Source organism: Gnatocerus cornutus, unplaced genomic scaffold (genome assembly GCF_029298725.1).
Source record: "Gnatocerus cornutus isolate USDA-ARS CGAHR unplaced genomic scaffold, icGnaCorn1.1 ctg00000021.1, whole genome shotgun sequence".
Classification (NCBI taxonomy): Eukaryota; Metazoa; Arthropoda; class Insecta; order Coleoptera; family Tenebrionidae; genus Gnatocerus; species Gnatocerus cornutus.
Window position 1 is genome coordinate 1,485,978 of NW_028275373.1, and position 72,089 is coordinate 1,558,066.

Consider the following 72,089-nt stretch of genomic DNA (forward strand, 5'->3'; position numbering starts at 1 on the left):
CCGCATATTTCGATGCAAAACGACGATTTCTCGCCGATTTTCGTTGTTTTCTGGCTTGAATTCGCAAAGAAGAGCACGAAATCTACAAAATCATCACTTTTTACCAAGATTCAACGGCTGAATTGCAAGAAAACAGCAGAATTCTGCACGAAATCATCAAAATTCTTAGAGAAAACCGCATATTTTGATGCAAAGCGACGATTTCTCGCCGATTTTCGTTGTTTTCTGGCTTGAATTCGCAAAGAAGAGCACGAAATCTACAAAATCATCACTTTTTACCAAGATTCAACGGCTGAATTGCAAGAAAACAGCAGAATTCTGCACGAAATCATCAAAATTCTTAGAGAAAACCGCATATTTCGATGCAAAACGACGATTTCTCGCTGATTTTCGTTGTTTTCTATCTTGAATTCGCAAAGAAGAGCACGGAATCTACAAAATCATGACTTTTTACCAAGATTCAACGGCTGAATTGCAAGAAAACAGCAGAATTCTGCACGAAATCATCAAAATTCTTACAGAAAACCGCATATTTCGATGCAAAACGACGATTTCTCGCCGATTTTCGTTGTTTTCTGGCTTGAATTCGCAAAGAAGAGCACGAAATCTACAAAATCATGCCTTTTTACTAAGATTCAACGGCTGAATTGCAAGAAAACAGCAGAACTCTGCACGAAATCATCAAAATTCTTAGAGAAAACTGCATATTTCGATGCAAAACAACGATTTCTCGCCGATTTTCGTTGTTTTCTATCTTGAATTCGCCAAGAAGAGCACGAAATCTACAAAATCATGACTTTTTACCTAGATTCAACAGCTGAATTGCAAGAAAACAGCAGAATTCTGCACGAAATCGTCAAAATTCTTAGAGAAAACCGCATATTTCGATGCAAAACGACGATTTCTCGCCGATTTTCGTTGTTTTCTGGCTTGAATTCGCAAAGAAGAGCACGAAATCTACAAAATTATCACTTTTTACCAAGATTCAACGGCTGAATTGCAAGAAAACAGCAGAATTCTGCACGAAATCATCAAAATTCTTAGAGAAAACCGCATATTTCGATGCAAAACGACGATTTCTCGCCGATTTTCGTGGATTTATGGTTTGAATTCGCAAAGAGGAGCACAAAATCTACAAAATCATGACTTTTTACCAAGATTCAACGGCTGAATTGCAAGAAAACAGCAGAATTCTGCACGAAATCATCAAAATTCTTACAGAAAACCGCATAATTCGATGCAAAACGATTATTTCTCGCCGATTTTCGTTGTTTTCTGGCTTGAATTCGCAAAGAAGAGCACGAAATCTACAAAATCATGACTTTTTACCAAGATTCAACGGCTGAATTGCAAGAAAACAGCAGAATTCTGCACGAAATCATCAAAATTCTTACAGAAAACCGCATATTTCGATGCAAAACGACGATTTCTCGCCGATTTTCGTTGTTTTCTGGCTTGAATTCGCAAAGAAGAGCACGGAATCTACAAAATCATGACTTTTTACCAAGATTCAACGGCTGAATTGCAAGAAAACAGCAGAATTCTGCACGAAATCATCAAAATTCTTACAGAAAACCGCATATTTCGATGCAAAACGACGATTTCTCGCTGAATTTCGTTGTTTTCTATCTTGAATTCGCAAAGGAGAGCACGAAAACTACAAAATCATGACTTTTTACCAAGATTCGACGGCTGAATTGCAAGAAAACAGCAGAATTCTGCACGAAATCGTCAAAATTTTTAGAGAAAACCGCATATTTCGATGCAAAACGACGATTTCTCGCCGATTTTCGTTGTTTTCTGGCTTGAATTCGCAAAGAAGAGCACGAAATCTACAAAATCATCACTTTATACCAAGATTCAACGGCTGAATTGCAAGAAAACAGCAGAATTCTGCACGAAATCATCAAAATTCTTAGAGAAAACCGCATATTTCGATGCAAAACGACGATTTCTCGCCGATTTTCGTTGTTTTCTGGCTTGAATTCGCAAAGAAGAGCACGAAATCTACAAAATCATGACTTTTTACCTAGATTCAACGGCTGAATTGCAAGAAAACAGCAGAATTCTGCACGAAATCATCAAAATTCTTACAGAAAACCGCATATTTCGATGCAAAACGACGATTTCTCGCCGATTTTCGTTGTTTTCTAGCTTGAATTCGCAAAGAAGAGCACGAAATCTACAAAATCATGACTTTTTACCAAGATTCAACGGCTGAATTGCAAGAAAACAGCAGAACTCTGCACGAAATCATCAAAATTCTTACAGAAAACCGCATATTTCGATGCAAAACGATTATTTCTCGCCGATTTTCGTTGTTTTCTGGCTTGAATTCGCAAAGAAGAGCACGAAATCTACAAAATCATGACTTTTTACCAAGATTCAACGGCTGAATTGCAAGAAAACAGCAGAATTCTGCACGAAATCATCAAAATTCTTACAGAAAACCGCATATTTCGATGCAAAACGATTATTTCTCGCCGATTTTCGTTGTTTTCTGGCTTGAATTCGCAAAGAAGAGCACGAAATCTACAAAATCATGACTTTTTACCAAGATTCAACGGCTGAATTGCAAGAAAACAGCAGAATTCTGCACGAAATCATCAAAATTCTTAGAGAAAACCGCATATTTCGATGCAAAACGACGATTTCTCGCCGATTTTCGTTGTTTTCTGGCTTGAATTCGCAAAGAAGAGCACGAAATCTACAAAATCATCACTTTTTACCAAGATTCAACGGCTGAATTGCAAGAAAACAGCAGAATTCTGCACGAAATCATCAAAATTCTTAAAGAAAACCGCATATTTCGATGCAAAACGACGATTTCTCGCTGATTTTCGTTGTTTTCTATCTTGAATTCGCAAAGAAGAGCACGGAGTCTACAAAATCATGACTTTTTACCAAGATTCAACGGCTGAATTGCAAGAAAACAGCAGAATTCTGCACGAAATCATCAAAATTCTTACAGAAAACCGCATATTTCGATGCAAAACGACGATTTCTCGCCGATTTTCGTTGTTTTCTAGCTTGAATTCGCAAAGAAGAGCACGAAATCTACAAAATCATGACTTTTTACCAAGATTCAAAGGCTGAATTGCAAGAAAACAGCAGAACTCTGCACGAAATCATCAAAATTCTTAGAGAAAACTGCATATTTCGATGCAAAACAACGATTTCTCGCCGATTTTCGTTGTTTTCTATCTTGAATTCGCCAAGAAGAGCACGAAATCTACAAAATCATGACTTTTTACCTAGATTCAACGGCTGAATTGCAAGAAGAGCACGAAATCTACAAAATCATGACTTTTTACCAAGATTCAACGGCTGAATTGCAAGAAAACAGCATAATTCTGCACGAAATTATCAAAATTCTTACAGAAAACCGCATATTTCGATGCAAAACGATTATTTCTCCCCGATTTTCGTTGTTTTCTGGCTTGAATTCGCAAAGAACAGCACGAAATCTACAAAATCATGACTTTTTACCAAGATTCAACGGCTGAATTGCAAGAAAACAGCAGAATTCTGCACGAAATCATCAAAATTCTTACAGAAAACCGCATATTTCGATGCAAAACGACGATTTCTCGCCGATTTTCGTTGTTTTCTGGCTTGAATTCGCAAAGAAGAGCACGAAATCTACAAAATCATGACTTTTTACCAAGATTCAACGGCTGAATTGCAAGAAAACCGAAGAATTCTGCACGAAATCATCAAAATTCTTACAGAAAACCGCATATTTCGATGCAAAACGACGATTTCTCGCTGATTTTCGTTGTTTTCTATCTTGAATTCGCAAAGGAGAGCACGAAATCTACAAAATCATAACTTTTTACCAAAATTCAACGGCTGAATTGCATGAAAACAGCAGAATTCTGCACGAAATCGTCAAAATTCTTAGAGAAAACCGCATATTTCGATGCAAAACGACGATTTCTCGCCGATTTTCGTTGTTTTCTGGCTTGAATTCGCAAAGAAGAGCACGAAATCTACAAAATCATCACTTTATACCAAGATTCAACGGCTGAATTGCAAGAAAACAGCAGAATTCTGCACGAAATCATCAAAATTCTTACAGAAAACCGCATATTTCGATGCAAAACGACGATTTCTCGCTGATTTTCGTTGTTTTCTATCTTGAATTCGCAAAGGAGAGCACGAAATCTACAAAATCATAACTTTTTACCAAAATTCAACGGCTGAATTGCAAGAAAACAGCAGAATTCTGCACGAAATCGTCAAAATTCTTAGAGAAAACCGCATATTTCGATGCAAAACGACGATTTCTCGCCGATTTTCGTTGTTTTCTGGCTTGAATTCGCAAAGAAGAGCACGAAATCTACAAAATCATCACTTTATACCAAGATTCAACGGCTGAATTGCAAGAAAACAGCAGAATTCTGCACGAAATCATCAAAATTCTTACAGAAAACTGCATATTTCGATGCAAAACGATTATTTCTCGCCGATTTTCGTTGTTTTCTGGCTTGAATTCGCAAAGAAGAGCACGAAATCTACAAAATCATGACTTTTTACCAAGATTCAAGGGCTGAATTGCAAGAAAACAGCAGAATTCTGCACGAAATCATCAAAATTCTTAGAGAAAACCGCATATTTCGATGCAAAACGACGATTTCTCGCTGATTTTCGTTGTTTTCTATCTTGAATTCGCAAAGAAGAGCACGGAATCTACAAAATCATGACTTTTTACCAAGATTCAACGGCTGAATTGCAAGAAAACAGCAGAATTCTGCACGAAATCATCAAAATTCTTACAGAAAACCGCATATTTCGATGCAAAACGACGATTTCTCGCCGATTTTCGTTGTTTTCTGGCTTGAATTCGCAAAGAAGAGCACGAAATCTACAAAATCATGACTTTTTACCAAGATTCAACGGCTGAATTGCAAGAAAACAGCGAAATTTTGCACGAAATCATCAAAATTCTTAGAGAAAACTGCATATTTCGATGCAAAACAACGATTTCTCGCCGATTTTCGTTGTTTTCTATCTTGAATTCGCAAAGAGGAGCACGGAATCTACAAAATCATGACTTTTTACCAAGATTCAACGGCTGAATTGCAAGAAAACAGCAGAATTCTGCACGAAATCATCAAAATTCTTACAGAAAACCGCATATTTCGATGCAAAACGACGATTTCTCGCCGATTTTCGTTGTTTTGTGGCTTGAATTCACAAAGAAGAGCACGAAATCTACAAAATCATGACTTTTTACCAAGATTCAACGGCTGAATTGCAAGAAAACAGCAGAATTCTGCACGAAATCATCAAAATTCTTACAGAAAACCGCATATTTCGATGCAAAACGACGATTTCTCGCCGATTTTCGTTGTTTTCTGGCTTGAATTCGCAAAGAAGAGCACGAAATCTACAAAATCATGACTTTTTACCAAGATTCAACGGCTGAATTGCAAGAAAACAGTAGAACTCTGCACGAAATCATCAAAATTCTTAGAGAAAACTGCATATTTCGATGCAAAACAACGATTTCTCGCCGATTTTCGTTGTTTTCTATCTTGAATTCGCCAAGAAGAGCACGAAATCTACAAAATCATGACTTTTTGCCTAGATTCAACAGCTGAATTGCAAGAAAACAGCAGAATTCTACACGAAATCGTCAAAATTCTTAGAGAAAACCGCATATTTCGATGCAAAACGACGATTTCTCGCCGATTTTCGTTGTTTTTTGGCTTGAATTCGCAAAGAAAAGCACGAAATCTACAAAATTATCACTTTTTACCAAGATTCAACGGCTGAATTGCAAGAAAACAGCAGAATTCTGCACGAAATCATCAAAATTCTTAGAGAAAACCGCATCTTTCGATGCAAAACGACGATTTCTCGCTGATTTTCGTTGTTTTCTATCTTGAATTCGCAAAGAAGAGCACGGAATCTACAAAATCATGAGTTTTTACCAAGATTCAACGGCTGAATTGCAAGAAAACAGCAGAATTCTGCACGAAATCATCAAAATTCTTACAGAAAACCGCATATTTCGATGCAAAACGACGATTTCTCGCCGATTTTCGTTGTTTTCTGGCTTGAATTCGCAAAAAAGAGCACGAAATCTACAAAATCATGACTTTCTACCAAGATTCAACGGCTGAATTGCAAGAAAACAGCAGAATTCTGCACGAAACCATCAAAATTCTTACAGGAAACCGCATATTTCGATGCAAAACGACGATTTCTCGCCGATTTTCGTTGTTTTCTGGCTTGAATTCGCAAAGAAGAGCACGAAATCTACAAAATCATGACTTTTTAAGAAGATTCAACGGCTGAATTGCAAGAAAACAGCAGAACTCTGCACGAAATCATCAAAATTCTTAGAGAAAACTGCATATTTCGATGCAAAACAACGATTTCTCGCCGATTTTCGTTGTTTTCTATCTTGAATTCGCCAAGAAGAGCACGAAATCTACAAAATCATGACTTTTTGCCTAGATTCAACAGCTGAATTGCAAGAAAACAGCAGAATTCTACACGAAATCGTCAAAATTCTTAGAGAAAACCGCATATTTCGATGCAAAACGACGATTTTTCGCCGATTTTCGTTGTTTTCTGGCTTGAATTCGCAAAGAAAAGCACGAAATCTACAAAATTATCACTTTTTACCAAGATTCAACGGCTGAATTGCAAGAAAACAGCAGAATTCTGCACGAAATCATCAAAATTCTTAGAGAAAACCGCATATTTCGATGCAAAACGACGATTTCTCGCTGATTTTCGTTGTTTTCTATCTTGAATTCGCAAAGAAGAGCACGGAATCTACAAAATCATGAGTTTTTACCAAGATTCAACGGCTGAATTGCAAGAAAACAGCAGAATTCTGCACGAAATCATCAAAATTCTTACAGAAAACCGCATATTTCGATGCAAAACGACGATTTCTCGCCGATTTTCGTTGTTATCTGGCTTGAATTCGCAAAGAAGAGCACGAAATCTACAAAATCATGACTTTTTACCAAGATTCAACGGCTGAATTGCAAGAAAACAGCAGAATTCTGCACGAAATTATCAAAATTCTTACAGAAAACCGCATATTTCGATGCAAAACGACGATTTCTCGCCGATTTTCGTTGTTTTCTGGCTTGAATTCGCAAAAAAGAGCACGAAATCTACAAAATCATGACTTTCTACCAAGATTCAACGGCTGAATTGCAAGAAAACAGCAGAACTCTGCACGAAATCATCAAAATTCTTACAGAAAACCGCATATTTCGATGCAAAACGACGATTTCTCGCCGATTTTCGTTGTTTTCTGGCTTGAATTCGCAAAGAAGAGCACGAAATCTACAAAATCATGACTTTTTACCAAGATTCAACGGCTGAATTGCAAGAAAACAGCAGAATTCTGCACGAAATCATCAAAATTCTTACAGAAAACTGCATTTTTCGATGCAAAACGACGATTTCTCGCCGATTTTCGTTGTTTTCTGGCTTGAATTCGCAAAGAAGAGCACGAAATCTACAAAATCATGACTTTTTACCAGGATTCAACGGCTGAATTGCAAGAAAACAGCAGAATTCTGCAGGAAATCATCAAAATTCTTACAGAAAACCGCATATTTCGATGCAAAACGATGATTTCTCGCCGATTTTCGTTGTTTTCTGGCTTGAATTTGCAAAGAAGAGCACGAAATCTACAAAATCATCACTTTTTACCAAGATTCTACGGCTGAATTGCAAGAAAACACCAGAATTCTGCACGAAATCATCAAAATTCTTACAGAAAACCGCATATTTAGATGCAAAACGACGATTTCTCGCCGATTTTCGTTGTTTTCTGGCTTGAATTCGCAAAAAAGAGCACGAAATCTACAAAATCATGACTTTTTACCAATATTCAACGGCTGAATTGCAAGAAAACAGCAGAATTCTGCACGAAATCATCAAAATTCTTACAGAAAACTGCATTTTTCGATGCAAAACGACGATTTCTCGCCGATTTTCGTTGTTTTCTATCTTGAATTCGCCAAGAAGAGCACGAAATCTACAAAATCATGATTTTTTACCTAGATTCAACAGCTGAATTGCAAGAAAACAGCAGAATTCTGCACGAAATCATCAAAATTTTTACAGAAAATCGCATATTTCGATGCAAAACGATGATTTCTCGCCGATTTTCGTTGTTTTCTGGCATGAATTCGCAAAGAAGAGCACGAAATCTACAAAATCATGACTTTTTACCAAGATTCAACGGCTGAATTGCAAGAAAACAGCAGAATTCTGCACGAAATCGTCAAAATTCTAAGAGAAAACCGCATATTTCGATGCAAAACGACGATTTCTCGCCGATTTTCGTTGTTTTCTGGCTTGAATTCGCAAAGAAGAGCACGAAATCTACAAAATCATCACTTTTTACCAAGATTCAACGGCTGAATTGCAAGAAAACAGCAGAATTCTGCACGAAATCATCAAAATTCTTAGAGAAAACCGCATATTTCGATGCAAAACGATTATTTCTCGCCGATTTTCGTTGTTTTCTGGCTTGAATTCGCAAAGAAGAGCACGAAATCTACAAAATCATGACTTTTTACCAAGGTTCAACGGCTGAATTGCAAGAAAACAGCAGAATTCTGCACGAAATCATCAAAATTCTTACAGAAAACCGCATATTTCGATGCAAAACGACGATTTCTCGCTGATTTTCGTTGTTTTCTATCTTGAATTCGCAAAGAAGAGCACGAAATCTACAAAATCATGACTTTTTACCAAGATTCAACAGCTGAATTGCAAGAAAACAGCAGAATTCTGCACGAAATCATCAAAATTCTTAGAGAAAACCGCATATTTCGATGCAAAACGACGATTTCTCGCTGATTTTCGTTGTTTTCTATCTTGAATTCGCAAAGAAGAGCACGAAATCTACAAAATCATGACTTTTTACCAAGATTCAACGGCTGAATTGCAAGAAAACAGCAGAATTCTGCACGAAATCGTCAAAATTCTAAGAGAAAACCGCATATTTCGATGCAAAACGACGATTTCTCGCCGATTTTCGTTGTTTTCTGGCTTGAATTCGCAAAGAAGAGCACGAAATCTACAAAATCATCACTTTTTACCAAGATTCAACGGCTGAATTGCAAGAAAACAGCAGAATTCTGCACGAAATCATCAAAATTCTTACAGAAAATCGCGTATTTCGATGCAAAACGATGATTTCTCGCCGATTTTCGTTGTTTTCTGGCATGAATTCGCAAAGAAGAGCACGAAATCTACAAAATCATGACTTTTTACCAAGATTCAACGGCTGAATTGCAAGAAAACAGCAGAATTCTGCACGAAATCGTCAAAATTCTTACAGAAAACCGCATATTTCGATGCAAAACGACGATTTCTCGCTGATTTTCGTTGTTTTCTATCTTGAATTCGCAAAGAAGAGCACGAAATCTACAAAATCATGACTTTTTACCAAGATTCAACGGCTGAATTGCAAGAAAACAGCAGAATTCTGCACGAAATCATCAAAATTCTTAGAGAAAACCGCATATTTCGATGCAAAACGATTATTTCTCGCCGATTTTCGTTGTTTTCTGGCTTGAATTCGCAAAGAAGAGCACGAAATCTACAAAATCATGACTTTTTACCAAGGTTCAACGGCTGAATTGCAAGAAAACAGCAGAATTCTGCACGAAATCATCAAAATTCTTACAGAAAACCGCATATTTCGATGCAAAACGACGATTTCTCGCTGATTTTCGTTGTTTTCTATCTTGAATTCGCAAAGAAGAGCACGAAATCTACAAAAGCATGACTTTTTACCAAGATTCAACGGCTGAATTGCAAGAAAACAGCAGAATTCTGCACGAAATCGTCAAAATTCTAAGAGAAAACCGCATATTTCGATGCAAAACGACGATTTCTCGCCGATTTTCGTTGTTTTCTGGCTTGAATTCGCAAAGAAGAGCACGAAATCTACAAAATCATGACTTTTTACCAAGGTTCAACGGCTGAATTGCAAGAAAACAGCAGAATTCTGCACGAAATCATCAAAATTCTTACAGAAAACCGCATATTTCGATGCAAAACGACGATTTCTCGCTGATTTTCGTTGTTTTCTATCTTGAATTCGCAAAGAAGAGCACGAAATCTACAAAATCATCACTTTTTACCAAGATTCAACGGCTGAATTGCAAGAAAACAGCAGAATTCTGCACGAAATCATCAAAATTCTTACAGAAAATCGCGTATTTCGATGCAAAACGATGATTTCTCGCCGATTTTCGTTGTTTTCTGGCATGAATTCGCAAAGAAGAGCACGAAATCTACAAAATCATGACTTTTTACCAAGATTCAACGGCTGAATTGCAAGAAAACAGCAGAATTCTGCACGAAATCGTCAAAATTCTTACAGAAAACCGCATATTTCGATGCAAAACGACGATTTCTCGCTGATTTTCGTTGTTTTCTATCTTGAATTCGCAAAGAAGAGCACGAAATCTACAAAATCATGACTTTTTACCAAGATTCAACGGCTGAATTGCAAGAAAACAGCAGAATTCTGCACGAAATCATCAAAATTCTTAGAGAAAACCGCATATTTCGATGCAAAACGATTATTTCTCGCCGATTTTCGTTGTTTTCTGGCTTGAATTCGCAAAGAAGAGCACGAAATCTACAAAATCATGACTTTTTACCAAGGTTCAACGGCTGAATTGCAAGAAAACAGCAGAATTCTGCACGAAATCATCAAAATTCTTACAGAAAACCGCATATTTCGATGCAAAACGACGATTTCTCGCTGATTTTCGTTGTTTTCTATCTTGAATTCGCAAAGAAGAGCACGAAATCTACAAAATCATGACTTTTTACCAAGATTCAACGGCTGAATTGCAAGAAAACAGCAGAATTCTGCACGAAATTATCAAAATTCTTACAGAAAACCGCATATTTCGATGCAAAACGACGATTTCTCGCCGATTTTCGTTGTTTTCTGGCTTGAATTCGCAAAAAAGAGCACGAAATCTACAAAATCATGACTTTCTACCAAGATTCAACGGCTGAATTGCAAGAAAACAGCAGAACTCTGCACGAAATCATCAAAATTCTTACAGAAAACCGCATATTTCGATGCAAAACGACGATTTCTCGCCGATTTTCGTTGTTTTCTGGCTTGAATTCGCAAAGAAGAGCACGAAATCTACAAAATCATGACTTTTTACCAAGATTCAACGGCTGAATTGCAAGAAAACAGCAGAATTCTGCACGAAATCATCAAAATTCTTACAGAAAACTGCATTTTTCGATGCAAAACGACGATTTCTCGCCGATTTTCGTTGTTTTCTGGCTTGAATTCGCAAAGAAGAGCACGAAATCTACAAAATCATGACTTTTTACCAGGATTCAACGGCTGAATTGCAAGAAAACAGCAGAATTCTGCAGGAAATCATCAAAATTCTTACAGAAAACCGCATATTTCGATGCAAAACGATGATTTCTCGCCGATTTTCGTTGTTTTCTGGCTTGAATTTGCAAAGAAGAGCACGAAATCTACAAAATCATCACTTTTTACCAAGATTCTACGGCTGAATTGCAAGAAAACACCAGAATTCTGCACGAAATCATCAAAATTCTTACAGAAAACCGCATATTTAGATGCAAAACGACGATTTCTCGCCGATTTTCGTTGTTTTCTGGCTTGAATTCGCAAAAAAGAGCACGAAATCTACAAAATCATGACTTTTTACCAAAATTCAACGGCTGAATTGCAAGAAAACAGCAGAATTCTGCACGAAATCATCAAAATTCTTACAGAAAACTGCATTTTTCGATGCAAAACGACGATTTCTCGCCGATTTTCGTTGTTTTCTATCTTGAATTCGCCAAGAAGAGCACGAAATCTACAAAATCATGATTTTTTACCTAGATTCAACAGCTGAATTGCAAGAAAACAGCAGAATTCTGCACGAAATCATCAAAATTCTTACAGAAAATCGCGTATTTCGATGCAAAACGATGATTTCTCGCCGATTTTCGTTGTTTTCTGGCATGAATTCGCAAAGAAGAGCACGAAATCTACAAAATCATGACTTTTTACCAAGATTCAACGGCTGAATTGCAAGAAAACAGCAGAATTCTGCACGAAATCGTCAAAATTCTAAGAGAAAACCGCATATTTCGATGCAAAACGACGATTTCTCGCCGATTTTCGTTGTTTTCTGGCTTGAATTCGCAAAGAAGAGCACGAAATCTACAAAATCATCACTTTTTACCAAGATTCAACGGCTGAATTGCAAGAAAACAGCAGAATTCTGCACGAAATCATCAAAATTCTTAGAGAAAACCGCATATTTCGATGCAAAACGATTATTTCTCGCCGATTTTCGTTGTTTTCTGGCTTGAATTCGCAAAGAAGAGCACGAAATCTACAAAATCATGACTTTTTACCAAGGTTCAACGGCTGAATTGCAAGAAAACAGCAGAATTCTGCACGAAATCATCAAAATTCTTACAGAAAACCGCATATTTCGATGCAAAACGACGATTTCTCGCTGATTTTCGTTGTTTTCTATCTTGAATTCGCAAAGAAGAGCACGAAATCTACAAAATCATGACTTTTTACCAAGATTCAACAGCTGAATTGCAAGAAAACAGCAGAATTCTGCACGAAATCATCAAAATTCTTAGAGAAAACCGCATATTTCGATGCAAAACGACGATTTCTCGCTGATTTTCGTTGTTTTCTATCTTGAATTCGCAAAGAAGAGCACGAAATCTACAAAATCATGACTTTTTACCAAGATTCAACGGCTGAATTGCAAGAAAACAGCAGAATTCTGCACGAAATCGTCAAAATTCTAAGAGAAAACCGCATATTTCGATGCAAAACGACGATTTCTCGCCGATTTTCGTTGTTTTCTGGCTTGAATTCGCAAAGAAGAGCACGAAATCTACAAAATCATCACTTTTTACCAAGATTCAACGGCTGAATTGCAAGAAAACAGCAGAATTCTGCACGAAATCATCAAAATTCTTACAGAAAATCGCGTATTTCGATGCAAAACGATGATTTCTCGCCGATTTTCGTTGTTTTCTGGCATGAATTCGCAAAGAAGAGCACGAAATCTACAAAATCATGACTTTTTACCAAGATTCAACGGCTGAATTGCAAGAAAACAGCAGAATTCTGCACGAAATCGTCAAAATTCTTACAGAAAACCGCATATTTCGATGCAAAACGACGATTTCTCGCTGATTTTCGTTGTTTTCTATCTTGAATTCGCAAAGAAGAGCACGAAATCTACAAAATCATGACTTTTTACCAAGATTCAACGGCTGAATTGCAAGAAAACAGCAGAATTCTGCACGAAATCATCAAAATTCTTAGAGAAAACCGCATATTTCGATGCAAAACGATTATTTCTCGCCGATTTTCGTTGTTTTCTGGCTTGAATTCGCAAAGAAGAGCACGAAATCTACAAAATCATGACTTTTTACCAAGGTTCAACGGCTGAATTGCAAGAAAACAGCAGAATTCTGCACGAAATCATCAAAATTCTTACAGAAAACCGCATATTTCGATGCAAAACGACGATTTCTCGCTGATTTTCGTTGTTTTCTATCTTGAATTCGCAAAGAAGAGCACGAAATCTACAAAAGCATGACTTTTTACCAAGATTCAACGGCTGAATTGCAAGAAAACAGCAGAATTCTGCACGAAATCGTCAAAATTCTAAGAGAAAACCGCATATTTCGATGCAAAACGACGATTTCTCGCCGATTTTCGTTGTTTTCTGGCTTGAATTCGCAAAGAAGAGCACGAAATCTACAAAATCATCACTTTTTACCAAGATTCAACGGCTGAATTGCAAGAAAACAGCAGAATTCTGCACGAAATCATCAAAATTCTTAGAGAAAACCGCATATTTCGATGCAAAACGATTATTTCTCGCTGATTTTCGTTGTTTTCTGGCTTGAATTCGCAAAGAAGAGCACGAAATCTACAAAATCATGACTTTTTACCAAGGTTCAACGGCTGAATTGCAAGAAAACAGCAGAATTATGCACGAAATCATCAAAATTCTTACAGAAAACCGCATATTTCGATGCAAAACGACGATTTCTCGCCGATTTTCGTTGTTTTCTGGCTTGAATTCGCAAAAAAGAGCACGAAATCTACAAAATCATGACTTTTTACCAAGATTCAACGGCTGAATTGCAAGAAAACAGCAGAATTCTGCACGAAGTCATCAAAATTCTTACAGAAAACCGCATATTTCGATGCAAAACGACGATTTCTCGCCGATTTTCGTTGTTTTCTGGCTTGAATTCGCAAAAAAGAGCACGAAATCTACAAAATCATGACTTTCTACCAAGATTCAACGGCTGAATTGCAAGAAAACAGCAGAATTCTGCACGAAATCATCAAAATTCTTACAGAAAACCGCATATTTCGATGCAAAACGACGATTTCTCGCCGATTTTCGTCGTTTTCTGGCTTGAATTCGCAAAGAAGAGCACGAAATCTACAAAATCATGACTTTTTACCAAGATTCAACGGCTGAATTGCAAGAAAACAGCAGAATTCTGCAGGAAATCATCAAAATTCTTAGAGAAAACCGCATATTTCGATGCAAAACGACGATTTCTCGCTGATTTTCGTTGTTTTCTATCTTGAATTCGCAAAGAAGAGCACGGAATCCACAAAATCATGAGTTTTTACCAAGATTCAACGGCTGAATTGCAAGAAAACAGCAGAATTCTGCACGAAATCATCAAAATTCTTACAGAAAACCGCATATTTCGATGCAAAACGACGATTTCTCGCCGATTTTCGTTGTTTTCTGGCTTGAATTCGCAAAGAAAAGCACGAAATCTACAAAATCATGACTTTTTACCAAAATTCAACGGCTGAATTGCAAGAAAACAGCAGAATTCTGCACGAAATCATCAAAATTCTTACAGAAAACCGCATATTTCGATGCAAAACGACGATTTTTCGCCGATTTTCGTTGTTTTCTGGCTTGAATTCGCAAAAAAGAGCACGAAATCTACAAAATCATGACTTTCCACCAAGATTCAACGGCTGAATTGCAAGAAAACAGCAGAATTCTGCACGAAATCATCAAAATTCTTACAGAAAACCGCATATTTCGATGCAAAACGACGATTTCTCGCCGATTTTCGTTGTTTTCTGGCTTGAATTCGCAAAGAAGAGCACGAAATCTACAAAATCATGACTTTTTACCAAGATTCAACGGCTGAATTGCAAGAAAACAGCAGAATTCTGCACGAAATTATCAAAATTATTACAGAAAACTGCATTTTTCGATGCAAAACGACGATTTCTCGCCGATTTTCGTTGTTTTCTGGCTTGAATTCGCAAAGAAGAGCACGAAATCTTCAAAATCATGACTTTTTACCAGGATTCAACGGCTGAATTGCAAGAAAACAGCAGAATTCTGCAGGAAATCATCAAAATTCTTACAGAAAACCGCATATTTCGATGCAAAACGATGATTTCTCGCCGATTTTCGTTGTTTTCTGGCTTGAATTTGCAAAGAAGAGCACGAAATCTACAAAATCATCACTTTTTACCAAGATTCTACGGCTGAATTGCAAGAAAACACCAGAATTCTGCACGAAATCATCAAAATTCTTACAGAAAACCGCATATTTAGATGCAAAACGACGATTTCTCGCCGATTTTCGTTGTTTTCTGGCTTGAATTCGCAAAAAAGAGCACGAAATCTACAAAATCATGACTTTTTACCAAAATTCAACGGCTGAATTGCAAGAAAACAGCAGAATTCTGCACGAAATCATCAAAATTCTTACAGAAAACTGCATTTTTCGATGCAAAACGACGATTTCTCGCCGATTTTCGTTGTTTTCTATCTTGAATTCGCCAAGAAGAGCACGAAATCTACAAAATCATGATTTTTTACCTAGATTCAACAGCTGAATTGCAAGAAAACAGCAGAATTCTGCACGAAATCATCAAAATTCTTACAGAAAATCGCATATTTCGATGCAAAACGATGATTTCTCGCCGATTTTCGTTGTTTTCTGGCATGAATTCGCAAAGAAGAGCACGAAATCTACAAAATCATGACTTTTTACCAAAATTCAACGGCTGAATTGCAAGAAAACAGCAGAATTCTGCACGAAATCATCAAAATTCTTACAGAAAACCGCATATTTCGATGCAAAACGACGATTTCTCGCCGATTTTCGTCGTTTTCTGGCTTGAATTCGCAAAGAAGAGCACGAAATCTACAAAATCATGACTTTTTACCAAGATTCGACGGCTGAATTGCAAGAAAACAGCAGAATTCTGCACGAAATCATCAAAATTCTTACAGAAAACTGCATTTTTCGATGCAAAACGACGATTTCTCGCCGATTTTCGTTGTTTTCTGGCTTGAATTCGCAAAGAAGAGCACGAAATCTACAAAATCATGACTTTTTACCAGGATTCAACGGCTGAATTGCAAGAAAACAGCAGAATTCTGCAGGAAATCATCAAAATTCTTACAGAAAACCGCATATTTCGATGCAAAACGATGATTTCTCGCCGATTTTCGTTGTTTTCTGGCTTGAATTTGCAAAGAAGAGCACGAAATCTACAAAATCATCACTTTTTACCAAGATTCTACGGCTGAATTGCAAGAAAACACCAGAATTCTGCACGAAATCATCAAAATTCTTACAGAAAACCGCATATTTCGATGCAAAACGATTATTTCTCGCCGATTTTCGTTGTTTTCTGGCTTGAATTCGCAAAGAAGAGCACGAAATCTACAAAATCATGACTTTTTACCAAGGTTCAACGGCTGAATTGCAAGAAAACAGCAGAATTCTGCACGAAATCATCAAAATTCTTACAGAAAACCGCATATTTCGATGCAAAACGACGATTTCTCGCCGATTTTCGTTGTTTTCTGGCTTGAATTCGCAAAGAAAAGCACGAAATCTACAAAATTATCACTTTTTACCAAGATTCAACGGCTGAATTGCAAGAAAACAGCAGAATTCTGCACGAAATCATCAAAATTCTTAGAGAAAACCGCATATTTCGATGCAAAACGACGATTTCTCGCTGATTTTCGTTGTTTTCTATCTTGAATTCGCAAAGAAGAGCACGGAATCCACAAAATCATGAGTTTTTACCAAGATTCAACGGCTGAATTGCAAGAAAACAGCAGAATTCTGCACGAAATCATCAAAATTCTTACAGAAAACCGCATATTTCGATGCAAAACGACGATTTCTCGCCGATTTTCGTTGTTTTCTGGCTTGAATTCGCAAAGAAAAGCACGAAATCTACAAAATCATGACTTTTTACCAAGATTCAACGGCTGAATTGCAAGAAAACACCAGAATTCTGCACGAAATCATCAAAATTCTTAGAGAAAACCGCATATTTCGATGCAAAACGACGATTTCTCGCTGATTTTCGTTGTTTTCTATCTTGAATTCGCAAAGAAGAGCACGGAATCCACAAAATCATGAGTTTTTACCAAGATTCAACGGCTGAATTGCAAGAAAACAGCAGAATTCTGCACGAAATCATCAAAATTCTTACAGAAAACCGCATATTTCGATGCAAAACGACGATTTCTCGCCGATTTTCGTTGTTTTCTGGCTTGAATTCGCAAAGAAAAGCACGAAATCTACAAAATCATGACTTTTTACCAAGATTCAACGGCTGAATTGCAAGAAAACAGCAGAATTCTGCACGAAATCATCAAAATTCTTACAGAAAACCGCATATTTCGATGCAAAACGACGATTTCTCGCCGATTTTCGTTGTTTTCTGGCTTGAATTCGCAAAAAAGAGCACGAAATCTACAAAATCATGACTTTCTACCAAGATTCAACGGCTGAATTGCAAGAAAACAGCAGAATTCTGCACGAAATCATCAAAATTCTTACAGAAAACCGCATATTTCGATGCAAAACGACGATTTCTCGCCGATTTTCGTTGTTTTCTGGCTTGAATTCGCAAAGAAGAGCACGAAATCTACAAAATCATGACTTTTTACCAAGATTCAACGGCTGAATTGCAAGAAAACAGCAGAATTCTGCACGAAATTATCAAAATTATTACAGAAAACTGCATTTTTCGATGCAAAACGACGATTTCTCGCCGATTTTCGTTGTTTTCTGGCTTGAATTCGCAAAGAAGAGCACGAAATCTTCAAAATCATGACTTTTTACCAGGATTCAACGGCTGAATTGCAAGAAAACAGCAGAATTCTGCAGGAAATCATCAAAATTCTTACAGAAAACCGCATATTTCGATGCAAAACGATGATTTCTCGCCGATTTTCGTTGTTTTCTGGCTTGAATTTGCAAAGAAGAGCACGAAATCTACAAAATCATCACTTTTTACCAAGATTCTACGGCTGAATTGCAAGAAAACACCAGAATTCTGCACGAAATCATCAAAATTCTTACAGAAAACCGCATATTTAGATGCAAAACGACGATTTCTCGCCGATTTTCGTTGTTTTCTGGCTTGAATTCGCAAAAAAGAGCACGAAATCTACAAAATCATGACTTTCTACCAAAATTCAACGGCTGAATTGCAAGAAAACAGCAGAATTCTGCACGAAATCATCAAAATTCTTACAGAAAACTGCATTTTTCGATGCAAAACGACGATTTCTCGCCGATTTTCGTTGTTTTCTATCTTGAATTCGCCAAGAAGAGCACGAAATCTACAAAATCATGATTTTTTACCTAGATTCAACAGCTGAATTGCAAGAAAACAGCAGAATTCTGCACGAAATCATCAAAATTCTTACAGAAAATCGCATATTTCGATGCAAAACGATGATTTCTCGCCGATTTTCGTTGTTTTCTGGCATGAATTCGCAAAGAAGAGCACGAAATCTACAAAATCATGACTTTTTACCAAAATTCAACGGCTGAATTGCAAGAAAACAGCAGAATTCTGCACGAAATCATCAAAATTCTTAGAGAAAACCGCATATTTCGATGCAAAACGACGATTTCTCGCTGATTTTCGTTGTTTTCTATCTTGAATTCGCAAAGAAGAGCACGAAATCTACAAAATCATGACTTTTTACCAAGATTCAACGGCTGAATTGCAAGAAAACAGCAGAATTCTGCACGAAATCGTCAAAATTCTAAGAGAAAACCGCATATTTCGATGCAAAACGACGATTTCTCGCCGATTTTCGTTGTTTTCTGGCTTGAATTCGCAAAGAAGAGCACGAAATCTACAAAATCATCACTTTTTACCAAGATTCAACGGCTGAATTGCAAGAAAACAGCAGAATTTCGCACGAAATCATCAAAATTCTTAGAGAAAACCGCATATTTTGATGCAAAACGATTATTTCTCGCCGATTTTCGTTGTTTTCTGGCTTGAATTCGCAAAGAAGAGCACGAAATCTACAAAATCATGACTTTTTACCAAGGTTCAACAGCTGAATTGCAAGAAAACAGCAGAATTCTGCACGAAATCATCAAAATTCATACAGAAAACCGCATATTTCGATGCAAAACGACGATTTCTCGCCGATTTTCGTTGTTTTCTGGCATGAATTTGCAAAGAAGAGCACGAAATCTACAAAATCATGACTTTTTACCAAGATTCAACGCTGAATTGCAAGAAAACAGCAGAATTCTGCACGAAATCATCAAAATTCTTAGAGAAAACCGCATATTTCGATGCAAAACGACGATTTCTCGCTGATTTTCGTTGTTTTCTATCTTGAATTCGCAAAGATGAGCACAAAATTTACAAAATCATGACTTTTTACCAAGATTCAACGGCTGAGTTGCAAGAAAACAGCAGAATTCTGTACGAAATCATCAAAATTCTTAGAGAAAACCGCATATTTCGATGCAAAACGACGATTTCTCGCCGATTTTCGTTGTTTTCTGGCTTGAATTCGCAAAGAAGAGCACGAAATTTACAAAATCATGACTTTTTACCAAGATTCAACGGCTGAATTGCAAGAAAACAGCAGAATTCTGCACGAAATCATCAAAATTCTTACAGAAAACCGCATATTTCGATGCAAAACGACGATTTCTCGCCTATTTTCGTTGTTTTCTGGCTTGAATTCGCAAAGAAGAGCACAAAATCTACAAAATCATCACTTTTTACCAAGATTCTACGGCTGAATTGCAAGAAAACAGCAGAATTCTGCACGAAATCATCAAAATTCTTACAGAAAACCGCATATTTCGATGCAAAACGACGATTTCTCGCCGATTTTCGTTGTTTTCTGGTTTGAATTCGCCAAGAAGAGCACGAAATCTACAAAATCATGACTTTTTACCTAGATTCAACGGCTGAATTGCAAGAAAACAGCAGAATTCTGCACGAAATCATCAAAATTCTTACAGAAAATCGCATATTTCGATGCAAAACGATGATTTCTCGCCGATTTTCGTTGTTTTCTGGCATGAATTCGCAAAGAAGAGCACGAAATCTACAAAATCATGACTTTTTTCCAAGATTCAACGGCTGAATTGCAAGAAAACAGCAGAATTCTGCACGAAATCATCAAAATTCTTAGAGAAAACCGCATATTTCGATGCAAAACGACGATTTCTCGCTGATTTTCGTTGTTTTCTATCTTGAATTCGCAAAGAAGAGCACGAAATCTACAAAATCATGACTTTTTACCAAGATTCAACGGCTGAATTGCAAGAAAACAGCAGAATTCTGCACGAAATCGTCAAAATATTTAGAGAAAACCGCATATTTCGATGCAAAACGACGATTTCTCGCTGATTTTCGTTGTTTTCTATCTTGAATTCGCAAAGATGAGCACGAAATTTACAAAATCATGACTTTTTACCAAGATTCAACGCCTGAATTGCAAGAAAACAGCAGAATTCTGCACGAAATCATCAAAATTCTTAGAGAAAACCGCATATTTCGATGCAAAACGACGATTTCTCGCCGATTTTCGTTGTTTTCTGCCTTGAATTCGCAAAGAAGAGCACGAAATTTACAAAATCATGACTTTTTACCAAGATTCAACGGCTGAATTGCAAGAAAACAGCAGAATTCTGCACGAAATCATCAAAATTCTTACAGAAAACCGCATATTTCGATGCAAAACGACGATTTCTCGCCTATTTTCGTTGTTTTCTGGCTTGAATTCGCAAAGAAGAGCACAAAATCTACAAAATCATCACTTTTTACCAAGATTCTACGGCTGAATTGCAAGAAAACAGCAGAATTCTGCACGAAATCATCAAAATTCTTAGAGAAAACCGCATATTTCGATGCAAAACGACGATTTCTCGCTGATTTTCGTTGTTTTCTATCTTGAATTCGCAAAGAAGAGCACGAAATCTACAAAATCATGACTTTTTACCAAGATTCAACGGCTGAATTGCAAGAAAACAGCAGAATTCTGCACGAAATCGTCAAAATTTTTAGAGAAAACCGCATATTTCGATGCAAAACGACGATTTCTCGCCGATTTTCGTTGTTTTCTGGCTTGAATTTGCAAAGAAGAGCACGAAATCTACAAAATCATGACTTTTTACCAAGATTCAACGGCTGAATTGCAAGAAAACAGCAGAATTCTGCACGAAATCATCAAAATTCTTAGTGAAAATTGCATATTTCGATGCAAAACAAAGATTTCTCGCCGATTTTCGTTGTTTTCTATCTTGAATTCGCCAAGAAGAGCACGAAATCTACAAAATCATGACTTTTTACCTAGATTCAACGGCTGAATTGCAAGAAAACAGCAGAATTCTGCACGAAATCATCAAAATTCTTACAGAAAACCGCATATTTCGAAGCAAAACGACGATTTCTCGCCGATTTTTGTTGTTTTCTGGCTTGAATTCGCAAAGAAGAGCACGAAATCTACAAAATCATGACTATTTACCAAGATTCAACGGCTGAATTGCAAGAAAACAGCGGAATTCTGCACGAAATCATCAAAATTCTTAGAGAAAACTGCATATTTTGATGCAAAACAACGATTTCTCGCCGATTTTCGTTGTTTTCTATCTTGAATTCGCCAAGAAGAGCACGAAATCTACAAAATCATGACTTTTTACCTAGATTCAACAGCTGAATTGCAAGAAAACAGCAGAATTCTGCACGAAATCATCAAAATTCTTACAGAAAACCGCATATTTCGATGCAAAACGACGATTTCTCGCCGATTTTTGTTGTTTTCTGGCTTGAATTCGCAAAGAAGAGCACGAAATCTAGAAAATCATGACTATTTACCAAGATTCAACGGCTGAATTGCAAGAAAACAGCAGAATTCTGCACGAAATCATCAAAATTCTTACAGAAAACCGCATATTTCGTTGCAAAACCACGATTTCTCGCCGATTTTCGTTGTTTTCTGGCATGAATTTGCAAAGAAGAGCACGAAATCTGCAAAATCATGACTTTTTACCAAGATTCAACGGCTGAATTGCAAGAAAACAGCAGAATTCTGCACGAAATCATCAAAATTCTTAGAGAAAACTGCATATTTCGATGCAAAACGACGATTTCTCGCTGATTTTCGTTGATTTCTATCTTGAATTCGCAAAGGAGAGCACGAAATCTACAAAATCATGACTTTTTACCAAGATTCAACGGCTGAATTGCAAGAAAACAGCAGAATTCTGCACGAAATCGTCAAAATTCTTAGAGAAAACCGCATATTTCGATGCAAAACGACGATTTCTCGCCGATTTTCGTTGTTTTCTGGCTTGAATTCGCAAAGAAGAGCACGAAATCTACAAAATCATCACTTTTTATCAAGATTCAACGGCTGAATTGCAAGAAAACAGCAGAATTCTGCACGAAATCATCAAAATTCTTAGAGAAAACCGCATATTTCGATGCAAAACGACGATTTCTCGCCGATTTTCGTTGTTTTCTGGCTTGAATTCGCAAAGAAGAGCACGAAATCTACAAAATCATCACTTTTTACCAAGATTCAACGGCTGAATTGCAAGAAAACAGCAGAATTCTGCACGAAATCATCAAAATTCTTAGAGAAAACCGCATATTTCGATGCAAAACGACGATTTCTCGCTGATTTTCGTTGTTTTCTATCTTGAATTCGCAAAGAAGAGCACGGAATCTACAAAATCATGACTTTTTACCAAGATTCAACGGCTGAATTGCAAGAAAACAGCAGAATTCTGCACGAAATCATCAAAATTCTTTCAGAAAACCGCATATTTCGATGCAAAACGACGATTTCTCGCCGATTTTCGTTGTTTTCTGGCTTGAATTCACAAAGAAGAGCACGAAATCTACAAAATCATGACTTTTTACCAACATTCAACGGCTGAATTGCAAGAAAACAGCAGAATTCTGCACGAAATCATCAAAATTCTTACAGAAAACCGCATATTTCGATGCAAAACGACGATTTCTCGCCGATTTTCGTTGTTTTCTGGCTTGAATTCGCAAAGAAGAGCACGAAATCTACAAAATCATGACTTTTTACCAAGATTCAACGGCTGAATTGCAAGAAAACAGCAGAACTCTGCACGAAATCATCAAAATTCTTAGAGAAAACTGCATATTTCGATGCAAAACAACGATTTCTCGCCGATTTTCGTTGTTTTCTATCTTGAATTCGCCAAGAAGAGCACGAAATCTAGAAAATCATGACTTTTTACCTAGATTCAACGGCTGAATTGCAAGAAAACAGCAGAATTCTGCACGAAATCATCAAAATTCTTAGAGAAAACCGCATATTTCGATGCAAAACGACGATTTCTCGCCGATTTTCGTTGTTTTCTATCTTGAATTTGCCAAGAAGAGCACGAAATCTACAAAATCATGACTTTTTACCTAGATTCAACGGCTGAATTGCAAGAAAACAGCAGAATTCTGCACGAAATCATCAAAATTCTTACAGAAAACCGCATATTTCGATGCAAAACGACGATTTCTCGCCGATTTTCGTTGTTTTCTGGCTTGAATTCGCAAAGAAGAGCACGAAATCTACAAAATCATGACTCTTTACCAAGATTCAACGGCTGAATTGCAAGAAAACAGCAGAATTCTGCACGAAATCGTCAAAATTTTTAGAGAAAACCGCATATTTCGATGCAAAACGACGATTTCTCGCCGATTTTCGTTGTTTTCTGGCTTGAATTTGCAAAGAAGAGCACGAAATCTACAAAATCATGATTTTTTACCAAGATTCAACGGCTGAATTGCAAGAAAACAGCAGAATTCTGCACGAAATCATCAAAATTCTTAGTGAAAATTGCATATTTCGATGCAAAACAACGATTTCTCGCCGATTTTCGTTGTTTTCTATCTTGAATTCGCCAAGAAGAGCACGAAATCTACAAAATCATGACTTTTTACCTAGATTCAACAGCTGAATTGCAAGAAAACAGCAGAATTCTGCACGAAATCATCAAAATTCTTACAGAACACCGCATATTTCGATGCAAAACGACGATTTCTCGCCGATTTTCGTTGTTTTCTGGCTTGAATTCGCAAAGAAGAGCACGAAATCTACAAAATCATGACTTTTTACCAAGATTCAACGGCTGAATTGCAAGAAAACAGCAGAATTCTGCACGAAATCATCAAAATTCTTACAGAAAACCGCATATTTCGATGCAAAACGACGATTTCTCGCCGATTTTTGTTGTTTTCTGGCTTGAATTCGCAAAGAAGAGCACGAAATCTACAAAATCATGACTATTTACCAAGATTCAACGGCTGAATTGCAAGAAAACAGCGGAATTCTGCACGAAATCATCAAAATTCTTAGAGAAAACTGCATATTTCGATGCAAAACAACGATTTTTCGCCGATTTTCGTTGTTTTCTATCTTGAATTCGCCAAGAAGAGCACGAAATCTACAAAATCATGACTTTTTACCTAGATTCAACGGCTGAATTGCAAGAAAACAGCAGAATTCTGCAAGAAATCATCAAAATTCTAACAGAAAACCGCATATTTCGATGCAAAACAACGATTTCTCGCCGATTTTCGTTGTTTTCTATCTTGAATTCGCCAAGAAGAGCACGAAATCTACAAAATCATGACTTTTTACCTAGATTCAACGGCTGAGTTGCAAGAAAACAGCAGAACTCTGCACGAAATCATCAAAATTCTTACAGAAAACCGCATATTTCGATGCAAAACGACGATTTCTCGCCGATTTTTGTTGTTTTCTGGCTTGAATTCGCAAAGAAGAGAACGAAATCTAGAAAATCATGACTTTTTACCAAGATTCAACGGCTGAATTGCAAGAAAACAGCAGAATTCTGCACGAAATCATCAAAATTCTTACAGAAAACCGCATATTTCGTTGCAAAACCACGATTTCTCGCCGATTTTCGTTGTTTTCTATCTTGAATTCGCCAAGAAGAGCACGAAATCTAGAAAATCATGACTTTTTACCTAGATTCAACGGCTGAATTGCAAGAAAACAGCAGAATTCTGCACGAAATCATCAAAATTCTTAGAGAAAACCGCATATTTCGATGCAAAACGACGATTTCTCGCCGATTTTCGTTGTTTTCTATCTTGAATTCGCCAAGAAGAGCACGAAATCTACAAAATCATGACTTTTTACCTAGATTCAACGGCTGAATTGCAAGAAAACAGCAGAATTCTGCACGAAATCATCAAAATTCTTACAGAAAACCACATATTTCGATGCAAAACGACGATTTCTCGCCGATTTTCGTTGTTTTCTGGCTTGAATTCGCAAAGAAGAGCACGAAATCTACAAAATCATGACTTTTTACCAAGATTCAACGGCTGAATTGCAAGAAAACAGCAGAATTCTGCACGAAATCGTCAAAATTTTTAGAGAAAACCGCATATTTCGATGCAAAACGACGATTTCTCGCCGATTTTCGTTGTTTTCTGGCTTGAATTTGCAAAGAAGAGCACGAAATCTACAAAATCATGACTTTTTACCAAGATTCAACAGCTGAATTGCAAGAAAACAGCAGAATTCTGCACGAAATCATCAAAATTTTTAGTGAAAATTGCATATTTCGATGCAAAACAACGATTTCTCGCCGATTTTCGTTGTTTTCTATCTTGAATTCGCCAAGAAGAGCACGAAATCTACAAAATCATGACTTTTTACCTAGATTCAACAGCTGAATTGCAAGAAAACAGCAGAATTCTGCACGAAATCATCAAAATTCTTACAGAACACCGCATATTTCGATGCAAAACGACGATTTCTCGCCGATTTTCGTTGTTTTCTGGCTTGAATTCGCAAAGAAGAGCACGAAATCTACAAAATCATGACTTTTTACCAAGATTCAACGGCTGAATTGCAAGAAAACAGCAGAACTCTGCACGAAATCATCAAAATTCTTAGAGAAAACTGCATATTTCGATGCAAAACAACGATTTCTCGCCGATTTTCGTTGTTTTCTATCTTGAATTCGCCAAGAAGAGCACGAAATCTAGAAAATCATGACTTTTTACCTAGATTCAACGGCTGAATTGCAAGAAAACAGCAGAATTCTGCACGAAATCATCAAAATTCTTAGAGAAAACCGCATATTTCGATGCAAAACGACGATTTCTCGCCGATTTTCGTTGTTTTCTATCTTGAATTCGCCAAGAAGAGCACGAAATCTACAAAATCATGACTTTTTACCTAGATTCAACGGCTGAATTGCAAGAAAACAGCAGAATTCTGCACGAAATCGTCAAAATTTTTAGAGAAAACCGCATATTTCGATGCAAAACGACGATTTCTCGCCGATTTTCGTTGTTTTCTGGCTTGAATTTGCAAAGAAGAGCACGAAATCTACAAAATCATGATTTTTTACCAAGATTCAACGGCTGAATTGCAAGAAAACAGCAGAATTCTGCACGAAATCATCAAAATTCTTAGTGAAAATTGCATATTTCGATGCAAAACAACGATTTCTCGCCGATTTTCGTTGTTTTCTATCTTGAATTCGCCAAGAAGAGCACGAAATCTACAAAATCATGACTTTTTACCTAGATTCAACAGCTGAATTGCAAGAAAACAGCAGAATTCTGCACGAAATCATCAAAATTCTTACAGAACACCGCATATTTCGATGCAAAACGACGATTTCTCGCCGATTTTCGTTGTTTTCTGGCTTGAATTCGCAAAGAAGAGCACGAAATCTACAAAATCATGACTTTTTACCAAGATTCAACGGCTGAATTGCAAGAAAACAGCAGAATTCTGCACGAAATCATCAAAATTCTTACAGAAAACCGCATATTTCGATGCAAAACGACGATTTCTCGCCGATTTTTGTTGTTTTCTGGCTTGAATTCGCAAAGAAGAGCACGAAATCTACAAAATCATGACTATTTACCAAGATTCAACGGCTGAATTGCAAGAAAACAGCGGAATTCTGCACGAAATCATCAAAATTCTTAGAGAAAACTGCATATTTCGATGCAAAACAACGATTTCTCGCCGATTTTCGTTGTTTTCTATCTTGAATTCGCCAAGAAGAGCACGAAATCTACAAAATCATGACTTTTTACCTAGATTCAACGGCTGAATTGCAAGAAAACAGCAGAATTCTGCAAGAAATCATCAAAATTCTTACAGAAAACCGCATATTTCGATGCAAAACAACGATTTCTCGCCGATTTTCGTTGTTTTCTATCTTGAATTCGCCAAGAAGAGCACGAAATCTACAAAATCATGACTTTTTACCAAGATTCAACGGCTGAATTGCAAGAAAACAGCAGAATTCTGCACGAAATCGTCAAAATTTTTAGAGAAAACCGCATATTTCGATGCAAAACGACGATTTCTCGCCGATTTTCGTTGTTTTCTGGCTTGAATTTGCAAAGAAGAGCACGAAATCTACAAAATCATGACTTTTTACCTAGATTCAACGGCTGAATTGCAAGAAAACAGCAGAATTCTGCAAGAAATCATCAAAATTCTTAGTGAAAATTGCATATTTCGATGCAAAACAACGATTTCTCGCCGATTTTCGTTGTTTTCTATCTTGAATTCGCCAAGAAGAGCACGAAATCTACAAAATCATGACTTTTTACCTAGATTCAACGGCTGAATTGCAAGAAAACAGCAGAATTCTGCAAGAAATCATCAAAATTCTTAGTGAAAATTGCATATTTCGATGCAAAACAACGATTTCTCGCCGATTTTCGTTGTTTTCTATCTTGAATTCGCCAAGAAGAGCACGAAATCTACAAAATCATGACTTTTTACCAAGATTCAACGGCTGAATTGCAAGAAAACAGCAGAATTCTGCACGAAATCGTCAAAATTTTTAGAGAAATCCGCATATTTCGATGCAAAACGACGATTTCTCGCCGATTTTTGTTGTTTTCTGGCTTGAATTCGCAAAGAAGAGCACGAAATCTACAAAATCATGACTATTTACCAAGATTCAACGGCTGAATTGCAAGAAAACAGCGGAATTCTGCACGAAATCATCAAAATTCTTAGAGAAAACTGCATATTTCGATGCAAAACAACGATTTCTCGCCGATTTTCGTTGTTTTCTATCTTGAATTCGCCAAGAAGAGCACGAAATCTACAAAATCATGACTTTTTACCTAGATTCAACGGCTGAATTGCAAGAAAACAGCAGAATTCTGCAAGAAATCATCAAAATTCTTACAGAAAACCGCATATTTCGATGCAAAACGACGATTTCTCGCCGATTTTCGTTGTTTTCTGGCTTGAATTCGCAAAGAAGAGCACGAAATCTACAAAATCATGACTCTTTACCAAGATTCAACGGCTGAATTGCAAGAAAACAGCAGAATTCTGCACGAAATCGTCAAAATTTTTAGAGAAAACCGCATATTTCGATGCAAAACGACGATTTCTCGCCGATTTTCGTTGTTTTCTGGCTTGAATTTGCAAAGAAGAGCACGAAATCTACAAAATCATGATTTTTTACCAAGATTCAACGGCTGAATTGCAAGAAAACAGCAGAATTCTGCACGAAATCATCAAAATTCTTAGTGAAAATTGCATATTTCGATGCAAAACAACGATTTCTCGCCGATTTTCGTTGTTTTCTATCTTGAATTCGCCAAGAAGAGCACGAAATCTACAAAATCATGACTTTTTACCTAGATTCAACAGCTGAATTGCAAGAAAACAGCAGAATTCTGCACGAAATCATCAAAATTCTTACAGAACACCGCATATTTCGATGCAAAACGACGATTTCTCGCCGATTTTCGTTGTTTTCTGGCTTGAATTCGCAAAGAAGAGCACGAAATCTACAAAATCATGACTTTTTACCAAGATTCAACGGCTGAATTGCAAGAAAACAGCAGAATTCTGCACGAAATCGTCAAAATTCTTACAGAAAACCGCATATTTCGATGCAAAACGACGATTTCTCGCCGATTTTTGTTGTTTTCTGGCTTGAATTCGCAAAGAAGAGCACGAAATCTACAAAATCATGACTATTTACCAAGATTCAACGGCTGAATTGCAAGAAAACAGCGGAATTCTGCACGAAATCATCAAAATTCTTAGAGAAAACTGCATATTTCGATGCAAAACAACGATTTTTCGCCGATTTTCGTTGTTTTCTATCTTGAATTCGCCAAGAAGAGCACGAAATCTACAAAATCATGACTTTTTACCTAGATTCAACGGCTGAATTGCAAGAAAACAGCAGAATTCTGCAAGAAATCATCAAAATTCTAACAGAAAACCGCATATTTCGATGCAAAACAACGATTTCTCGCCGATTTTCGTTGTTTTCTATCTTGAATTCGCCAAGAAGAGCACGAAATCTACAAAATCATGACTTTTTACCTAGATTCAACGGCTGAGTTGCAAGAAAACAGCAGAACTCTGCACGAAATCATCAAAATTCTTACAGAAAACCGCATATTTCGATGCAAAACGACGATTTCTCGCCGATTTTTGTTGTTTTCTGGCTTGAATTCGCAAAGAAGAGAACGAAATCTAGAAAATCATGACTTTTTACCAAGATTCAACGGCTGAATTGCAAGAAAACAGCAGAATTCTGCACGAAATCATCAAAATTCTTACAGAAAACCGCATATTTCGTTGCAAAACCACGATTTTTCGCCGATTTTCGTTGTTTTCTGGCATGAATTTGCAAAGAAGAGCACGAAATCTGCAAAATCATGACTTTTTACCAAGATTCAACGGCTGAATTGCAAGAAAACAGCAGAATTCTGCACGAAATCATCAAAATTCTTAGAGAAAACCGCATATTTCGATGCAAAACGACGATTTCTCGCCGATTTTCGTTGTTTTCTGGCTTGAATTCGCAAAGAAGAGCACGAAATCTACAAAATCATGACTTTTTACCAAGATTCAACGGCTGAATTGCAAGAAAACAGCAGAACTCTGCACGAAATCATCAAAATTCTTAGAGAAAACTGCATATTTCGATGCAAAACAACGATTTCTCGCCGATTTTCGTTGTTTTCTATCTTGAATTCGCCAAGAAGAGCACGAAATCTAGAAAATCATGACTTTTTACCTAGATTCAACGGCTGAATTGCAAGAAAACAAGTAGTGATACAAAGCCGGTTCTGCAGCGGAAGTCGTAATCTCGAGCGCCCGTCCGGTGATGTATTGCTGGTCATCTACCAATCAGGCGCACAGATGGTGTCGGCGGCTCTTCCGGCGTATTGCTGGTCATCTGCCAATCAGGTGGCGGGTGATTTAAAAATTTGACAGATGGCGGTGGGAATTTGACAGCTGGTGGCGGGAAATTGAAATGTGTAGCCGGTTGGAGGCGCCGCGAGCCGATAAACAGTTCAATTTGCGCGTGCGCGGCTAAACGGCGGGAAATTTAAAAATTTGACAGATGGCGGTGGAAATTTGACAGCTGGCGGCGGGAAATTTGAATTGACAGATGGCTGTAAATTTGACATTTGATCGTTCAAGATGGCGTCTTTAATTGTGACAGCTGGTAGAGGATCAAGATGGCGGTGACGGTTTGGGTGACAATCATAGAGGGCGCTAGAGTGAGCAAAAATTTCAAAAAGTTTTAAGCGCGGTCCTCGGCAAAAATTTTTGGAATTTCTCGGAAAAAAATATTATAATTTCTCGGAAAAAACATGTAAAATAGTTCGTTATTTGGGTGTGGTCATTTGGTCTGATTTCCGCGTTTCTCGGAATAACCGCAAACATTGATAACAGACCAAACTAGATGTTTTCAAACAAGACAAAAATTTAAAATAGTTCGCAGGGTATAAACAAGGTGTTTGAGATTTTCAGTCGCTGCTTGTATTTTTTATGAGACTTTTGGTGGGTCGTATGTACGATTTTCTGTAGCGGGATATTTAAAAATGGTGGAGTGCACGCCATCTATCCATCGTGGTGTGGTAGAAATCTGTATTATCGATTAAAAAATTTTCTGGAAATATGTAAAAAGTGTATGGGGCAATGACACTATTATAGCGATCGAGTACCTATATAATAATAAATTAATGAAAAAAAAAAATTCTGCAGATCGTCTAATGTATGCAGGAATCTGCAAATCGATCAACATTAGTAGATGTCATATTTTTAGCGCAAATTTTGAATTCGATAAGAGGTGTGTGAGTGGGTGGTGCGTGCAAATATAAATCCAATTGAACTTCCGTAATTTACAAGTATTCAAAATGAATACGCAAACAAGAGAAGAAGTCAAATCAATTATTAGAAACCGATGGCCTAATCTTAAATTTGTAAGTTTATGATCTTTATATAATATATTTATGTTTTATTTTAACCTATCTTTATCAGTTTGTCTTGGTGTCTCTTGAAAAACTCCCTGAAGATGCTGAAATTCTCAATATATCAGGGTGTGAACTAGGCAGTGTAGGTTGTATAAACAATACATGGGGCCTACATATTTACCATAAGGTGAGTTCCTTTTTTCATATATTTTCAATTCAAGGAATTTATTTTTGAATATCTTCACAGTATCCTGAGACAATTCGAAGGCGTGGAAGACCACGGAAAAGGAAGCCTTCTTTTCAATTTATTGCTTTGTAAATATATTATATACAAATAAAATTAAATAAAAGTATAAAGTTTTATTTATTATTCAAAATAAAGGGCGTGCAATATAAGCAATAAAGAATTACTTAACTAATTACATATATGAAAAGCGTGTTTGGCGCTTTTTGGTAAGGAGCTTATATTTTTTCTTATTATAGTCATCGTCGTCGTCGTCCTCATCGTTGCAGTGATCTGTGAGAAAAATATTATCAATATTTCATAAGAATGATCATCAATGTGATGATTAGAATAAATTGAATAATGATCCCCACGAAAGTGAATTAATTTTATTCAAACTAATAAATCGTTTATTGTCAAAAGATGATAAAGCTTTTATTAATTTTAAAAGTGCAAAGTGATGTATTTGAATTAAATGTATTCTGTCGTGCCCATTTTTAAAGCTGAAATAAACAATAAAGCAATAAATAGCCTGTTCAGAATACGATTTTTCACAATACCTACATTTCATAATTTGAATTTAAATTCGAATCTAACGAATAAATTGTGTTAAATTAATCTTTATGCGGTAAATGATGTTAATATAGATGTTAGTGTTAAAATCAAGACATTGATATTATTACCTCTATTTTTGTGCTTCAACTTCCTCGACTGTGGCACGTATGAATTTGATCCTGCTGATATTTTAACGAATTTGTCGATTGAGAGAGTTAGAAATAAAATTGAATCAAGTTGCCATCCACTTCCAGATGATTCAAAATTACATGTCTGCGAATGAAAAATTAAATTAATACTAATAATAATAAGACATGTAAGTACTTACTTGGGCAATGAGATTTCGAAATAAAAGCGTCAAAATATCGTGTAGTTTCTCATTCGTTGTTGTTTTCAAAAATATTTTATTTTCAGTAGTAAAGTATTTATTTTCTCCGTTGACTTTATCATCATCCGCCAGCCGTAACACATATTTGCTACATAATTCCAAATTAAATTTGAGAGCACCCAATTGTTTAATTTTTTTATGTAACAAATCTTTAATCATATTCATCGAATCAACCAACAACTCGAAAAGTTCCACATGGTTATGGTTGTAGAGAATGTAGGTCTCAACGCGCGATTTGAACGCCAATAATGGCTGTAAAGGAGAAATTAATACCAAAATTTAGTTAAAATAAAGACTACTTACTTTGATTAGAGATAACCTTCGTAGTGGAGCTGATGTTGATGATGATGTTGATTGCTGGTGCTGGTGCTGCTGCAGTCCACTTCCTTGAGGTTGATGATGATGATGATGGGAAAATGCTTGTAGTTTTTCGTCTAGTAAATGTTTTAAACATTGGAGTTGAATAAATTTTGTTTGATTTTTGCGTTTTTCCCAGACAGATTTTGATGAACTCAACAATAGGTTTTTACATTCTTTTGTTGACTTTGCAATTTCTTCATTGATTTCGGTCACATTTTCTTTCGAATCCAAAGAAATATTGTTCAACATGTTTTCTATGTTCTTGATTTGTTCATCCATGCTAGTAGATGATGTTGATGAAGATGCTGATGATGACGATGACGACGACGATGATGATAGTTTCGTTGATTTATTCATGTTTCTCAAATTCAAAAACGTTGGCCTTTTCTGCCTTACCAACGTCTTTCTGCCCTCTGAAGATGATACTTGATCCTTTACCGCTCAACAAATAATTTCGAAGCTCGGAATTATCCAAAAAGTTTTGCGCCAAACGTTTGGGTAAAAAGAGATCACCTTTTCCATCAACAGAACAAACAACCGAATTTCCAAATTTTGTTTTAATACACTTTATATTAATAATTTTATACGAATGATCAACTACTAAGTCTTCATTTGCCCGAACACGATTGGGCAATGTGCATGAAGCGGTGTCATTTAATGACTGAAGAGTATTATGATGATTGGAATTCATTTTAATGATTTAAGTAATGCACGCGGACAGTAAAACTAGAATGAAGTGTCTGAAACTGAAATGAATAATAGATCTCCTTGTATGAAATAATTTATTACGTCACACAAAAATGATAAGCAAAAGCGTAAATTTGATTGGTTCTAAAATTAAAATATTTCATCATCGGTAGAAACCACCGAAGAAGAGGAAGAAGACGATGAAATATGTACAGTACTTGCTAATGTATATTTTTTCAAATGTAATTTAATACAACACCTTTTAAATGACTGTATTGAAAATAATGGTTTGTTGATGCACCATCCACACCAAGACCCAGAATCACCTACGTATTGGTACAATTTAGTAGATTTTATGACATAATGTAAAACAACTTTTTTTAGTTTAATACTAAAATCTGAATAAGATGTAACGTTTAATGAAATTATGTGGTCCACACATTTAAAACATACTCCAAACATACAGAGGTATTCATCATCACCAAACGTAACATCATAAAAATCGAAATTTATGCAAATGTACTTGTATCTTTGAATATTTCGAATATGTAGTCCGTATTCATTATAATAAGGGTTTTGGTATATCAGTAGTTTCATAAAGTTTTCACACTTCACTCTTTCACCCCACGTATAATTTTGATTAAGACAATTTTCACATTGACAATTAGCAAATTCGGTACCACTTTCAGCATTTTCAACGGAGATTATAATATCATTCTCAAGTCTTTCAGTCCAATAAAATTTGAGAAAATCGTACCATAAAATTGTCGGTAAAATATTGTATAAATTAACAATGCTATTTCCAAATGGAAAAGATTTTATTATTTGTATAAACGTTAAGTTTTGCAACGATTTTGGAGCTGAACCACTCATTTTTACTGTAATTGATTGATTGATTAGCAAACGACAGCACGACTTATTGCAATTGATTCGACTGGAAATATAAGAATATAAAACACGGAACTTTACCACTGAGGGAACGTTTTTTAATAAATCTGGGAAACCACGATTACCATAAATTACGTAATTGAACGGAAAACCTAACCAATGAACTAATTTGATAAAAAGCTGTAGTTTTCCTTAATATTTCATTAATCAGTAATAAAGTTAAAATCTGATTTACTCATCATTCTGACAAATTGGGATAATTTAAATCAAATTGTTTTTCATTAGAACAATTTATTTCGAATATCGACAAATCTTTAATATTCGATCGGGTGAACACAATTAAATTCATATTATTAAAAACCGTTAACACTGATCGAGTTGGTGATGTAATATTTTCTACAGATAAGACGGAAACATTACCACTAACAGAATGTTTTTATAAAACACGGAAACCACTTTTACCACAACTTCGTATTTTTACAAAATCCTTTAAACTAATTTGATAAAAAACGGTGGTTTTATTAGCATTTTATTTATAAAACTTATAAAAAATATAAGTATAATATAAGTATAATTAAAATTTTTAATTTACTCATTATCATCTTCTATTTCTTCTCCTTCTTCTTCTTTATTTTCGAATGTTACAAGCCGAGATAGTAAATTCTTAATTTGAATCAAAATGTTTTCATTGGGGCAATTTATTCCGAATATCGACAAATCTTTGATAGCGGATCGTGTGACCGCATTTAAAAATTCATCGAACTCAAAGAAATTCATTTTATTAAAAAAGTACATTTTTCCGTTAACATATCGTATTGCACCTAATAATTTATGTGCAGGAACGCCTGGAAATCGTTCCGATATCAAGCCGACACTATTTATTTTATTAGAACACGGATTAATGTTTACAAATTTATTATGATCGAGAAATAATATCACATCACCAGAATAAGTCATTAATGCTGAACGAATTGGTGATGAAATGTTAAACATTTTTTCTACAGTTATCGGGTTATTATTTTTACTTGATAATGTTAATTGAGGTAATTTTACGATATAAATTTGATTTTTTACAATAATCATTACTTTTTCTTCATTATTTGAAGGCAATTGAAATATTACAGAAATTTCCTTAAAATCCAATGGAAGAAATTTCAACCAATCAGTAATTAACATTGGTTTCGTATATGAATTTTTTCCAATTTCGATTAACCATACCCATTTTTTGTAAAAAATATAAAAATGGTTTTTTACAATTAAAAACGTACTGATTTTTTTATTTAATTTACACAAATCCGGATATGTTTCATTTTGTCCTGAACTCGATGAAGATGAGCTGATACTAGTGGTAGCTGTAGTAGTAGTGGTTGTTGTTGTAGCAGTAGTTGGAAAAGTATTTTCATTCTTCTGGTTAATGCTTTTGGTAGTAGGCAAATATGTTCCATATAAATTTTCAATTGCTCGTATATCATCAGTATCTAAAGATTTTTTACCATGTTGATAATAAGCATACATAATAGATGAATTTATATATGAATGTTGTAATCCTAAGGTATGTCCGATTTCGTGAAGAATAACAGACAAAAAATCTAAATCATTTTCGTTTGGGTTATCGTAAAAATTCCATCTTTCCGCTGAATCAATATGCACTTCCGATACATTTGAATGATTAGGATAATCAGCATGTGCTAAAACTCCTCCTTCTCCATCTAATTTACTAGAGCAGGGTCTTCGATGTATGAAATAAGAATGCACACCGTTGGCGAATGTAATAAAAATATTTGGAAATCTGCTGAAATTCTCTTCGATAAACTTAAAATTGGTATTTTGCTCCCAAATTTGAAATGCTTCACGAATAATTTTTTTAATTTTTTCATCTCTCATATATGCACGCCACGTGAGGTTCATGTGATGCCATATTTTATCTTTCTTTACATTAAAATCCGATAAGGTATCCGGTATACCACAACGAGGACGTTCGATAAATTTTAATGTTTCGTTATCAATCTCTCCAGTCGAATTTAAGCTGTAGAATTCTTGAAATTCAAATAAAGCAGATCTTATTTTTTCGTAATTATTTTCTAATAATGATAAGGAGTCTGATGATGATAATGATGATGATGATTCGTCAGTACTATCACCGAAAAGATACCCATATTTATACAAATAATGAACTACAATTTTCTTTTCATCTTCACTATTACTGTTGAGATAATTCCCATAAATTATCATGCGATTTAAACATAACCACAAAACTAATAACAAAGTCGTTTTCATCATTATTTATTCGTAAAGATGAAGTGTTTAACTAAGAAAAAAATCGTAGTTACGTCTTTATATATCTATATTGAAATCAAATACATATGTATTTATAATTACATAGTACAAACATATTTATCATTACAATAGAAGCTGTAGGCACCTATGTATTACTACAATTCATATTGTACAATTTGATTTCTATTTAATTTATTGTATGTAAATGTAAGTAAGCCTGAAAGTAGTACGATTAGAGACATTTCAATAATCGATATAACTAACAAGAAATCATTGTAATGTTTGCATTTTGCTAATTTTACTTTTTCATCAAATTCATTAAAAATATTATTTACAACATTATTCCATACAGATGAAAAATTCATTGACGGTTCTGATGGTTTTATTATTGAAATTGAAGACGTAGTTATTGGTACTTCCGCTGACTGTGATAATTGTGTTGGTGGAATAAATAACGAATTTGATAATTTAATCCAATCAGAATCGAAATAAGATCGATTTTGAAAAACAAATCTTAATTTATAAAATATTGTTCGATTTGATGATGTCATCATACTCGTTATTGTTGGTGACATCGTCGTCGTCGTCTCGGTTGCCGATATCGATGAATCGTAATCGAAATTATTTTCTTCATCTTGAAAAATTGAAAGTTGAAAATCTCGCCCCATATTTTTCATCATCATCCAATTATCAGGCCATGTATCGTTAAAATTATCACTAATGGAGATATAACATTCAATTATATCCGAAGTACGTTGTACATGTAGAATGTTGTTAATTAATACAACAAATAATACATATATATTCATCATCTTCTTATTGTGTTTTATGATGTTGTTGTTGATGATGATGATGATGATGATGATGATGATGGTTTCGTTTGATGTCAATACACCTGGGGCAATTTTCTAAAGAGGGTGGTGGTCCGTCAATTACATCGACGTTCTCGTTGTAGTCGTTGTCACAATAGTAATGTTCCAAACAGGGTAAATGATTTTTGATATCGGAATCTTCTTTAAAAATTGCTGGTAACTGGTTGTAAATTTGAAATAAATCAATCGAAGATAAATTAATCAATTGAAATTTAATTTTATCCAGTAGATAAATTTTGGTTTCTTCAAAATACAAAATTTCTTGTAATAACTTTTTCTGTCTAATCACTTCACTACAACGATTACTGCTGCTGCTGCTGCTGCTGCTGCTGCTGCTACCGTTATTGCTACTACTGCTAGTATCACTACTGTTATTGTTCATAGCAACACACACACAAATAATTTGATTTAATTTGATTTATGGAAGATCATTTATATAACATTTCTCCCTCTTTTTTACTATCAGTTTTCATATAAAGATTATTATTTTTACCATTTTTGATGACAATAAATATTATACAATATGTATTTGAATAAAAATTTTGGTACAAAAAAATCTTGATCTTATTTCAAAGGTTGCAACTCTCAAATATATGAGCTGTCACACTATTTTTCATCATAAATTTTGGATCAGTCTCATTACGTATGCGAAAAAGAGATAGAGCATTGTCGAAAGAGGAAACTATATGAAAGATCATATTAAGACAAAAATCAGTCAGTGTTTCTACGTATAGAATGAATAAAGTGTCGAAGAGTGTTTCTGAAAATGGATCAATTTTGTTGTGAAGATGCAATCAAAATTTCAATAAGTAACATTGAGAATGATGCGTATTGTTCGTTTTCCGATTTTCTTCAAAAAAATAATGATAACATCATCATCATCAACAACAACAACAACAACAACAACAACAACATCACCATCAACACCAACATCGAGAAAAGTGTCATCTATAAATTTTATATCGATCTTATTCTTACGTGCAACAGATACATCGATAAAAAAATTTCATTTTATAGTGTAATGAGTGAAATAAAAAAAATACATCTTTTGTATAATAAACTAAAAGTGATTATTCCCCCCATCAAATGGAGATTTAAAACCAAATGCAAAAAATGTAAAAAGAAAAAGAAGACCATCAATTTACTGCGACGACTCCCGTAAGAATGATGGTGATTAAATTAGATCTTATTAGGTATGTAGTAGGAATAAATTTAGACCAATCATAATCATTATCAATAGGTACTTTATTTGTCATCTAGAAGAAAAAGAAGTTAGTTGTTAGCTAGCTAGCTAGCTGATAATATTGATGTGTTGGTGATTTCCTCAGCTCTCTACGAAATAATTAATAATGAAGATTATCGTGTGTGACATCCAAGGATTTTGTATTCCTGAATTTATTCCGAAAGAGCTTACACTGTTCGACGGAAAACAGATCAGCCATTACTTTTTCAAGTCTCCAATACCGTACCAATCACTTGATCCAGAATCGCGTCGACAAGTCAACTATTTAGAAAAATCGCATCACATGATACGATACACTTCAGGAATAATTCCATACCAAGAAATCGACAACATTTTAGGATATCATTTCGATTCCGAACATGGTGAGCGGGTCGATGTGATCTACGTTAAAGGAAGAATGAATGTAATTTTCTTAAAAGACTACTTCAAATATCACACCGACACCATTACATGGTCTCCTGAAATTATTAATATAGAAAAAGACGTCAACACCACAATTCAATGCATCGAGAAATTTCCAAAGGCCATTCCGTTCTGCATGTATCATGAATATGCTTCAGGAAATAAAAAACTATGTATTTGTAGCGCCAATAATGCACATTATTTATATAATTGGATATGTAATAATAAAATTTATAAGAAATAAAATTTGTGTTTCGAACACTTTTGTCACCTTCTACAAGCTTAATTAATACAAATTCATAATTAAAATGATAAAATTAGAAATATCAACGTTTGCGGTGAATGCAATATGCTTTCGTATCTGCAGGAAAACCACTTGCGGCTTCAATATCAACCTTAAGAATCGATTCGAAAGTCACTAACTTGGTTGATTGCACTTTAAAAATAATATTTAAATTACTACAACTACTCTGTACCTTGGAATTCAAATCATAGAGCTCCTTTAACCCTCTGGTCCCCTTTTTGTTGTTTCTTAAACAAATTTTAAATTACGTCGTAATTAATCTGACATCTGTTATAGCCAACTGGCATTGTGATTTTGTGAAGATTTTTGTTGGAAAAGCATTCCCGAAGTATCTTTTACCTTTCTGAGGGTAAATTGAGGTCTCTCGAACCCGATTTTTTCATTCGCAGACATGCAATTTTGAATCGTCTGGAAGTGGATGGCAACTTGATTCAATTTTATTTCTAACTCTCTCAATCGACAAATTCGTTAAAATATCAGCAGGATCAAATTCATACATGCCACAGTCGAGGAAGTTGAAGCACAAAAATAGAGGTAATAATATCAATGTCTTGATTTTAACACTAACATCTATATTAACATCATTTACCGCATAAAGATTGATTTAACACAATTTATTCGTTAGATTCGAATTTAAATTCAAATTATGAAATGTAGAAAAATCGTATTCTGAACAGGCTATTTACGACGACTCCTTACCTAAAAACGCCAAACACGCTTTTCATATATGTAATTAGTTAAGTAATTCTTTATTGCTTATATTGCACGCCCTTTATTTTGAATAATAAATAAAACTTTATACTTTTATTTAATTTTATTTGTATATAATATATTTACAAAGCAATAAATTGAAAAGAAGGCTTCCTTTTCCGTGGTCTTCCACGCCTTCGAATTGTCTCAGGATACTGTGAAGATATTCAAAAATAAATTCCTTGAATTGAAAATATATGAAAAAAGGAACTCACCTTATGGTAAATATGTAGGCCCCATGTATTGTTTATACAACCTACACTGCCTAGTTCACACCCTGATATATTGAGAATTTCAGCATCTTCAGGGAGTTTTTCAAGAGACACCAAGACAAACTGATAAAGATAGGTTAAAATAAAACATAAATATATTATATAAAGATCATAAACTTACAAATTTACGATTGGGCCATCGGTTTCTAATAATTGATTTGACTTCTTCTCTTGTTTGCGTATTCATTTTGAATACTTGTAAATTACGGAAGTTCAATTGGATTTATATTTGCACGCACCACCCACTCACACACCTCTTATCGAATTTAAAATTTGCGCTAAAAATATGACATCTACTAATGTTGATTCCTGATTCCAGATTCCTGCATACATTAGACGACCTGCAGAATTTTTTTTTTTTTCATTAATTTATTATTATATAGGTACTCGATCGCTATAATAGTGTCATTGCCCATACACTTTTTACATATTTCCAGAAAATTTTTTAATCGATAATACAGATTTCTACCACACCACGATGGATAGATGGCGTGCACTCCACCATTTTTAAATATCCCGCTACAGAAAATCGTACATACGACCCACCAAAAGTCTCATAAAAAATACAAGCAGCGACTGAAAATCTCAAACACCTTGTTTATACCCTGCGAACTATTTTAAATTTTTGTCTTGTTTGAAAACATCTAGTTTGGTCTGTTATCAATGTTTGCGGTTATTCCGAGAAACGCGGAAATCAGACCAAATGACCACACCCAAATAACGAACTATTTTACATGTTTTTTCCGAGAAATTATAATATTTTTTTCCGAGAAATTGCAATTTTTTCCGAGAACCGCGCTTAAAACTTTTTGAAATTTTTGCTCACTCTAGCGCCCTCTATGATTGTCACCCAAACCGTCACCGCCATCTTGATCCTCTACCAGCTGTCACAATTAAAGACGCCATCTTGAACGATCAAATGTCAAATTTACAGCCATCTGTCAATTCAAATTTCCCGCCGCCAGCTGTCAAATTTCCACCGCCATCTGTCAAATTTTTAAATTTCCCGCCGTTTAGCCGCGCACGCGCAAATTGAACTGTTTATCGGCTCGCGGCGCCTCCAACCGGCTACACATTTCAATTTCCCGCCACCAGCTGTCAAATTCCCACCGCCATCTGTCAAATTTTTAAATCACCCGCCACCTGATTGGCAGATGACCAGCAATACGCCGGAAGAGCCGCCGACACCATCTGTGCGCCTGATTGGTAGATGACCAGCAATACATCACCGGACGGGCGCTCGAGATTACGACTTCCGCTGCAGAACCGGCTTTGTATCACTACTAAAACAGCAGAATTCTGCACGAAATCATCAAAATTCTTAGAGAAAACCGCATATTTCGATGCAAAACGACGATTTCTCGCCGATTTTCGTTGTTTTCTATCTTGAATTCGCCAAGAAGAGCACGAAATCTACAAAATCATGACTTTTTACCTAGATTCAACGGCTGAATTGCAAGAAAACAGCAGAATTCTGCACGAAATCATCAAAATTCTTACAGAAAACCACATATTTCGATGCAAAACGACGATTTCTCGCCGATTTTCGTTGTTTTCTGGCTTGAATTCGCAAAGAAGAGCACGAAATCTACAAAATCATGACTTTTTACCAAGATTCAACGGCTGAATTGCAAGAAAACAGCAGAATTCTGCACGAAATCGTCAAAATTTTTAGAGAAAACCGCATATTTCGATGCAAAACGACGATTTCTCGCCGATTTTCGTTGTTTTCTGGCTTGAATTTGCAAAGAAGAGCACGAAATCTACAAAATCATGACTTTTTACCAAGATTCAACGGCTGAATTGCAAGAAAACAGCAGAATTCTGCACGAAATCATCAAAATTTTTAGTGAAAATTGCATATTTCGATGCAAAACAACGATTTCTCGCCGATTTTCGTTGTTTTCTATCTTGAATTCGCCAAGAAGAGCACGAAATCTACAAAATCATGACTTTTTACCTAGATTCAACAGCTGAATTGCAAGAAAACAGCAGAATTCTGCACGAAATCATCAAAATTCTTACAGAACACCGCATATTTCGATGCAAAACGACGATTTCTCGCCGATTTTCGTTGTTTTCTGGCTTGAATTTGCAAAGAAGAGCACGAAATCTACAAAATCATGACTTTTTACCAAGATTCAACGGCTGAATTGCAAGAAAACAGCAGAACTCTGCACGAAATCATCAAAATTCTTAGAGAAAACTGCATATTTCGATGCAAAACAACGATTTCTCGCCGATTTTCGTTGTTTTCTATCTTGAATTCGCCAAGAAGAGCACGAAATCTAGAAAATCATGACTTTTTACCTAGATTCAACGGCTGAATTGCAAGAAAACAGCAGAATTCTGCACGAAATCATCAAAATTCTTAGAGAAAACCGCATATTTCGATGCAAAACGACGATTTCTCGCCGATTTTCGTTGTTTTCTATCTTGAATTCGCCAAGAAGAGCACGAAATCTACAAAATCATGACTTTTTACCTAGATTCAACGGCTGAATTGCAAGAAAACAGCAGAATTCTGCACGAAATCGTCAAAATTTTTAGAGAAAACCGCATATTTCGATGCAAAACGACGATTTCTCGCCGATTTTCGTTGTTTTCTGGCTTGAATTTGCAAAGAAGAGCACGAAATCTACAAAATCATGATTTTTTACCAAGATTCAACGGCTGAATTGCAAGAAAACAGCAGAATTCTGCACGAAATCATCAAAATTCTTAGTGAAAATTGCATATTTCGATGCAAAACAACGATTTCTCGCCGATTTTCGTTGTTTTCTATCTTGAATTCGCCAAGAAGAGCACGAAATCTACAAAATCATGACTTTTTACCTAGATTCAACAGCTGAATTGCAAGAAAACAGCAGAATTCTGCACGAAATCATCAAAATTCTTACAGAACACCGCATATTTCGATGCAAAACGACGATTTCTCGCCGATTTTCGTTGTTTTCTGGCTTGAATTCGCAAAGAAGAGCACGAAATCTACAAAATCATGACTTTTTACCAAGATTCAACGGCTGAATTGCAAGAAAACAGCAGAATTCTGCACGAAATCATCAAAATTCTTACAGAAAACCGCATATTTCGATGCAAAACGACGATTTCTCGCCGATTTTTGTTGTTTTCTGGCTTGAATTCGCAAAGAAGAGCACGAAATCTACAAAATCATGACTATTTACCAAGATTCAACGGCTGAATTGCAAGAAAACAGCGGAATTCTGCACGAAATCATCAAAATTCTTAGAGAAAACTGCATATTTCGATGCAAAACAACGATTTCTCGCCGATTTTCGTTGTTTTCTATCTTGAATTCGCCAAGAAGAGCACGAAATCTACAAAATCATGACTTTTTACCTAGATTCAACGGCTGAATTGCAAGAAAACAGCAGAATTCTGCAAGAAATCATCAAAATTCTTACAGAAAACCGCATATTTCGATGCAAAACAACGATTTCTCGCCGATTTTCGTTGTTTTCTATCTTGAATTCGCCAAGAAGAGCACGAAATCTACAAAATCATGACTTTTTACCTAGATTCAACGGCTGAATTGCAAGAAAACAGCAGAATTCTGCACGAAATCATCAAAATTCTTACAGAAAACCGCATATTTCGATGCAAAACGACGATTTCTCGCCGATTTTCGTTGTTTTCTGGCTTGAATTCGCAAAGAAGAGCACGAAATCTACAAAATCATGACTTTTTACCAAGGTTCAACGGCTGAATTGCAAGAAAACAGCAGAATTCTGCACGAAATCGTCAAAATTTTTAGAGAAAACCGCATATTTCGATGCAAAACGACGATTTCTCGCCGATTTTCGTTGTTTTCTGGCTTGAATTTGCAAAGAAGAGCACGAAATCTACAAAATCATGACTTTTTACCAAGATTCAACGGCTGAATTGCAAGAAAACAGCAGAATTCTGCACGAAATCATCAAAATTTTTAGTGAAAATTGCATATTTCGATGCAAAACAACGATTTCTCGCCGATTTTCGTTGTTTTCTATCTTGAATTCGCCAAGAAGAGCACGAAATCTACAAAATCATGACTTTTTACCTAGATTCAACAGCTGAATTGCAAGAAAACAGCAGAATTCTGCACGAAATCATCAAAATTCTTACAGAAAACCGCATATTTCGATGCAAAACGACGATTTCTCGCCGATTTTTGTTGTTTTCTGGCTTGAATTCGCAAAGAAGAGCACGAAATCTACAAAATCATGACTATTTACCAAGATTCAACGGCTGAATTGCAAGAAAACAGCAGAATTCTGCACGAAATCATCAAAATTCTTACAGAAAACCGCATATTTCGATGCAAAACGACGATTTTTCGCCGATTTTCGTTGTTTTCTATCTTGAATTCGCCAAGAGGAGCACGATATCTACAAAATCATGACTTTTTACCTAGATTCAACGGCTGAATTGCAAAAAAACAGCAGAATTCTGCAAGAAATCATCAAAATTCTTACAGAAAACCGCATATTTCGATGCAAAACAACGATTTCTCGCCGATTTTCGTTGTTTTCTATCTTGAATTCGCCAAGAAGAGCACGAAATCTACAAAATCATGACTTTTTACCTAGATTCAACGGCTGAATTGCAAGAAAACAGCAGAATTCTGCACGAAATCATCAAAATTCTTACAGAAAACCGCGTATTTCGATGCAAAACGACGATTTCTCGCCGATTTTTGTTGTTTTCTGGCTTGAATTCGCAAAGAAGAGAACGAAATCTAGAAAATCATGACTTTTTACCAAGATTCAACGGCTGAATTGCAAGAAAACAGCAGAATTCTGCACGAAATCATCAAAATTCTTACAGAAAACCGCATATTTCGTTGCAAAACCACGATTTCTCGCCGATTTTCGTTGTTTTCTGGCATAAATTTGCAAAGAAGAGCACGAAATCTGCAAAATCATGACTTTTTACCAAGATTCAACGGCTGAATTGCAAGAAAACAGCAGAATTCTGCACGAAATCATCAAAATTCTTAGAGAAAACCGCATATTTCGATGCAAAACGACGATTTCTCGCTGATTTTCGTTGTTTTCTATCTTGAATTCGCAAAGGAGAGCACGAAATCTACAAAATCATGACTTTTTACCAAGATTCAACGGCTGAATTGCATGAAAACAGCAGAATTCTGCACGAAATCGTCAAAATTCTTAGAGAAAACCGCATATTTCGATGCAAAACGACGATTTCTCGCCGATTTTCGTTGTTTTCTGGCTTGAATTCGCAAAGAAGAGCACGAAATCTACAAAATCATCACTTTTTACCAAGATTCAACGGCTGAATTGTAAGAAAACAGCAGAATTCTGCACGAAATCATCAAAATTCTTAGAGAAAACCGCATATTTCGATGCAAAACGACGATTTCTCGCCGATTTACGTTGTTTTCTGGCTTGAATTCGCAAAGAAGAGCACGAAATCTACAAAATCATCACTTTTTACCAAGATTCAACGGCTGAATTGCAAGAAAACAGCAGAATTCTGCACGAAATCATCAAAATTCTTAGAGAAAACCGCATATTTCGATGCAAAACGACGATTTCTCGCTGATTTTCGTTGTTTTCTATCTTGAATTCGCAAAGAAGAGCACGGAATCTACAAAATCATGACTTTTTACCAAGATTCAACGGCTGAATTGCAAGAAAACAGCAGAATTCTGCACGAAATCATCAAAATTCTTACAGAAAACCGCATATTTCGATGCAAAACGACGATTTCTCGCCTATTTTCGTTGTTTTCTGGCTTGAATTCGCAAAGAAGAGCACAAAATCTACAAAATCATCACTTTTTACCAAGATTCTACGGCTGAATTGCAAGAAAACAGCAGAATTCTGCACGAAATCATCAAAATTCTTAGAGAAAACCGCATATTTCGATGCAAAACGACGATTTCTCGCTGATTTTCGTTGTTTTCTATCTTGAATTCGCAAAGAAGAGCACGAAATCTACCAAATCATGACTTTTTACCAAGATTCAACGGCTGAATTGCAAGAAAACAGCAGAATTCTGCACGAAATCGTCAAAATTTTTAGAGAAAACCGCATATTTCGATGCAAAACGACGATTTCTCGCCGATTTTCGTTGTTTTCTGGCTTGAATTTGCAAAGAAGAGCACGAAATCTACAAAATCATGACTTTTTACCAAGATTCAACGGCTGAATTGCAAGAAAACAGCAGAATTCTGCACGAAATCATCAAAATTCTTAGTGAAAATTGCATATTTCGATGCAAAACAAAGATTTCTCGCCGATTTTCGTTGTTTTCTATCTTGAATTCGCCAAGAAGAGCACGAAATCTACAAAATCATGACTTTTTACCTAGATTCAACGGCTGAATTGCAAGAAAACAGCAGAATTCTGCACGAAATCATCAAAATTCTTACAGAAAACCGCATATTTCGATGCAAAACGACGATTTCTCGCCGATTTTTGTTGTTTTCTGGCTTGAATTCGCAAAGAAGAGCACGAAATCTACAAAATCATGACTATTTACCAAGATTCAACGGCTGAATTGCAAGAAAACAGCGGAATTCTGCACGAAATCATCAAAATTCTTAGAGAAAACTGCATATTTTGATGCAAAACAACGATTTCTCGCCGATTTTCGTTGTTTTCTATCTTGAATTCGCCAAGAAGAGCACGAAATCTACAAAATCATGACTTTTTACCTAGATTCAACGGCTGAATTGCAAGAAAACAGCAGAATTCTGCAAGAAATCATCAAAATTCTTACAGAAAACCGCATATTTCGATGCAAAACAACGATTTCTCGCCGATTTTCGTTGTTTTCTATCTTGAATTCGCCAAGAAGAGCACGAAATCTACAAAATCATGACTTTTTACCTAGATTCAACGGCTGAATTGCAAGAAAACAGCAGAATTCTGCACGAAATCATCAAAATTCTTACAGAAAACCGCATATTTCGATGCAAAACGACGATTTCTCGCCGATTTTTGTTGTTTTCTGGCTTGAATTCGCAAAGAAGAGCACGAAATCTAGAAAATCATGACTATTTACCAAGATTCAACGGCTGAGTTGCAAGAAAACAGCAGAATTCTGCACGAAATCATCAAAATTCTTACAGAAAACCGCATATTTCGTTGCAAAACCACGATTTCTCGCCGATTTTCGTTGTTTTCTGGCATGAATTTGCAAAGAAGAGCACGAAATCTGCAAAATCATGACTTTTTACCAAGATTCAACGGCTGAATTGCAAGAAAACAGCAGAATTCTGCACGAAATCATCAAAATTCTTAGAGAAAACCGCATATTTCGATGCAAAACGACGATTTCTCGCTGATTTTCGTTGATTTCTATCTTGAATTCGCAAAGGAGAGCACGAAATCTACAAAATCATGACTTTTTACCAAGATTCAACGGCTGAATTGCAAGAAAACAGCAGAATTCTGCACGAAATCGTCAAAATTCTTAGAGAAAACCGCATATTTCGATGCAAAACGACGATTTCTCGCCGATTTTCGTTGTTTTCTGGCTTGAATTCGCAAAGAAGAGCACGAAATCTACAAAATCATCACTTTTTACCAAGATTCAACGGCTGAATTGCAAGAAAACAGCAGAATTCTGCACGAAATCATCAAAATTCTTAGAGAAAACCGCATATTTCGATGCAAAACGACGATTTCTCGCCGATTTTCGTTGTTTTCTGGCTTGAATTCGCAAAGAAGAGCACGAAATCTACAAAATCATCACTTTTTACCAAGATTCAACGGCTGAATTGCAAGAAAACAGCAGAATTCTGCACGAAATCATCAAAATTCTTAGAGAAAACCGCATATTTCGATGCAAAACGACGATTTCTCGCTGATTTTCGTTGTTTTCTATCTTGAATTCGCAAAGAAGAGCACGGAATCTACAAAATCATGACTTTTTACCAAGATTCAACGGCTGAATTGCAAGAAAACAGCAGAATTCTGCACGAAATCATCAAAATTCTTACAGAAAACCGCATATTTCGATGCAAAACGACGATTTCTCGCCGATTTTCGTTGTTTTCTGGCTTGAATTCACAAAGAAGAGCACGAAATCTACAAAATCATGACTTTTTACCAACATTCAACGGCTGAATTGCAAGAAAACAGCAGAATTCTGCACGAAATCATCAAAATTCTTACAGAAAACCGCATATTTCGATGCAAAACGACGATTTCTCGCCTATTTTCGTTGTTTTCTGGCTTGAATTCGCAAAGAAGAGCACAAAATCTACAAAATCATCACTTTTTACCAAGATTCTACGGCTGAATTGCAAGAAAACAGCAGAATTCTGCACGAAATCATCAAAATTCTTAGAGAAAACCGCATATTTCGATGCAAAACGACGATTTCTCGCTGATTTTCGTTGTTTTCTATCTTGAATTCGCAAAGAAGAGCACGAAATCTACCAAATCATGACTTTTTACCAAGATTCAACGGCTGAATTGCAAGAAAACAGCAGAATTCTGCACGAAATCGTCAAAATTTTTAGAGAAAACCGCATATTTCGATGCAAAACGACGATTTCTCGCCGATTTTCGTTGTTTTCTGGCTTGAATTTGCAAAGAAGAGCACGAAATCTACAAAATCATGACTTTTTACCAAGATTCAACGGCTGAATTGCAAGAAAACAGCAGAATTCTGCACGAAATCATCAAAATTCTTAGTGAAAATTGCATATTTCGATGCAAAACAAAGATTTCTCGCCGATTTTCGTTGTTTTCTATCTTGAATTCGCCAAGAAGAGCACGAAATCTACAAAATCATGACTTTTTACCTAGATTCAACGGCTGAATTGCAAGAAAACAGCAGAATTCTGCACGAAATCATCAAAATTCTTACAGAAAACCGCATATTTCGATGCAAAACGACGATTTCTCGCCGATTTTTGTTGTTTTCTGGCTTGAATTCGCAAAGAAGAGCACGAAATCTACAAAATCATGACTATTTACCAAGATTCAACGGCTGAATTGCAAGAAAACAGCGGAATTCTGCACGAAATCATCAAAATTCTTAGAGAAAACTGCATATTTTGATGCAAAACAACGATTTCTCGCCGATTTTCGTTGTTTTCTATCTTGAATTCGCCAAGAAGAGCACGAAATCTACAAAATCATGACTTTTTACCTAGATTCAACGGCTGAATTGCAAGAAAACAGCAGAATTCTGCAAGAAATCATCAAAATTCTTACAGAAAACCGCATATTTCGATGCAAAACAACGATTTCTCGCCGATTTTCGTTGTTTTCTATCTTGAATTCGCCAAGAAGAGCACGAAATCTACAAAATCATGACTTTTTACCTAGATTCAACGGCTGAATTGCAAGAAAACAGCAGAATTCTGCACGAAATCATCAAAATTCTTACAGAAAACCGCATATTTCGATGCAAAACGACGATTTCTCGCCGATTTTTGTTGTTTTCTGGCTTGAATTCGCAAAGAAGAGCACGAAATCTAGAAAATCATGACTATTTACCAAGATTCAACGGCTGAATTGCAAGAAAACAGCAGAATTCTGCACGAAATCATCAAAATTCTTACAGAAAACCGCATATTTCGTTGCAAAACCACGATTTCTCGCCGATTTTCGTTGTTTTCTGGCATGAATTTGCAAAGAAGAGCACGAAATCTGCAAAATCATGACTTTTTACCAAGATTCAACGGCTGAATTGCAAGAAAACAGCAGAATTCTGCACGAAATCATCAAAATTCTTAGAGAAAACCGCATATTTCGATGCAAAACGACGATTTCTCGCTGATTTTCGTTGATTTCTATCTTGAATTCGCAAAGGAGAGCACGAAATCTACAAAATCATGACTTTTTACCAAGATTCAACGGCTGAATTGCAAGAAAACAGCAGAATTCTGCACGAAATCGTCAAAATTCTTAGAGAAAACCGCATATTTCGATGCAAAACGACGATTTCTCGCCGATTTTCGTTGTTTTCTGGCTTGAATTCGCAAAGAAGAGCACGAAATCTACAAAATCATCACTTTTTACCAAGATTCAACGGCTGAATTGCAAGAAAACAGCAGAATTCTGCACGAAATCATCAAAATTCTTAGAGAAAACCGCATATTTCGATGCAAAACGACGATTTCTCGCCGATTTTCGTTGTTTTCTGGCTTGAATTCGCAAAGAAGAGCACGAAATCTACAAAATCATCACTTTTTACCAAGATTCAACGGCTGAATTGCAAGAAAACAGCAGAATTCTGCACGAAATCATCAAAATTCTTAGAGAAAACCGCATATTTCGATGCAAAACGACGATTTCTCGCTGATTTTCGTTGTTTTCTATCTTGAATTCGCAAAGAAGAGCACGGAATCTACAAAATCATGACTTTTTACCAAGATTCAACGGCTGAATTGCAAGAAAACAGCAGAATTCTGCACGAAATCATCAAAATTCTTACAGAAAACCGCATATTTCGATGCAAAACGACGATTTCTCGCCGATTTTCGTTGTTTTCTGGCTTGAATTCACAAAGAAGAGCACGAAATCTACAAAATCATGACTTTTTACCAACATTCAACGGCTGAATTGCAAGAAAACAGCAGAATTCTGCACGAAATCATCAAAATTCTTACAGAAAACCGCATATTTCGATGCAAAACGACGATTTCTCGCCGATTTTCGTTGTTTTCTGGCTTGAATTCGCAAAGAAGAGCACGAAATCTAGAAAATCATAACTTTTTACCTAGATTCAACGGCTGAATTGCAAGAAAACAGCAGAATTCTGCACGAAATCATCAAAATTCTTAGAGAAAACCGCATATTTCGATGCAAAACGACGATTTCTCGCCGATTTTCGTTGTTTTCTATCTTGAATTTGCCAAGAAGAGCACGAAATCTACAAAATCATGACTTTTTACCTAGATTCAACGGCTGAATTGCAAGAAAACAGCAGAATTCTGCACGAAATCATCAAAATTCTTACAGAAAACCGCATATTTCGATGCAAAACGACGATTTCTCGCCGATTTTCGTTGTTTTCTGGCTTGAATTCGCAAAGAAGAGCACGAAATCTACAAAATCATGACTCTTTACCAAGATTCAACGGCTGAATTGCAAGAAAACAGCAGAATTCTGCACGAAATCGTCAAAATTTTTAGAGAAAACCGCATATTTCGATGCAAAACGACGATTTCTCGCCGATTTTCGTTGTTTTCTGGCTTGAATTTGCAAAGAAGAGCACGAAATCTACAAAATCATGATTTTTTACCAAGATTCAACGGCTGAATTGCAAGAAAACAGCAGAATTCTGCACGAAATCATCAAAATTCTTAGTGAAAATTGCATATTTCGATGCAAAACAACGATTTCTCGCCGATTTTCGTTGTTTTCTATCTTGAATTCGCCAAGAAGAGCACGAAATCTACAAAATCATGACTTTTTACCTAGATTCAACAGCTGAATTGCAAGAAAACAGCAGAATTCTGCACGAAATCATCAAAATTCTTACAAAACACCGCATATTTCGATGCAAAACGACGATTTCTCGCCGATTTTCGTTGTTTTCTGGCTTGAATTGGCAAAGAAGAGCACGAAATCTACAAAATCATGACTTTTTACCAAGATTCAACGGCTGAATTGCAAGAAAACAGCAGAATTCTGCACGAAATCATCAAAATTCTTACAGAAAACCGCATATTTCGATGCAAAACGACGATTTCTCGCCGATTTTTGTTGTTTTCTGGCTTGAATTCGCAAAGAAGAGCACGAAATCTACAAAATCATGACTATTTACCAAGATTCAACGGCTGAATTGCAAGAAAACAGCGGAATTCTGCACGAAATCATCAAAATTCTTAGAGAAAACTGCATATTTCGATGCAAAACAACGATTTCTCGCCGATTTTCGTTGTTTTCTATCTTGAATTCGCCAAGAAGAGCACGAAATCTACAAAATCATGACTTTTCACCTAGATTCAACGGCTGAATTGCAAGAAAACAGCAGAATTCTGCAAGAAATCATCAAAATTCTTACAGAAAACCGCATATTTCGATGCAAAACAACGATTTCTCGCCGATTTTCGTTGTTTTCTATCTTGAATTCGCCAAGAAGAGCGCGAAATCTACAAAATCATGACTTTTTACCTAGATTCAACGGCTGAGTTGCAAGAAAACAGCAGAACTCTGCACGAAATCATCAAAATTCTTACAGAAAACCGCATATTTCGATGCAAAACGACGATTTCTCGCCGATTTTTGTTGTTTTCTGGCTTGAATTCGCAAAGAAGAGAACGAAATCTAGAAAATCATGACTTTTTACCAAGATTCAACGGCTGAATTGCAAGAAAACAGCAGAATTCTGCACGAAATCATCAAAATTCTTACAGAAAACCGCATATTTCGTTGCAAAACCACGATTTCTCGCCGATTTTCGTTGTTTTCTGGCATGAATTTGCAAAGAAGAGCACGAAATCTGCAAAATCATGACTTTTTACCAAGATTCAACGGCTGAATTGCAAGAAAACAGCAGAATTCTGCACGAAATCATCAAAATTCTTAGAGAAAACCGCATATTTCGATGCAAAACGACGATTTCTCGCCGATTTTCGTTGTTTTCTGGCTTGAATTCGCAAAGAAGAGCACGAAATCTACAAAATCATGACTTTTTACCAAGATTCAACGGCTGAATTGCAAGAAAACAGCAGAACTCTGCACGAAATCATCAAAATTCTTAGAGAAAACTGCATATTTCGATGCAAAACAACGATTTCTCGCCGATTTTCGTTGTTTTCTATCTTGAATTCGCCAAGAAGAGCACGAAATCTAGAAAATCATGACTTTTTACCTAGATTCAACGGCTGAATTGCAAGAAAACAGCAGAATTCTGCACGAAATCATCAAAATTCTTAGAGAAAACCGCATATTTCGATGCAAAACGACGATTTCTCGCCGATTTTCGTTGTTTTCTATCTTGAATTCGCCAAGAAGAGCACGAAATCTACAAAATCATGACTTTTTACCTAGATTCAACGGCTGAATTGCAAGAAAACAGCAGAATTCTGCACGAAATCATCAAAATTCTTACAGAAAACCACATATTTCGATGCAAAACGACGATTTCTCGCCGATTTTCGTTGTTTTCTGGCTTGAATTCGCAAAGAAGAGCACGAAATCTACAAAATCATGACTTTTTACCAAGATTCAACGGCTGAATTGCAAGAAAACAGCAGAATTCTGCACGAAATCGTCAAAATTTTTAGAGAAAACCGCATATTTCGATGCAAAACGACGATTTCTCGCCGATTTTCGTTGTTTTCTGGCTTGAATTTGCAAAGAAGAGCACGAAATCTACAAAATCATGACTTTTTACCAAGATTCAACGGCTGAATTGCAAGAAAACAGCAGAATTCTGCACGAAATCATCAAAATTTTTAGTGAAAATTGCATATTTCGATGCAAAACAACGATTTCTCGCCGATTTTCGTTGTTTTCTATCTTGAATTCGCCAAGAAGAGCACGAAATCTACAAAATCATGACTTTTTACCTAGATTCAACAGCTGAATTGCAAGAAAACAGCAGAATTCTGCACGAAATCATCAAAATTCTTACAGAAAACCGCATATTTCGATGCAAAACGACGATTTCTCGCCGATTTTTGTTGTTTTCTGGCTTGAATTCGCAAAGAAGAGCACGAAATCTACAAAATCATGACTATTTACCAAGATTCAACGGCTGAATTGCAAGAAAACAGCAGAATTCTGCACGAAATCATCAAAATTCTTACAGAAAACCGCATATTTCGATGCAAAACGACGATTTTTCGCCGATTTTTGTTGTTTTCTGGCTTGAATTCGCAAAGAAGAGCACGAAATCTACAAAATCATGACTATTTACCAAGATTCAACGGCTGAATTGCAAGAAAACAGCGGAATTCTGCACGAAATCATCAAAATTCTTAGAGAAAACTGCATATTTCGATGCAAAACAACGATTTCTCGCCGATTTTCGTTGTTTTCTATCTTGAATTCGCCAAGAGGAGCACGATATCTACAAAATCATGACTTTTTACCTAGATTCAACGGCTGAATTGCAAAAAAACAGCAGAATTCTGCAAGAAATCATCAAAATTCTTACAGAAAACCGCATATTTCGATGCAAAACAACGATTTCTCGCCGATTTTCGTTGTTTTCTATCTTGAATTCGCCAAGAAGAGCACGAAATCTACAAAATCATGACTTTTTACCTAGATTCAACGGCTGAATTGCAAGAAAACAGCAGAATTCTGCACGAAATCATCAAAATTCTTACAGAAAACCGCGTATTTCGATGCAAAACGACGATTTCTCGCCGATTTTTGTTGTTTTCTGGCTTGAATTCGCAAAGAAGAGAACGAAATCTAGAAAATCATGACTTTTTACCAAGATTCAACGGCTGAATTGCAAAAAAACAGCAGAATTCTGCACGAAATCATCAAAATTTTTACAGAAAACCGCATATTTCGTTGCAAAACCACGATTTCTCGCCGATTTTCGTTGTTTTCTGGCATAAATTTGCAAAGAAGAGCACGAAATCTGCAAAATCATGACTTTTTACCAAGATTCAACGGCTGAATTGCAAGAAAACAGCAGAATTCTGCACGAAATTATCAAAATTTTTAGAGAAAACCGCATATTTCGATGCAAAACGACGATTTCTCGCTGATTTTCGTTGTTTTCTATCTTGAATTCGCAAAGGAGAGCACGAAATCTACAAAATCATGACTTTTTACTAAGATTCAACGGCTGAATTGCATGAAAACAGCAGAATTCTGCACGAAATCGTCAAAATTCTTAGAGAAAACCGCATATTTCGATGCAAAACGACGATTTCTCGCCGATTTTCGTTGTTTTCTGGCTTGAATTCGCAAAGAAGAGCACGAAATCTACAAAATCATCACTTTTTACCAAGATTCAACGGCTGAATTGTAAGAAAACAGCAGAATTCTGCACGAAATCATCAAAATTCTTAGAGAAAACCGCATATTTCGATGCAAAACGACGATTTCTCGCCGATTTACGTTGTTTTCTGGCTTGAATTCGCAAAGAAGAGCACGAAATCTACAAAATCATCACTTTTTACCAAGATTCAACGGCTGAATTGCAAGAAAACAGCAGAATTCTGCACGAAATCATCAAAATTCTTAGAGAAAACCGCATATTTCGATGCAAAACGACGATTTCTCGCTGATTTTCGTTGTTTTCTATCTTGAATTCGCAAAGAAGAGCACGGAATCTACAAAATCATGACTTTTTACCAAGATTCAACGGCTGAATTGCAAGAAAACAGCAGAATTCTGAACGAAATCATCAAAATTCTTACAGAAAACCGCATATTTCGATGCAAAACGACGATTTCTCGCCGATTTTCGTTGTTTTCTGGCTTGAATTCACAAAGAAGAGCACGAAATCTACAAAATCATGACTTTTTACCAACATTCAACGGCTGAATTGCAAGAAAACAGCAGAATTCTGCACGAAATCATCAAAATTCTTACAGAAAACCGCATATTTCGATGCAAAACGACGATTTCTCGCCGATTTTCGTTGTTTTCTGGCTTGAATTCGCAAAGAAGAGCACGAAATCTACAAAATCATGACTTTTTACCAAGATTCAACGGCTGAATTGCAAGAAAACAGCAGAACTCTGCACGAAATCATCAAAATTCTTAGAGAAAACTGCATATTTCGATGCAAAACAACGATTTCTCGCCGATTTTCGTTGTTTTCTATCTTGAATTCGCCAAGAAGAGCACGAAATCTACAAAATCATGACTTTTTGCCTAGATTCAACAGCTGAATTGCAAGAAAACAGCAGAATTCTACACGAAATCGTCAAAATTCTTAGAGAAAACCGCATATTTCGATGCAAAACGACGATTTCTCGCCGATTTTCGTTGTTTTCTGGCTTGAATTTGCAAAGAAGAGCACGAAATCTACAAAATCATGACTTTTTACCAAGATTCAACGGCTGAATTGCAAGAAAACAGCAGAATTCTGCACGAAATCATCAAAATTTTTAGTGAAAATTGCATATTTCGATGCAAAACAACGATTTCTCGCCGATTTTCGTTGTTTTCTATCTTGAATTCGCCAAGAAGAGCACGAAATCTAGAAAATCATGACTTTTTACCTAGATTCAACGGCTGAATTGCAAGAAAACAGCAGAATTCTGCACGAAATCGTCAAAATTTTTAGAGAAAACCGCATATTTCGATGCAAAACGACGATTTCTCGCCGATTTTCGTTGTTTTCTGGCTTGAATTTGCAAAGAAGAGCACGAAATCTACAAAATCATGACTTTTTACCAAGATTCAACGGCTGAATTGCAAGAAAACAGCAGAATTCTGCACGAAATCATCAAAATTTTTAGTGAAAATTGCATATTTCGATGCAAAACAACGATTTCTCGCCGATTTTCGTTGTTTTCTATCTTGAATTCGCCAAGAAGAGCACGAAATCTACAAAATCATGACTTTTTACCTAGATTCAACAGCTGAATTGCAAGAAAACAGCAGAATTCTGCACGAAATCATCAAAATTCTTACAGAAAACCGCATATTTCGATGCAAAACGACGATTTCTCGCCGATTTTTGTTGTTTTCTGGCTTGAATTCGCAAAGAAGAGCACGAAATCTACAAAATCATGACTTTTTACCAAGATTCAACGGCTGAATTGCAAGAAAACAGCAGAACTCTGCACGAAATCATCAAAATTCTTAGAGAAAACTGCATATTTCGATGCAAAACAACGATTTCTCGCCGATTTTCGTTGTTTTCTATCTTGAATTCGCCAAGAAGAGCACGAAATCTAGAAAATCATGACTTTTTACCTAGATTCAACGGCTGAATTGCAAGAAAACAGCAGAATTCTGCACGAAATCATCAAAATTCTTAGAGAAAACCGCATATTTCGATGCAAAACGACGATTTCTCGCCGATTTTCGTTGTTTTCTATCTTGAATTCGCCAAGAAGAGCACGAAATCTACAAAATCATGACTTTTTACCTAGATTCAACGGCTGAATTGCAAGAAAACAGCAGAATTCTGCACGAAATCATCAAAATTCTTACAGAAAACCGCATATTTCGATGCAAAACGACGATTTCTCGCCGATTTTCGTTGTTTTCTGGCTTGAATTCGCAAAGAAGAGCACGAAATCTACAAAATCATGACTTTTTACCAAGATTCAACGGCTGAATTGCAAGAAAACAGCAGAATTCTGCACGAAATCGTCAAAATTTTTAGAGAAAACCGAATATTTCGATGCAAAACGACGATTTCTCGCCGATTTTCGTTGTTTTCTGGCTTGAATTTGCAAAGAAGAGCACGAAATCTACAAAATCATGACTTTTTACCAAGATTCAACAGCTGAATTGCAAGAAAACAGCAGAATTCTGCACGAAATCATCAAAATTTTTAGTGAAAATTGCATATTTCGATGCAAAACAACGATTTCTCGCCGATTTTCGTTGTTTTCTATCTTGAATTCGCCAAGAAGAGCACGAAATCTACAAAATCATGACTTTTTACCTAGATTCAACAGCTGAATTGCAAGAAAACAGCAGAATTCTGCACGAAATCATCAAAATTCTTACAGAAAACCGCATATTTCGATGCAAAACGACGATTTCTCGCCGATTTTTGTTGTTTTCTGGCTTGAATTCGCAAAGAAGAGCACGAAATCTACAAAATCATGACTATTTACCAAGATTCAACGGCTGAATTGCAAGAAAACAGCAGAATTCTGCACGAAATCATCAAAATTCTTACAGAAAACCGCATATTTCGATGCAAAACGACGATTTTTCGCCGATTTTTGTTGTTTTCTGGCTTGAATTCGCAAAGAAGAGCACGAAATCTACAAAATCATGACTATTTACCAAGATTCAACGGCTGAATTGCAAGAAAACAGCGGAATTCTGCACGAAATCATCAAAATTCTTAGAGAAAACTGCATATTTCGATGCAAAACAACGATTTCTCGCCGATTTTCGTTGTTTTCTATCTTGAATTCGCCAAGAGGAGCACGATATCTACAAAATCATGACTTTTTGCCTAGATTCAACGGCTGAATTGCAAAAAAACAGCAGAATTCTGCAAGAAATCATCAAAATTCTTACAGAAAACCGCATATTTCGATGCAAAACAACGATTTCTCGCCGATTTTCGTTGTTTTCTATCTTGAATTCGCCAAGAAGAGCACGAAATCTACAAAATCATGACTTTTTACCTAGATTCAACGGCTGAATTGCAAGAAAACAGCAGAATTCTGCACGAAATCATCAAAATTCTTACAGAAAACCGCGTATTTCGATGCAAAACGACGATTTCTCGCCGATTTTTGTTGTTTTCTGGCTTGAATTCGCAAAGAAGAGAACGAAATCTAGAAAATCATGACTTTTTACCAAGATTCAACGGCTGAATTGCAAGAAAACAGCAGAATTCTGCACGAAATCATCAAAATTCTTACAGAAAACCGCATATTCCGTTGCAAAACCACGATTTCTCGCCGATTTTCGTTGTTTTCTGGCATAAATTTGCAAAGAAGAGCACGAAATCTGCAAAATCATGACTTTTTACCAAGATTCAACGGCTGAATTGCAAGAAAACAGCAGAATTCTGCACGAAATTATCAAAATTCTTAGAGAAACCGCATATTTCGATGCAAAACGACGATTTCTCGCTGATTTTCGTTGTTTTCTATCTTGAATTCGCAAAGGAGAGCACGAAATCTACAAAATCATGACTTTTTACCAAGATTCAACGGCTGAATTGCATGAAAACAGCAGAATTCTGCACGAAATCGTCAAAATTCTTAGAGAAAACCGCATATTTCGATGCAAAACGACGATTTCTCGCCGATTTTCGTTGTTTTCTGGCTTGAATTCGCAAAGAAGAGCACGAAATCTACAAAATCATCACTTTTTACCAAGATTCAACGGCTGAATTGTAAGAAAACAGCAGAATTCTGCACGAAATCATCAAAATTCTTAGAGAAAACCGCATATTTCGATGCAAAACGACGATTTCTCGCCGATTTACGTTGTTTTCTGGCTTGAATTCGCAAAGAAGAGCACGAAATCTACAAAATCATCACTTTTTACCAAGATTCAACGGCTGAATTGCAAGAAAACAGCAGAATTCTGCACGAAATCATCAAAATTCTTAGAGAAAACCGCATATTTCGATGCAAAACGACGATTTCTCGCTGATTTTCGTTGTTTTCTATCTTGAATTTGCAAAGAAGAGCACGGAATCTACAAAATCATGACTTTTTACCAAGATTCAACGGCTGAATTGCAAGAAAACAGCAGAATTCTGCACGAAATCATCAAAATTCTTACAGAAAACCGCATATTTCGATGCAAAACGACGATTTCTCGCCGATTTTCGTTGTTTTCTGGCTTGAATTCACAAAGAAGAGCACGAAATCTACAAAATCATGACTTTTTACCAACATTCAACGGCTGAATTGCAAGAAAACAGCAGAATTCTGCACGAAATCATTAAAATTCTTACAGAAAACCGCATATTTCGATGCAAAACGACGATTTCTCGCCGATTTTCGTTGTTTTCTGGCTTGAATTCGCAAAGAAGAGCACGAAATCTACAAAATCATGACTTTTTACCAAGATTCAACGGCTGAATTGCAAGAAAACAGCAGAACTCTGCACGAAATCATCAAAATTCTTAGAGAAAACTGCATATTTCGATGCAAAACAACGATTTCTCGCCGATTTTCGTTGTTTTCTATCTTGAATTCGCCAAGAAGAGCACGAAATCTACAAAATCATGACTTTTTGCCTAGATTCAACAGCTGAATTGCAAGAAAACAGCAGAATTCTACACGAAATCGTCAAAATTCTTAGAGAAAACCGCATATTTCGATGCAAAACGACGATTTCTCGCCGATTTTCGTTGTTTTCTGGCTTGAATTCGCAAAGAAGAGCACGAAATCTACAAAATCATGACTATTTACCAAGATTCAACGGCTGAATTGCAAGAAAACAGCAGAATTCTGCACGAAATCATCAAAATTCTTACAGAAAACCGCATATTTCGATGCAAAACGACGATTTTTCGCCGATTTTTGTTGTTTTCTGGCTTGAATTCGCAAAGAAGAGCACGAAATCTACAAAATCATGACTATTTACCAAGATTCAACGGCTGAATTGCAAGAAAACAGCGGAATTCTGCACGAAATCATCAAAATTCTTAGAGAAAACTGCATATTTCGATGCAAAACAACGATTTCTCGCCGATTTTCGTTGTTTTCTATCTTGAATTCGCCAAGAGGAGCACGATATCTACAAAATCATGACTTTTTGCCTAGATTCAACGGCTGAATTGCAAAAAAACAGCAGAATTCTGCAAGAAATCATCAAAATTCTTACAGAAAACCGCATATTTCGATGCAAAACAACGATTTCTCGCCGATTTTCGTTGTTTTCTATCTTGAATTCGCCAAGAAGAGCACGAAATCTACAAAATCATGACTTTTTACCTAGATTCAACGGCTGAATTGCAAGAAAACAGCAGAATTCTGCACGAAATCATCAAAATTCTTACAGAAAACCGCGTATTTCGATGCAAAACGACGATTTCTCGCCGATTTTTGTTGTTTTCTGGCTTGAATTCGCAAAGGAGAGCACGAAATCTACAAAATCATGACTATTTACCAAGATTCAACGGCTGAATTGCAAGAAAACAGCAGAATTCTGCACGAAATCATCAAAATTCTTACAGAAAACCGCATATTTCGATGCAAAACGACGATTTTTCGCCGATTTTTGTTGTTTTCTGGCTTGAATTCGCAAAGAAGAGCACGAAATCTACAAAATCATGACTATTTACCAAGATTCAACGGCTGAATTGCAAGAAAACAGCGGAATTCTGCACGAAATCATCAAAATTCTTAGAGAAAACTGCATATTTCGATGCAAAACAACGATTTCTCGCCGATTTTCGTTGTTTTCTATCTTGAATTCGCCAAGAGGAGCACGATATCTACAAAATCATGACTTTTTGCCTAGATTCAACGGCTGAATTGCAAAAAAACAGCAGAATTCTGCAAGAAATCATCAAAATTCTTACAGAAAACCGCATATTTCGATGCAAAACAACGATTTCTCGCCGATTTTCGTTGTTTTCTATCTTGAATTCGCCAAGAAGAGCACGAAATCTACAAAATCATGACTTTTTACCTAGATTCAACGGCTGAATTGCAAGAAAACAGCAGAATTCTGCACGAAATCATCAAAATTCTTACAGAAAACCGCGTATTTCGATGCAAAACGACGATTTCTCGCCGATTTTTGTTGTTTTCTGGCTTGAATTCGCAAAGGAGAGCACGAAATCTACAAAATCATGACTTTTTACCAAGATTCAACGGCTGAATTGCATGAAAACAGCAGAATTCTGCACGAAATCGTCAAAATTCTTAGAGAAAACCGCATATTTCGATGCAAAACGACGATTTCTCGCCGATTTTCGTTGTTTTCTGGCTTGAATTCGCAAAGAAGAGCACGAAATCTACAAAATCATCACTTTTTACCAAGATTCAACGGCTGAATTGTAAGAAAACAGCAGAATTCTGCACGAAATCATCAAAATTCTTAGAGAAAACCGCATATTTCGATGCAAAACGACGATTTCTCGCCGATTTACGTTGTTTTCTGGCTTGAATTCGCAAAGAAGAGCACGAAATCTACAAAATCATCACTTTTTACCAAGATTCAACGGCTGAATTGCAAGAAAACAGCAGAATTCTGCACGAAATCATCAAAATTCTTAGAGAAAACCGCATATTTCGATGCAAAACGACGATTTCTCGCTGATTTTCGTTGTTTTCTATCTTGAATTTGCAAAGAAGAGCACGGAATCTACAAAATCATGACTTTTTACCAAGATTCAACGGCTGAATTGCAAGAAAACAGCAGAATTCTGCACGAAATCATCAAAATTCTTACAGAAAACCGCATATTTCGATGCAAAACGACGATTTCTCGCCGATTTTCGTTGTTTTCTGGCTTGAATTCACAAAGAAGAGCACGAAATCTACAAAATCATGACTTTTTACCAACATTCAACGGCTGAATTGCAAGAAAACAGCAGAATTCTGCACGAAATCATTAAAATTCTTACAGAAAACCGCATATTTCGATGCAAAACGACGATTTCTCGCCGATTTTCGTTGTTTTCTGGCTTGAATTCGCAAAGAAGAGCACGAAATCTACAAAATCATGACTTTTTACCAAGATTCAACGGCTGAATTGCAAGAAAACAGCAGAACTCTGCACGAAATCATCAAAATTCTTAGAGAAAACTGCATATTTCGATGCAAAACAACGATTTCTCGCCGATTTTCGTTGTTTTCTATCTTGAATTCGCCAAGAAGAGCACGAAATCTACAAAATCATGACTTTTTGCCTAGATTCAACAGCTGAATTGCAAGAAAACAGCAGAATTCTACACGAAATCGTCAAAATTCTTAGAGAAAACCGCATATTTCGATGCAAAACGACGATTTCTCGCCGATTTTCGTTGTTTTCTGGCTTGAATTCGCAAAGAAGAGCACGAAATCTACAAAATTATCACTTTTTACCAAGATTCAACGGCTGAATTGCAAGAAAACAGCAGAATTCTGCACGAAATCATTAAAATTCTTAGAGAAAACCGCATATTTCGATGCAAAACGACGATTTCTCGCCGATTTTCGTGGTTTTCTGGCTTGAATTCGCAAAGAGGAGCACGAAATCTACAAAATCATGACTTTTTACCAAGATTCAACGGCTGAATTGCAAGAAAACTCTTGCAATTCAGCCGTTGAATCTTGGTAAAAAGTGAAGATTTTGTAGATTTCGTGCACTTCTTTGCGAATTCAAGCCAGAAAACAACGAAAATCGGCGAGAAATCGTCGTTTTGCATCGAAATATGCGGTTTTCTCTAAGAATTTTGACGATTTCGTGCAGAATTCTGCTGTTTTCTTGCAATTCAGCCGTTGAATATTGGTAAAAAGTCATGATTTTGTTGATTTCGTGCTCTTCTTGGTGAATTCAAGATAGAAAACAACGAAAATCGGCGAGAAATCGTTGTTTTGCATCGAAATATGCAGTTTTCTCTAAGAATTTTGATGATTTCGTGCAGAATTCTGCTGTTTTCTTGCAATTCAGCCGTTGAATCTTGGTAAAAAGTCATGATTTTGTAGATTTCGTGCTCTTCTTTGCAAATTCAAGATAGAAAACAACGAAAATCAGCGAGAAATCGTCGTTTTGCATCGAAATATGCGGTTTTCTCTAAGAATTTTGATGATTTCGTGCAGAATTCTGCTGTTTTCTTGCAATTCAGCCGTTGAATCTTGGTAAAAAGTCATGATTTTGTAGATGTCGTGCTCTTCTTTGCGAATTCAAGCCAGAAAACAACGAAAATCGGCGAGAAATCGTCGTTTTGCATCGAAATATGCGGTTTTCTGTAAGAATTTTGATGATTTCGTGCAGAATTCTGCTGTTTTCTTGCAATTCAGCTGTTGAATCTTGGTAAAAAGTCATGATTTTGTAGATTTCGTGCTCTTCTTTGCGAATTCATGCCAGAAAACAACGAAAATCGGCGAGAAATCGTCGTTTTGCATCGAAATATACGGTTTTCTGTAAGAATTTTGATGATTTCGTGCAGAATTCTGCTGTTTTCTTGCAATTCAGCCGTTGAATCTTGGTAAAAAGTCATGATTTTGTAGATTTCGTGCTCTTCTTTGCGAATTCAAGCCAGAAAACAACGAAAATTGGCGAGAAATCGTCGTTTTGCATCGAAATATGCGGTTTTCTCTAAGAATTTTGGCGATTTCGTGCGGAATTCTGCTGTTTTCTTAAAATTCAGCCGTAGAATCTTGGTAAAAAGTGATGATTTTGTAGATTTCGTGCTCTTCTTTGCGAATTGAAGCCAGAAAACAACGAAAATCAGCGAGAAATCGTCGTTTTGCATCGAAATATGCGGTTTTCTGTAAGAATTTTGATGATTTCGTGCAGAATTCTGCTGTTTTCTTGCAATTCAGCCGTTGAATCTTGGTAAAAAGCCATGATTTTGTAGATTTCGTGCTCTTCTTTGCGAATTCAAGCCAGAAAACAACGAAAATCGGCGAGGAAAACGTCGTTTTGCATCGAAATATGCGGTTTTCTGTAAGAATTTTGATGATTTCGTGCAGAATTCTGCTGTTTTCTTGCAATTCAGCCGTTGAATCTAGGTAAAAAGTCATGATTTTATAGATTTTGTGCTCTTCTTGGCGAATTCAAGATAGAAAACAACGAAAATCGGCGAGAAATCGTTGTTTTGCATCGAAATATGCGGTTTTCTGTAAGAATTTTGATGATTTTGTGCAGAATTCTGCTGTTTTCTTGCAATTCAGCCGTTGAATCTAGGTAAAAAGTCATGATTTTGTAGATTTCGTGCTCTTCTTGGTGAATTCAAGATAGAAAACAACGAAAATCGGCGAGAAATCGTTGTTTTGCATCGAAATATGCAGTTTTCTCTAAGAATTTTGATGATTTCGTGCAGAATTCTGCTGTTTTCTTGCAATTCAGCCGTTGAATCTTGGTAAAAAGTCATGATTTTGTAGATTTCGTGCTCTTCTTTGCGAATTCAAGATAGAAAACAACGAAAATCGGCGAGAAATCATCGTTTTGCATCGAATTATGCGGTTTTCTCTAAGAATTTTGATGATTTCGTGCAGAATTCTGCTGTTTTCTTGCAATTCAGCCGTTGAATCTTGGTAAAAAGTCATGATTTTGTAGATTTCGTGCTCTTCTTTGCGAATTCAAGCCAGAAAACAACGAAAATCGGCGAGAAATCGTCGTTTTGCATCGAAATATGCGGTTTTCTGTAAGAATTTTGATGATTTCGTGCAGAATTCTGCTGTTTTCTTGCAATTCAGCCGTTGAATCTTGGTAAAAAGTCATGATTTTGTAGATTTCGTGCTCTTCTTTGCGAATTCAAGCCAGAAAACCACGAAAATCGGCGAGAAATCGTCGTTTTGCATCGAAATATGCGGTTTTCTCTAAGAATTTTGATGATTTCGTGCAGAATTCTGCTGTTTTCTTGCAATTCAGCCGTTGAATCTTGGTAAAAAGTCATGATTTTGTAGATTTCGTGCTCTTCTTTGCAAATTCATGCCAGAAAACAACGAAAATCGGCGAGAAATCGTCGTTTTGCATCGAAATATGCGGTTTTCTGTAAGAATTTTGATGATTTCGTGCAGAATTCTGCTGTTTTCTTGCAATTCAGCCGTTGAATCTTGGTAAAAAGTCATGATTTTGTAGATTTCGTGCTCTTCTTTGCGAATTCAAGCGAGAAAACAACGAAAATCGGCGAGAAATCGTCGTTTTGCATCGAAATATGCGGTTTTCTGTAAGAATTTTGATGATTTCGTGCAGAATTCTGCTGTTTTCTTGCACAATTCAGCCGTTGAATCTAGGTAAAAAGTGATGATTTTGTAGATTTCGTGCTCTTCTTTGCGAATTCAAGCCAGAAAACAACGAAAATCGGCGAGAAATCGTCGTTTTGCATCGAAATATGCGGTTTTCTCTAAGAATTTTGACGATTTCGTGCAGAATTCTGCTGTTTACTTGCAATTCAGCCGTTGAATCTTGGTAAAAAGTCAGGATTTTGTAGATTTCGTGCTCTTCTTTGCGAATTCAAGATAGAAAAGAACGAAAATCGGCGAGAAATCGTTGTTTTGCATCGAAATATGCGGTTTTCTCTAAGAATTTTGATGATTTCGTGCAGAATTCTGCTGTTTTCTTGCAATTCAGCCGTTGAATCTTGGTAAAAAGTCATGATTTTGTAGATTTTGTGCTCTTCTTTGCGAATTCAAGATAGAAAACAACGAAAATCAGCGAGAAATCGTCGTTTTGCATCGAAATATGCGGTTTTCTCTAAGAATATTGATGATTTCGTGCAGAATTCTGCTGTTTTCTTGCAATTCAGCCGTTGAATCTAAGTAAAAAGTCATGATTTTGTAGATTTCGTGCTTTTTTTTGGCAAATTCAAGATAGAAAACAACGAAAATCGGCGAGAAATCGTTGTTTTGCATCGAAATATGCAGTTTTCTCTAAGAATTTTGATGATTTCGTGCAGAATTCTGCTGTTTTCTTGCAATTCAGCCGTTGAATCTTGGTAAAAAGTCAAGATTTTGTAGATTTCGTGCTCTTCTTTGCGAATTCAAGCCAGAAAACAACGAAAATCGGCGAGAAATAATCGTTTTGCATCGAAATATGCGGTTTTCTGTAAGAATTTTGATGATTTTGTGCAGAATTCTGCTGTTTCCTTGCAATTCAGCCGTTGAATCTTGGTAAAAAGTCATGATTTTGTAGATTTCGTGCTCTTCTTTGCGAATTCAAGCCAGAAAACAACGAAAATCGGCGAGAAATCGTCGTTTTGCATCGAAATATGCGGTTTTCTGTAAGAATTTTGATGATTTCGTGCAGAATTCTGCTGTTTTCTTGCAATTCAGCTGTTGAATCTTGTTAAAAAGTCATGATTTTGTAGATTTCGTGCTCTTCTTTGCGAATTCAAGCCAGAAAACAACGAAAATCGGCGAGAAATAATCGTTTTGCATCGAAATATGCGGTTTTCTGTAAGAATTTTGATGATTTCGTGCAGAATTCTGCTGTTTTCTTGCAATTCAGCCGTTGAATCTTGGTAAAAAGTCATGATTTTGTAGATTTCGTGCTCTTCTTTGCGAATTCAAGCGAGAAAACAACGAAAATCGGCGAGAAATCGTCGTTTTGCATCGAAATATGCGGTTTTCTGTAAGAATTTTGATGATTTCGTGCAGAATTCTGCTGTTTTCTTGCACAATTCAGCCGTTGAATCTAGGTAAAAAGTGATGATTTTGTAGATTTCGTGCTCTTCTTTGCGAATTCAAGCCAGAAAACAACGAAAATCGGCGAGAAATCGTCGTTTTGCATCGAAATATGCGGTTTTCTCTAAGAATTTTGACGATTTCGTGCAGAATTCTGCTGTTTACTTGCAATTCAGCCGTTGAATCTTGGTAAAAAGTCAGGATTTTGTAGATTTCGTGCTCTTCTTTGCGAATTCAAGATAGAAAAGAACGAAAATCGGCGATAAATCGTTGTTTTGCATCGAAATATGCGGTTTTCTCTAAGAATTTTGATGATTTCGTGCAGAATTCTGCTGTTTTCTTGCAATTCAGCCGTTGAATCTTGGTAAAAAGTCATGATTTTGTAGATTTTGTGCTCTTCTTTGCGAATTCAAGATAGAAAACAACGAAAATCAGCGAGAAATCGTCGTTTTGCATCGAAATATGCGGTTTTCTCTAAGAATATTGATGATTTCGTGCAGAATTCTGCTGTTTTCTTGCAATTTAGCCGTTGAATCTAAGTAAAAAGTCATGATTTTGTAGATTTCGTGCTCTTTTTGGCAAATTCAAGATAGAAAACAACGAAAATCGGCGAGAAATCGTTGTTTTGCATCGAAATATGCAGTTTTCTCTAAGAATTTTGATGATTTCGTGCAGAATTCTGCTGTTTTCTTGCAATTCAGCCGTTGAGCACATTGAAATTCTTACAGAAAACCGCATATTTCGATGCAAAACGACGATTTCTCGCCGATTTTCGTTGTTTTCTGGCTTGAATTTGCAAAGAAGAGCACGAAATCTACAAAATCATGACTTTTTACCAAGATTCAACGGCTGAATTGCAAGAAAACAGCAGAATTCTGCAGGAAATCATCAAAATTCTTACAGAAAACCGCATATTTCGATGCAAAACGACGATTTCTCGCCGATTTTCGTTGTTTTCTGGCTTGAATTCGCAAAGAAGAGCACGAAATCTACAAAATCATGACTTTTTACCAAGATTCAACGGCTGAATTGCAAGTAAACAGCAGAATTCTGCACGAAATCATCAAAATTCTTAGAGAAAACCGCATATTTCGATGCAAAACGACGATTTCTCGCCGATTTTCGTTGTTTTCTGGCTTGAATTCGCAAAGAAGAGCACGAAATCTACAAAATCATCACTTTTTACCAAGATTCAACGGCTGAATTGCAAGAAAACAGAAGAATTCTGCACGAAATTATCAAAATTCTTAGAGAAAACCGCATATTTTGATGCAAAACGACGATTTCTCGCTGATTTTCGTTGTTTTCTATCTTGAATTCGCAAAGAAGAGCACGGAATCTACAAAATCGTGACTTTTTACCAAGATTCAACGGCTGAATTGCAAGAAAACAGCAGAATTCTGCACGAAATCATCAAAATTCTTAACGAAAACCGCATATTTTGATGCAAAACGACGATTTCTCGCCGATTTTCGTTGTTTTCTGGCTTGAATTCGCAAAGAAGAGCACGAAATCTACAAAATCATGACTTTTTACCAAGATTCAACGGCTGAATTGCAAGAAAACAGCAGAATTCTGCACGAAATCATCAAAATTCTTACAGAAAACCGCATTTTTCGTTGCAAAACGACGATTTCTCGCCGATTTTCGTTGTTTTCTGGCTTGAATTCGCAAAGAAGAGCACGAAATCTACAAAATCATGACTTTTTACCAAGATTCAACGGCTGAATTGCAAGAAAACAGCAGAATTCTGCACGAAATCATCAAAATTCTTACAGAAAACCGCATATTTCGATGCAAAACAACGATTTCTCGCCGATTTTCGTTGTTTTCTGGCTTGAATTCGCAAAGAAGAGCACGAAATCTACAAAATCATCACTTTTTACCAAGATTCTACGGCTGAATTGCAAGAAAACAGCAGAATTCTGCACGAAATCATCAAAATTCTTTGAGAAAACCGCATATTTCGATGCAAAACGACGATTTCTCCCCGATTTTCGTTGTTTTCTATCTTGAATTCGCCAAGAAGAGCACGAAATCTACAAAATCATGACTTTTTACCTAGATTCAACGGCTGAATTGCAAGAAAACTGCAGAATTCTGCACGAAATCATCAAAATTCTCACAGAAAACCGCATATTTCGATGCAAAACGACGACTTCTTGCCGATTTTCGTTGTTTTCTGGCTTGAATTTGCAAAGAAGAGCACGAAATCTACAAAATCATGACTTTTTACTAAGATTCAACGGCTGAATTGCAAGAAAACAGCAGAACTCTGCACGAAATCATCAAAATTCTTACAGAAAACCGCATATTTCGATGCAAAACGACGATTTCTCGCCGATTTTCGTTGTTTTCTGGCATGAATTTGCAAAGAAGAGCACGAAATCTACAAAATCATGACTTTTTACCAAGATTCAACGGCTGAATTGCAAGAAAACAGCAGAATTCTGCACGAAATCATCAAAATTCTTACAGAAAACCGCATATTTCGATGCAAAACGACGATTTCTCGCCGATTTTCGTTGTTTTCTGGCTTGAATTCGCAAAGAAGAGCACGAAATCTACAAAATCATGACTTTTTACCAAGATTCAACGGCTGAATTGCAAGAAAACAGCAGAATTCTGCACGAAATCCTCAAAATTCTTACAGAAAACCGCATATTTCGATGCAAAACAACGATTTCTCGCCGATTTTCGTTGTTTTCTGGCTTGAATTCGCAAAGAAGAGCACAAAATCTACAAAATCATGACTTTTTACCAAGATTCAACGGCTGAATTGCAAGAAAACAGCAGAATTCTGCACGAAATCATCAAAATTCTTACAGAAAACCGCATATTTCGATGCAAAACGACGATTTCTCGCCTATTTTCGTTGTTTTCTGGCTTGAATTCGCAAAGAAGAGCACAAAATCTACAAAATCATCACTTTTTACCAAGATTCTACGGCTGAATTGCAAGAAAACAGCAGAATTCTGCACGAAATCATCAAAATTCTTAGAGAAAACCGCATATTTCGATGCAAAACGACGATTTCTCGCTGATTTTCGTTGTTTTCTATCTTGAATTCGCAAAGAAGAGCACGAAATCTACCAAATCATGACTTTTTACCAAGATTCAACGGCTGAATTGCAAGAAAACAGCAGAATTCTGCACGAAATCGTCAAAATTTTTAGAGAAAACCGCATATTTCGATGCAAAACGACGATTTCTCGCCGATTTTCGTTGTTTTCTGGCTTGAATTTGCAAAGAAGAGCACGAAATCTACAAAATCATGACTTTTTACCAAGATTCAACGGCTGAATTGCAAGAAAACAGCAGAATTCTGCACGAAATCATCAAAATTCTTAGTGAAAATTGCATATTTCGATGCAAAACAAAGATTTCTCGCCGATTTTCGTTGTTTTCTATCTTGAATTCGCCAAGAAGAGCACGAAATCTACAAAATCATGACTTTTTACCTAGATTCAACGGCTGAATTGCAAGAAAACAGCAGAATTCTGCACGAAATCATCAAAATTCTTACAGAAAACCGCATATTTCGATGCAAAACGACGATTTCTCGCCGATTTTTGTTGTTTTCTGGCTTGAATTCGCAAAGAAGAGCACGAAATCTACAAAATCATGACTATTTACCAAGATTCAACGGCTGAATTGCAAGAAAACAGCGGAATTCTGCACGAAATCATCAAAATTCTTAGAGAAAACTGCATATTTTGATGCAAAACAACGATTTCTCGCCGATTTTCGTTGTTTTCTATTTTGAATTCGCCAAGAAGAGCACGAAATCTACAAAATCATGACTTTTTACCTAGATTCAACGGCTGAATTGCAAGAAAACAGCAGAATTCTGCAAGAAATCATCAAAATTCTTACAGAAAACCGCATATTTCGATGCAAAACAACGATTTCTCGCCGATTTTCGTTGTTTTCTATCTTGAATTCGCCAAGAAGAGCACGAAATCTACAAAATCATGACTTTTTACCTAGATTCAACGGCTGAATTGCAAGAAAACAGCAGAATTCTGCACGAAATCATCAAAATTCTTACAGAAAACCGCATATTTCGATGCAAAACGACGATTTCTCGCCGATTTTTGTTGTTTTCTGGCTTGAATTCGCAAAGAAGAGCACGAAATCTAGAAAATCATGACTATTTACCAAGATTCAACGGCTGAATTGCAAGAAAACAGCAGAATTCTGCACGAAATCATCAAAATTCTTACAGAAAACCGCATATTTCGTTGCAAAACCACGATTTCTCGCCGATTTTCGTTGTTTTCTGGCATGAATTTGCAAAGAAGAGCACGAAATCTGCAAAATCATGACTTTTTACCAAGATTCAACGGCTGAATTGCAAGAAAACAGCAGAATTCTGCACGAAATC

At 36.1% G+C, this 72,089-nt stretch overlaps 1 long non-coding RNA gene across 1 annotated transcript; it reads right to left on the reverse strand.

Moving 5' to 3' along the window:
- Positions 1 to 31,972: 31,972 nt before the first annotated feature.
- Positions 31,973 to 32,563, reverse strand: LOC148166697 (uncharacterized). The gene is made up of 2 exons (XR_015771001.1): positions 32,531 to 32,563; positions 31,973 to 32,141 (listed from the first exon to the last, which is right to left on the reverse strand). It is a non-coding gene; the product is annotated as an uncharacterized LOC148166697 (long non-coding RNA).
- Between the last annotated feature and the right edge of the window lie 39,526 nt (positions 32,564 to 72,089).